The sequence below is a fragment of the Camellia sinensis genome, chromosome 11 (assembly GCF_055761805.1).
Source record: "Camellia sinensis isolate YWXY chromosome 11, ASM5576180v1, whole genome shotgun sequence".
NCBI lineage: Eukaryota > Viridiplantae > Streptophyta > Magnoliopsida > Ericales > Theaceae > Camellia > Camellia sinensis.
Window position 1 is genome coordinate 23,991,673 of NC_138971.1, and position 72,089 is coordinate 24,063,761.

At 37.6% G+C, this 72,089-nt stretch overlaps 2 protein-coding genes across 3 annotated transcripts; both read right to left on the minus strand.

Annotated features, from left to right (window-relative positions):
- Positions 1–24,819: 24,819 nt before the first annotated feature.
- Positions 24,820–36,466, minus strand: LOC114257885 (protein NRT1/ PTR FAMILY 8.3). 2 transcript variants are annotated; one of them, XM_028197707.2, is made up of 5 exons: positions 36,219–36,466; positions 34,281–34,386; positions 33,979–34,196; positions 30,707–31,263; positions 24,820–25,781 (listed from the first exon to the last, which is right to left on the minus strand). In XM_028197707.2, exons 1-5 carry the CDS (start codon positions 36,279–36,281, stop codon positions 24,959–24,961), a joined length of 1,767 nt encoding a protein of 588 aa, XP_028053508.2. In that variant the 5' UTR covers positions 36,282–36,466; the 3' UTR covers positions 24,820–24,958. The 2 variants fall into 2 exon arrangements, with proteins under 2 accessions (XP_028053508.2, XP_028053509.2); XM_028197708.2 differs by having other exon boundaries at positions 33,979–34,115; positions 36,219–36,415.
- Positions 27,615–28,407, minus strand: LOC145801881 (uncharacterized). Its single transcript, XM_082893669.1, has one exon. The coding sequence runs from the start codon at positions 28,390–28,392 to the stop codon at positions 27,745–27,747; it is 648 nt and encodes a 215-aa protein (XP_082749795.1). The 5' UTR covers positions 28,393–28,407; the 3' UTR covers positions 27,615–27,744.
- Positions 36,467–72,089: the final 35,623 nt, after the last annotated feature.

A 72,089-nucleotide genomic window follows, 5' to 3' on the forward strand; every position in this document is an offset into this window, starting at 1 on the left:
TATGGCGAGGAGGAAAAGATAAGTCTTGGGAATATAAAGCATAACATGATTAGCCAACCAAACAATGACACATAGTAATGCAATGTATATTAATAATTCAGTCGGGTCGGATTACATTGGTTATATTATAGCAGATTTGACCACTAACTGAAATCAAAAGAAATTTCATATATTTGAACTATTTTCAACAATTGCACTTTTCGAAACGGTCCATAATGGATCGGATTGGTCAAGCCGCATAGGGTTTGGTGGGTGGTTCATTCTTATACACAGGCTTCAATGATTGGAAAATGTTGGTGATAATTACAAATAAAACACCAGAAAATACAAATAATAAAAATTACAATAACTATTGTAAGGGTTGAGGCGTGGGAAATTCACTCTCTTTAAGGAGATTCAAGCCCTCTGCGGTTAGGCAAAGCCTCACACCAGTGCAGCAGAAAAAACCTTGACTTGTCCCCCTCAGGATACAACAGCCCAACTGAGTCGTATGGTTAACCAATACTGCACAATTGGTTGAACCCAAAGCTTTACACATACACCATTTTTTATTTGCCTGATAATCTCACACAAAACATAATAAAGCAACAAACACTTATTCTATGTTCTAAGATAAGAAGTTAGATCAATTTATAGAAGATGAAACTTGGTAGGCAAGTGTCTTGGAGGAGAAGAAACTTAGCGGATAAGTTTCTTGGATGAGGAGAAAACTTGACTTGGTGGGCAAGACTTGGAAAACTTGAAGAAGAAGACTTGACTTGGAGGATTCTGGAGGAAAAGTATAGAAAGTTGCTTGGAGGATACTTGGTTACCAATAAAAAATGATTAACTTGGAGGAAAAGAAAATAAAACTTGGAAGGAAAGAAAAGAAATCAAACCTATAACACATTATAATATTAAAATATCTGCTAACATTTCCCCACCTATTTTAATATTATAAGTAACAAAAACTGAGATTATTAGGCAAATAAAGATATTATGCATCATAGTAGGTGTGCTCTGCATTGAACCTCTATTAGTGAAACAGTAATATCTACTCCAGAGCCAATAATATGCTTAGCATTGAACTGTGACTACTTAAGGGAAATAAATAATAATTGCACACACATAATATACCAGGTGTTCACATAAGCTTTAAAAGCCAACACATTACGGGCTTGTGCAATCCCAAGATTCATGAGTGTGTTTAAGAATTAGCCCAAATCTTATAGGTAGCGGCCCCACTACCACACTCACATAGGTGAATTCTGTCAAGGGTGCTCTTGTAACTATGACACCACACTCAATAAGAGTTACATAAATTCATTAAGAGTTTTTTAATTACTCAACCTCTACAACGTTATAGGATAAATGTACTTACATCATAGGAATGGGTAAAAAGTAATTTAGTGCATTCCTCACGGCCATCATATGATCGTTTTTCTCATTGAACCCAGTTGCAGGATCTCTGGTCCCTGGGTTGAATGTCCTCATACATGGCTCCTGTTATATTCAACGGCTTTAACCTCATCCCCCTCGATGTATTCCAGACTTTATCTCTTGCTAAGGCCTTAGTTAATGGATCTGCAAGATTATCAGCAGATTTAATATAATCCACATTTATGATGCCATTATTCATATAAGATCTCACAGTACTGTGTTTTCTTCTGATAGGTCTGGATTTGGATTTATCGTTATAATAACGGTTATTTACTCAACCAATTGCTGCGGTGCTACCACAATGAATCAATATAGGTGGAATCGATTTTTCCCAACAAGAGATTTCATTTAACAAATCTCTCAACCAATTTGCTTCTTCACTAGCTGTAGCTAAATCAATAAGCTCAACCTTCATTGTTGAATTAACAATAATGGTTTGTTTTTTCGATTTCCAACTTATAACACCACCTTCCAATGTAAATAAATAACCAGTGGTTGATAATGAATCATCTGACAAGGTATTCCAATTGGCATCACTGTAACCTTCAAGTACTGCATGATACTTATTATAAAACAAGCCATATTTTATGGTACTAGATAAATATTTCATAATTCGCTCAATGGCTAGTGAGTGATCACTACCAGGCTTGCTAATAAACCTGCAAAGTACTCCAACTGCATAGGCAATGTCAGGTCTAGTACAGTTAGTCGTATAACGCAAGCTACCAATCATACTAGTATATTCCTTTTGATTAATTACATCCTCATTGTAGACTGCCCGAATCGTTGTTCTTAGCTACTACAGTTTGGACTCTTGTCATGGTTCTGAATCTAATCTCACAAAGTGCAATGTAAGACTGATAAATCACCAAAGAATCCAAATCTGGCAAATCGTTTTGAAAAATCAATTTTAATCAAAAAGCGCCAAACATGGACTGCTTTGTCAGATTTCAGAGTCGTCACCTAAATATTTTGTTTTGGGAAATTTAGGAAACCCTGACTCGTGCCTAAGGCCACGTGTCTGTCATCACCAAAGTTGCCTCGGCTCGGAAACTTGGGTACGAAAGAGGAAGGTCATGCAATGAGTACCCCCGCTCGCCCGATCAAAGGATCGGCCTTTACTAACATGATATGTTGTTTTTGAAAACACATGTATTCTGATTCCGGTTTATTAGCTAACCTTACTATGTGATGCGCACTGCATACAAGTATAGACTAGATCGCTCAAGTTGGAACAAAACATCTCATGTTTGTTTGTTTTGAAAATTGTTTGAAAATGCTACTCGTAAGTAGGCTAAGTCGCGGATTTTGCCACCCTTAAGTGGGCTTTGAAAACATGGTGATTTGCCACTTCAAGTGGGCTTAAAACTTGCATTTTGATGAATTGTTCCAATTCAAGCAATGAAGCCTTCATCCACAAGCATTCATGCAGTTAATCGGCATTCATGCAGTTAATCAATTAAGCAGTTAGCCTCATGGCAAGCATGCTAACATGGCAACATACACATCTCATACAGTATGCTAAAGCGTAAACACTCACAGTGTACTCCGAGCCAAAAAAGAAGCTAGTTAGTAATCAATGCATGACCCTAGCTATGTCAAGAATGCCTAATGCAACGCATGCAAAAATGCAACTAAGATAGGCTCGGCTATTCTAAGATGTCATGTGAATGCAACTTGATAACATGTATTCAAATTGGTATTGAAATACAATGCAGTTTGTATGATGCGCCGAGCCCGGTGCATGCAAGACAGATGAATGAATGCACGCATGCAAGCATAAGGATGCTAATTGAAAATGACCCTAAACTAACCATCGAAAGCGGTTAAGTAAAAGGGAGAAAGAATTGGGGGTTAGAAGACAAGCATCACACACACGCACCCTTATTACAACATTTGCCCTCTCGACGGAGGGTCCGAATAATAAGCTAACTAGCTAATCTAAGCTAATTAAAGTAATTATTACAAAACGAAACTAATTAACTAACAAGTTAACTAATTATTACAGAACAAGCTAATTAGCTAACTACACTAGCTAATTAAACATTATAGCATAAATCAATTAGCTAAACACGTTAACTAATTAAGTACAAAACCAAAGTATAAGCTAGCTAAGCAAAGCAGTAAGAAGAAGTCCTCAGGGCAAGAAGTGCATGCATGCTCGGTTGCCTCGTTTGGAAATCCATCGCTATGCCCCAACTTGTCTCTGTTTGCATTTGTTCTCAGGACACTGCACAAAGCTCCAAATAGCTTCTACTCCATCATGGGGACCTCCAGGAAGGTTGCCGACCACTTATTGGTGGTGTAGACCACCTGTAGACCACTTACATTTGCTGCAGACTAGAAAAAGTGGTCGGCCAGCCACTTTTATTGGTCTGCCAACCAGAAAATGCTGCTCAACTCCAGTTTGCTGCAACAGAGAACAAAAAGGGACACGGCAGTGTATTTGCAAGGTATGTGTGCATAACCACCCTCCCTATCATTTCTTAAGTTCAAGGGGGTGTAGTTCTCGACTCTCGGGCCACCAATTGAGCATCGCAATGCGCGATGGCCGAGAAGCCAAGATTGCACGAATAAATATCAATGAATGCACAAGTAACACATAAGGGCTTTAAACTCTATCATGTATGATCAAGAGGGTCGGTGATCGAGAATGAGGCACGTTTCATCACTTCAAGTATGAAACGCCCCTCGTTTCTCGTGTTTGGATTAACACCCAATCCAAACACATGCAATACAACATGATCAATTTAACAATACTAATGGCATGCAAACAAGATGCAATGCATGCACATGCAAACAACATGCAATGTAACAACATGCAAACAATCTTCAAACAACATGCTCAATGGACTTAAACCGAATATGGACAGACCTCAATCATACCCAAAACAGTGGCCAAAATACTCCGAAATGATGGCATGTAATGCAAGATAATGCATGCACATGCATTGTCCCATCAACTAAGCACAAGAGCACAACTCTCAAACATGATTAAGAAGTGACAAACATGGAAGTGTGACAACACTATATGCTCTTAAATCATGTATGAAATGATGCCAAATCATCTAAACAACACAAGCATAGCATGCAAAAGGGCCTAAGGCACAAGGCTACCAAATGAGACTACACAAGAGGCATGCAATACATGGCATAAATGAATGAACCATCCATAGACAGAGCTCAAATAAGTCAAAACAAAGACCAAAACATGCTGAGATGGGAGCTCAAAGGTCTAGGCATGCATGCATACAAGTTAGGCCGTAAACAAGACAACAATGCATAACCCTTAAAAGCACTCAAAGGGTGAAAGAAGTGAGACCATGACAATGCTATATGCTCTAAAATAACATGGTAGATGATGCCAAATCATGCACATGTCACAAATGAAGCATGCTAGAAGGCTCAAAGCTTGAAACTAGCATAGGCATTTGCACTATAGCTATGCAATACAAGAATCATATGACCAAGGCAACCTAAAACAGTCCTAGAGCATGCCAAAATGATGCTAAAACATGCATGGAGCAAAGCCAAAACAAGCTAGCATGAAGGGCCAAAACATCAAGTAGGCTAGGCCAATGAGCATGATTACACTACACCTACCAAAACCAAGCATGAGAGGGCTTCACCAACAAAAATCAAAGTTGTATTATGGCAAAATAACACCCAAAACACATTGATAGGCAGCCCAAAAGCCTAAGCAATATGGCATACATAAAGGCTCATACTTAAGGCATAAAACACCAACCCTCTAAAGCATTGAAAGAGTGAAAGATGTGAGTGTATGGTCACACTACATGTACTGAAATCACATATCAAATGATGTAAAATCATGCAAATAGCCCAAGCAATGCATGCTAGTGACTTGGAAACTCAAAGCTAGTGAGCTAGAATGCACCATGGCTATACAAAGCAAGGCATGCATGACTAAAACAACATAAAAAAGAGCTTAAGCATGGTAAAACATGAGTAAAAACTTCCTGGAGTTGAGCCAAAAACATGCTAGAATGATGGTCAAAAGCATGATGCATGTTAGGCTAGTGAATAGAAATGCACTACAAGTGCAAGGAGCATGCAAGAGGCTATCAAACCAACCCTAGACAGAGCTATAACATGCTGAAACAACACCAAAAATATGCTGAGATAGAGCCAAAACATGCTAGAAATGTGAGCTATCAACATGAGCATGTAAGGCTAGTTTGCAAGGATTACACTACAAGTGTATAGAGCATGCAAGAGTGGCCTAAACTAAGACAAAACAGAGGTATGCCATGCTGAAATAAGGCCAAAAATAGGCTGAGATAGAGCCAACATATGCTAGATAAACATGCTCAAACATAAGTCCAACAAAGCAGGCAACCAAGATACAAGGAGAGGGGATGACCCTCTCCTATTTGGGACCTCAAGACATAATTCCTACCACTGAAAATCCACTGGATTTCAATGGTTAAAAGGCCAAGAGAAAGTGATCTCAAGGGCCTAAAGTGATGGTACAAAACAAAGTTAAATAAGGCACAAAAGGGAGTGGATCACCCCCAACACCAAAGAAGCCTCAAACAAACATGTTAAGCACTTAAAATCAAAACTTTTTGTAGCTTAAAGCTAGGCCTAAATCAACATGAAAATAGGGCCAAAAACTTAATCAAAAATAAAGCTTTAAGGGGTTAGAAACTCACTCTTGTAGAACAACTTCAAGGAAGCAACTCCAGCAACCTTTTTGGATCAAAAGCAGTCCAAAAACTCCAAAACCAGCTTCAAGGTGCCTCAGCTCCAACAGTATGGTGTTTCACTATGTGTTTGTGTGTAAAAGTGTGAAGAAACTACACTTTAAGGCACCAAAACAAAAGAAAGGAGCAATATAGACATAGATGATATATGTATAGCTCTAAGGCAAAATTCTAAACCTTAAGCAAGAGGGAGGAAGTTCCCTCTTATAGAAAAACAAAGTTCAAGCTTGTTGAACAAGCTAAGAGCTCCAAGCAATCCCTCCATACACGTGGAGGATGCTTTCTGTGCCCAACAGCTGGCACAGCTGGCAAGAAAATATCTACAAGAAACTGCAGGAAAGCTACCGACCAGTTGAAGTGGTCGGCCAGCTACTTGCACTGCTCAAACGACCAGCACAAGTGGTCTACAAGGAGACCAAGTGGTTGGCAAGGGGGGCAAGGTGGTCTGCACCAAGAAAGCAAGGTGGTGGCATGGCTGCCGACCACTTTTGGTGGTCCAAAGACCACCAAGACCAGTTGGCTAACCAGAAAACTGGCTAGCAGGCAGGAAAGTGGTCTTCAGGGAGAGAAACTGGTCTACAACCCCTATTCCATCCTCCAAGCAAGGAAAACAAGGTTTGTGCCAAAAACAAACCAAAAAGGATGCAAAACAAGAGTCCGCGGGTCAAGGCACGCAGCCGGAAGCCTCGAAAACTAGTCTACGGACACCAAAAGTGGTCTACGGGAGGAAAAAATGGTCTACAAGACCTCTGTGTCCCTCTAGACCAAGGCAACAAGGCATGGTCTGAAAACCAGGCCAAAAGGAGAACGTTAAGCGATCCCGAAACAAGGCACGCGGTCGAAGGCTCCGAAAACCGGAAACTAGTCTACAAGAGGGAAAAGTGGTCTACAGACCTCTCTCTCCCTCCAGGGAAGGTCAACAAGGTTTGGTCCACAAACTGAGCCAAAACACAAAGAGTTCAGAGGTCCGGAGGCAAGGCACTTAGCCGAAAACTCTGGAACCTCGAAACGAGCACAAACATGCACAATCATCGAGCGCTCAAACAATGACGTCTGAGTCTTAAGGTCAGTCAAAAATAGGGTGTCTACACTCATCATTTTCAATAAGAAATAAATGCACATGAGGATCAAAAGGAGTAAGAACATGCTTGCACTTATAAAAATTATATTTTCTCAAAATTTTCTCAACATAATGCGACTGATCAAGAAATATACCATCACAGGTTTTGGTAATTTTCATTCCCAAAATATAATTAGCCTCACCAAGATCTTTCATATCAAAATAGCTACTAAGCATATTTTTAGTTTCCACGATGATATGCAAATTAGAGCCAAATATAAGTAAATCATCCACATAGAGGCTAATAACGACATGTGAATTTTCTTCAGATTTATAGTAGATGCATTTATCACATTCATTCGTTTTGTAGCCATTTTCAATCATGCAGGAATCAAATTTCTCATGCCACTATTTAGGGGCCTGTTTGAATCCATATAGGGATATAACTAGCTTGCACACTTTGCTTTCTTTTTGGGTTCCACAAAACCCTCAGATTGATCCATATAGATTTCTTCACCCAGATCTCCATTTAAAAAGGCTATTTTGACATCCATTTGATGAATTTTTAGATCATGAATTGTAGCCACTACAATTAATAATTTAATGGATGTAACTCTAGTAACCGGAGAAAATGTATCAAAAAAGTCAAGATCTGCTTGTTGTTTAAAACCTTTAGTAACAAGCCTAGCTTTATATTTATCAATAGTTCCACCCAGTTTAAGTTTTTTTCTCAAAACCCATTTACAGCCAATAGTTTTACAACCTGGTGATAAATCTATTAATACTCAAGTTTTATTGGATAATAATGATTCCATCTCATCATTTACAGCCTCGTTCCAAAAAATAGAGTCAGCAGATGTCAAAACTTCTTGTAAAGTTAATGGAGTTTCCTTCACATTAAAAACATGATAATCAGGGCCAAAATCTTTTTCTAATTTGGCTCTTTTACTTCTTCTAGGTTCAAAAACTACAGTATCTTGGTTTTGTAAAAGAGAAGTAAAGAGACCAATTTTAGATAAAATATTTTCTTGATAATTTTAACCCCCACCATTTTTAGATTTAAAAGGAAATTTTTCTTCATGAAAAATTGCATCACCTGATTCAAAAATTATTTTATTTTCAATATCACAAAATCTATAGGTTATACTATTTGTTGCATATCTAAGAAAAAACACAAGTGACAGCTTTCACACCTAATTTAAGTCTTTTAGGATTCACAAGTCTAACAAAAGTTAGGCAACCCCAAACCCTCAAATATCTCAAATTTGGCTTATGTCCTTTCCACAACTCAAAAGGTGTAACTTTTTTTTTTTTTATGTGGCACTCTATTCATAACATAACATGCAGTTAAAATTGTTTCTCCTCACAAATTTGAGGGAGCACCTGCTTCAATTAGCATAGCATTTGTTAAATCCGTTAAAGTTCTATTTTTTCTTTCTGCTATACCATTAGATGCAGGTGAATATGGTGGAATAGTTTCATAGATTATTCCCAAAGACTGAGCAAACGAGTTGAATCCAAAAGATTCATACTCCCGGCCTCTATCACTTCTATATCTTTTAATCTTTTTACTGAATTGATTTTCAACTTCAAGAAGGAATTCTTTAAGTTTTTCAAAAGTATCACTTTTATTTTTCAACAAGTATACATAAGTGTATTTTGAAAAATCATCAATAAAAGTGATAAAATATCTATTTTCACCACGTGTTAAAATTCCTTCAAATTCACATAAATCAGAATGAATTAATTCTAACAATTCAGAATTTCTTACCACACTTTTATGAGGCCTTTTAGTTATTTTTGCTTGACTGCAAACTTCACATTTCTCAAACTTATTTGTCAGTCTGAGAATTAATCCTAAACTACTCATGACTCCCATATATCGGCTATTAATATGACACAGACGAGCATGCCAAAAATTCATAGAAGACAGCATGTAAACAGAAACATGTGCTGTCTTATTCTCAACATTTAATTTAAACATTCCATCACAGGCATACCCTTTCCCCACAAATATGCGTTTTTTAGTGATTACATATTGGTCAGATTCAATAGTCTGCTTGAAACCAGCTTTGTTAAGCAAATAACTTGACATCAAATTTTTTCTCATGGACGGTGTGTACAACATATCTTTTAAAACAAGCATACGTCCAGAGGTGAATTTTAGCTCAACATCCCCACCCCCGAGCACCTTGGTTAAACTGGAGTCACCAAGCATAACAATCCTCTCTTCATTAAAAGGAGTGAAATCTTTGAACCAATCTTTATCATAACAGACATGCCTATTCGCACCAGAGTCTGCCCACCACCCTTCTATAGATTGAACCATAAAAAATATCTGTAATCATAGCCACAAATGATTCGTCGGTAACATTAGCTTGTGGTCGAGACTGTTGTTTCCGAAATTTGCAAGTTCGAGCAATATGCCCACTTTTGCGACACACAAAACATGTCACATTTGTCAGATCTTGTAAATGGGGTTCTTGGTTCTATTTCTTTTACCTCGGGTAATTTTTATTTTGTGGCCTTCCAGTATTTTTCCTGATTTTCTTAACTGGCTTCAAGTGACTATTTTTATGAAATCAACCTTTAGGTAAAGTATTTCTGTAGACGTCCCCGAACGCCCCGGGAGGAAATCCCCCCTCCCCCCCGTTTTGTTCATTGGGCTCACTACAGTTCATGACTCAATGTCACGGTCTTGTATCTAATCTCGCAGAATGCAATGCAAGACCGATGAAATCATCAAAGAGTCCAAATTCGGCAAATCGTTTTTGAAAACAGATTTTTTTGAAAGAAGTGCCAAACATGGACTGCTTTGCCAGATACAGAGTTGCCACCTAAATATTTTATTTTGGAAAATTTAGGAAACCCTGACTCGTTGCCTAAGGCCACGTGTCTGTCATCACCAAAGTTGCCTCGGCTCGGGAACTTGGGTACGATTGGGGAAGGTCACTTCGTGAGCACCCCCGCTCGCCCGATCAAAGATCGGCCTTTGCTAACCATGATATCTAGTTTTGAAAACATTACGCGTTCTTATTCTGGTTATTAGCCTAGATTTACTATGTGATGCGCACATCATACAAGTATAAAATGGGTCGCCTGAATTGGAACAAAACATTTCATGTTTGTTTATTTTGAAAATGGTTTGATGGTGCTACCTGCAAGTAGGCTAAGACGTGGATTTGCCACCCTCGGGTGGGCTTAGAAAACATGATTTTGCCACTATCTAGTGGGCTTAAAACTCACAATTAATGAATTGTTCCAATTCAAATAACCCAACCTTCACCCACAGGCATTCAGGCAGTTATATCATATAAGCACTTAGCCTCATGGTGAGCATGCTATCATGGCAGTTACTCACACGCATGCAAGGATGCTAAAGCATAAATACTTACCGAATACTCCAAGCCAAAACAAAAGCTATGTTAGAAATCCATGCATGATCCTAACTATACAGAAATGCCTAATGCAACACATGCAAAATGCAACTAAGATAGGCACGGCTATTCTAAAGATGGCATATGAAATGCTACAACTAACAAGTATTCAACTCGGAATTGAAATACAAATGCAGTTAGTATGATGCGCCGAGCCCGGTGCATACAAGACAGATGAATGAATGCAAACATGATATCATACTGTATGCTAATTGAAACATGCCCTAATCTAACCATCATAAGTTGGTAAATAAAAGGGAGAAAGATGTGAGGTTGGAAAACATACATCACACGCACGCACACTTATTACAATTGTGCCCTCGCTCGGAGGGTCCGAATAAATAATACAGTCCGAATAAATAGTACAGTTCGAATAAATAGAAAATCCTAATTAATTAACAAATTAATCTAGGAAAGCAGGTAAATTAGCACGCAAATCTATGGACCGCCTCAGCTCTGTTCCAAATGATGAATGATGCATGCTCGAGTTGCCTTTGTCGGGAAATTCCTTGCGATGCCCCGGTTTGCCTCTGTTTGCAATTAATCCCAGGATGTTGTGCGAAGCTCTAGAAGGCTGCTAATTTCTGGTTTGCTGCAACAGAGAGCAAGAAGGGGGCATGGCAAAGTATTTTCACATATGTATGCATGCCTCGATCCTCGTGCCACCAATCACGCATATCGATGCATGATGGCCGAGGAGTCGAATTGCACGACTCAATGTGAAATGAATGCACATGAAAACACAACAAGACCTAAACTCCATCATGGGTAATCCGGAGTGTCGGCGACAGGGAATTGAGACACGTTCCGTTACTCGGAGTACGAAACGCCCCTCGTTTCCCGTGCTTGGACTAAACCCTATTCCAAGCACCATGCAAATGGAATGGCATGCACAATGCGACTAACATACAACCTAGCATACGCAATGCTATGAAATGGCCTACACAAATGCTCGATGTAACATGGCATACACAATGCTCTAACATACAACCTAGCATGTGCAATGCTATGGATTGAAATGGCATACACAATGCACAATGGACTTACACCAATATGAGTGGACCTCAGCCGCACTCACATCAGTGGCCATTAGATGGAAAAGAGACAACCAAAATGCATGCACACATGCACGCAAATCGAGGACCGAACCTAAGGCATTAAATGCCACTCTACCAAAACATGGCAAGGATGAAACATGGCATTCAAACATGTAATTTTCAGCACTGAAACATGATGCTAAATGGTCCCAAAACATGGAAATATGGCACCCTATGCATGGAATAAGCCCCGAAACTCAAAACTAGGCACATGTATTGAACCACAAGTATACAAAGCAAGCATTATTTGATCATGAAGTCAAAAGACAGAGCCAAGGCAGTCCCAAAACATGCACATTTCTAGTTTAGAGCATGGCCAAAAGATGCTAACATGATGGACTAAAATAGCATGCAATATTGGCTAGCAAGCATGGTTTACATGGCATGTATATGAAGAAAATGAGAACTCATCAAACCAGCCAAAAACAGTGAATGAAACATGCCAAAATATGCCCAAATAATCACTGAAATGTAGCCAATGCGTGGAAAAATGAGGGGCTTCTTTGGAAGGTCATTCAAGGGGTTGTTAAGCACATACAAGATAGACACTTAGCATGGCAAAACCAACTCTGGAAATCAAATATGATAGCCCTAAAACTCACAAAATTGGCCCTGAAATCAGTCAAGGAAACATACGATGAAAGGCCCCCTCAAAAGGGGTTGAATGGAATTATTCTACACATGCACTATAGACATAAAATATGATCAAAAGAGCCCTAGACAGACCTAAGGCAGACCTTAAAACCCACAAAATTGGGCCCAAAAAGTGACTTCAATGCATGCAAAATAGAGCCCCTTTGGAAAGCCAATGATGCTAGTAAAGAAAATGAGGGGTGAGAGGGTCACCCCTCTATGATTTCAAAGCTCAAAACCTCATCAAAGCCACTAAAAATCCCCTGGATTTCAGTGGCTAAGATTCTAAAACAAGTCCAATGCAAATGCTCTAATGCATAGCCCTAAATATGAAGGAATGAAGCATGCAAAGAAGGAGATGACTCCAAACAGAAAAGTGACCTCAAGAAAACTTGAAGAGAGGCTCAAAATAATAACTTTTTCAGTTTATGACAATTCTCGAAAATGTTCACAAGTAAGGATAAAGTATGATGCAAAAATAGCCCTAAAAGAGAGATAGAGGGTAAGGGGAAGTTGACCTCAAACAGCAAAGTTCCCTTAAACAAAGTTGAAGAGGAGCTCAAAATATGACACTTTCTAGTTTATGACAAAACCTAGAAATACTTGCAAGTAGGGCTGATCAATGAAGCAAAAAAATGCAAGTTTAAGGGAAATAGACCCTTGAAGAGCAGCAAAGCTGGAGCTTTTGGACCAAGTTGGTGAGCTTTCAACCTCTGCAAATGACTTCCAAGGTGCTGGAATGGATGATGGAGGTGTGGTGCTAAGGGTTGTAATGCAAATGGACCAAGAAAATTAGAGTTTTGGAGCTTGGAATAGTGACAATGGAGGAGGGAAGTTATAAGCCTTAAGCAAAAATGTCTAACCCTCTCATATGAAGAGGAGGGCCTCTCTTATAGAGAAGAAAGGCCAAAGCTTCTCTTGGAAGCTTCAAAGATCCTCCATACACGTGTATGGAGGATGCACCAAATGCCCCCCAACTGACACAGCTATAAAGCATTTAGAGAGGGCAAAAAGCAAGAAGTAGGCCGGCCAGTTTAAGTGGCCGGCCGGCCACTCCCCCTGGTCGGCCGACCCGGGGTCAAAAGGTTCAAGCAAAATTACTGGTCGGCCTACCCAGAAAGGTGGCCTCCCAGATGAGTAGAACAGAGCTATGTGGTGAAAAATCAGAAAATGTGACCCAAGAGAGAGAAAAGCCAGCTTTTAAGCAAGGTTCAAAAGGGTCAAGAAGAGAAAACTGGTCGGCCTACCATATTGGTGGCCTCCCAGATGAGTAGATCACAATGGTGGTATGAAAAGCCAGAAAATGTGGCTCAAAAGTGAGAAAAACCAGCTTTCTGTCAAAAAAGTCGGCTTTTGGAGAGAGAAAATGAGAAAACTGGATTTTCAGGGGAAGAGGTGGCCGACCACCATCCTACTACCTCCTTAACAATGAAAATAGGGTCTCTACCAAAAAAGAACCAAAACGGATGCAAAACGAAGGTTCAGGGGCCAAAACTCGCGGTTCGGGCCCCGAAAACAGGCTGTTAGGCACCGGAAGTGGCGTATGACCACGAAGGTGGTCTCCCGGGCCACAGTGTCCCTCTAAAGGGAGGAAACAAGGTGTGTGCCAAAAACCGGAGCAAACGGAGGTAGTTAAGCGGTCCCGAACCGACGCACACGGCCGACGGCTCCGAAAATCGGAAACTGGGCTCCAAACGGGAAAAATGGCCTACGACCACGAAACGTAGCCTACGACCACGAAACGTAGCCTACGGCCACTGAGAGATGGTCTATGAGACCTCTCCCTCCCTTCGGGAAGAGAAAACAGAGAAAACAGGACCCGGTTCACAAATTGAGGCAAGGCACAAAAAGAGCCTCGAAGTCCGGAGGCAAGGCTCGCAGTCGAGACTCTGAAACCTCAGAATGAGCACAACATGCAACATCACCGATCGCTCAACTGGTGACGTCTGAGTCTTAAGGTCGATCAAAAATGGGGTGTCTACAATTTCCAGAAGTTAAATTTACCTTTGCAGTGGAATGCTCTTGTGTCATAAGCACATTTTGTCATCGTGCTTCCTCCTCCACTCGAATCCGTGTGATTAGAGTCTCCAAGGACGTCTCTTTTTGCTTGTGACGCATTGACTTCTGGAACTCCCTCCAAGATGATGGTAGTTTGTCAACAATACCTGCTACAACAAGATTGTCTCCAATTTTGATGCCTTCGGATCTAACTTCAGCCACTAGCATCTGAAAATCTTGAATTTGCTACACCACTGATTTTCCATCTATCATTTGATAGCGGAAAAAACGGCTTGTAGCATATTTTTTAGCGCCTGTCTCTTCAATGTCATATTTATTCTGCAAGGCTTTTCAAATTTTCTTGGCAGTGGTGTAAGTAGTATCATAATAATCATAAAATTGATCTGAAAGACAATTCAAAAGATAATATCAACATTTCTGTGTTGTATTTCTCGATTTTTTCAAGATGAGCGGCATACTCCTCGTCGGTCATCTCTTTAGTGGGGACTTTGTTCGGATTTTTCTCGGTCAGGATATAGGCCACCTTGAGGAGACTGAGGTAGAAAAGCACCTTGCCTTTCCAACTCTTGAAATGGGCTGCCTTAAACCGAAAGGGCTTGTTGAGATCGTCGGTATTCTCGTTGGGCTTCTCCAATACTAGCTCCATGAATTTTACTGTTTGAATCTCCTTAAAATTGTTGGTAATAATTACAAATAAAATATCAGAAAATACAAATAATAAAAATTACAATAACTATTGTAAGGGCTAAGGCGCGGGAAATTCGCTCTTTTTAAGGAGATTCAAGCTCTCTGTGGTTAGGCAAAGCCTCACACCGGTGCAGCAGAAAAAACCTTGACTTGTCCCCCCCAAGATACAACAGCCCGACTAAGTCATATGGTTAACCAATACTACACAATTGGTTGAACCCAAAGACTCTTTTTTATTTGTCTGATAATCTCACACAAAACATAATAAAGCAACAAACACTTCTTCTATGTTCCAAGATATGAAGTTAGATCAATTTATAGAAGATGAAACTTGGTAGGCAAGTGTCTTGGAGGAGAAGAAACTTAGTGGATAAGTTTCTTGGAGAAGGAGAAGACTTGACTTGGTGGGCAAGACTTAGATGACTTGGAGAAAAAGACTTGACTTGGAGGATTCTAGAAGAAAAATATAGGAAGTTGCTTGGAGGATACTTGGTCACCAAGAAAAAATGATTAACTTGAAGGGAAAGAAAAGAAAACTTGAAGGGAAAGAAAAAAAATCAAACCTATAACACATTATAATATTAAAATATCTGCTAACATTTTTGAAAGTCAGTTGGTCTTGACACTCAGTGTGCTAAAATGACAAGTCACCAATAGAGATGCTTTAATAGTGTTTTTGACATTTTTAAAATTTTATGAGAAGGTTGATTAGGTTATCAATAAAATTAAAAAGCTACTTGGGCACATGTAAATATTTTTAAAATTAGTAAACACATATCTTATTATTATTTCATAATGAAAATAAAAAAATATATATGTACATATTTATGTTTATTTATAAAAAAATTTAAAATTAGGTAAAATTCTATTTATTTATATTCAAAATTATTACATTAAAATTAAGATATATTTATATATATAAAAAAGGATATTTATTCATAACTCTCGCTTCACCACTTATGTTCTACTTAGTCCTAATTAATTTTTTATGTTCCAATAAGTTTTATGGATGACATAGTTACCAAAATGCCTCAAATAATAATAAGATGAAACGTGTAAATGTTCACATTGACAGTTATTTAATGTGAATGTTTATATTATTAAATTGTTAAGGGTTCAAAAAAAATTTGTAAAGGTAAAATTGTCTGTAAAATACCTCAAGACTGTGTTTGGTTGTGGGATTTAGGGAGGAATTTAGAAATGAAAATGAAAAAAGTGTGTAAAACTAAATAAATCATAGGTATATTTTACTTACATTTTTTTTTTCCTTTGCAAATCATTTCTCAAATCTTCTAATCACATAGCCTAAATATAAGAATTAAAATTTGGTAGATCAAATGTTCGATATAATAAGATTTATTAAAATACATAAATATTTTATAGATTAATTGAAATATAAATAGTTAAAAAGGATTTTCTAATAAATTTTCTAAATAAAAAACTAACACTCAAGTCGGATTAGACCAGGACTCATGTTATAGCCTTAGGGTTAGGAGTGGACCTAACAAGGAAATTTAATCTATCAGTTAGTGGAAACATTTGGTGAGTTTAAATTATATTGTAGTATCTTGACCAGTAATAAACATGGGCTATTTTGGGAGTGTAAAAACTAGTTAGACACTAAACGCAATCTAGAAGCGGAGATCAGGTTTACTTTTATGCTTGTATTTTTTGGAACAAATCTAATTATTGAAAAATTAGCTTGCTTGATAGTCAATCCATAATTTACTTGTCCACTTATTTGTTTATTTTAAATTGTTATATTTATTTGAATTTTTTTTAAAATCAAGATAAGAAAGTATATATAATTTTTATGTATTTATTAACATTGTTAAACTTTAATTAATATATATTCTTAAAACATGACTAATATCTATTATATCAATAAACATAATCTAATATCAAACCATAAGCTAGACCATATTGGTGGTGGTAACAATGGCAGTGGATGACAAGGATCACAGTGACAGTGGTAGTATGAGGCTCTTAGAGAAATGTTGCAGATAGAGAAGAAAAGAGATCGAATGCATATGACAAGGATCACAGTGACAGTGGTGGTATGAGGCTCTTAGAGAAATGTTGCAGATAGAAAAGAAAAGAGATCGAATGCATATGGATAAAATAAGTATTTTAAAATATATTGATGCTAAAAAAATATACATAAATTATAGATATTTAAATGGAGCATTTGCTAATATATCCTATATGAGCAACTTGTGTACCATTTTAATTCTCTAAATATTTTAATCTCATCAATTCCCTTTGAGATGAAATGACACATTTGTCATAAATTTACTAGTTTGGATATATTTGAAGATTCTAACGTAAGAATCCTTTAATATAAACATTACTACATACAGATGGAAGAGAAGAATTGCACACTAAAATTTACAATCCACGAGATTGTCGTGTATCCTTGGTGAATGCGAATCAAATTTCAAATTAGAAATCTGTTCGTTGTCATATTATTTTACTTTACCACATTTGTTTTCATCCATTGCTATATTGACTGTGACGTTATGAGATTGACTCGGAACTGATAGCCATTGGTGGGTTTGAGTAGTCACGTCAATTTACAGCTAATCATTATGGGTTGTAAGCGTAAGTATTGTCATTTGTTGTTAAAATATTGTGGTAGGTGATATGTCGTGGTAGGTGATTTGTCCCATATCGGTGTCAGATACACCAACAATCCATTTAATAAATTGATTAATTTCTCTTAATTAACATGAAATCTTTTCTAAAGAAGATTAAAATCGTAAGGCTCCAACTAAAGCCGATAATATTGTGCTAGTGGGATGGGATTAGGTTGGCAGCTTCAGGTTCATATCAACTGTGTTGATGGTTGATGCAATCGTGTGCATGTGAATGCGCAAGTGAAACCATGGTGTTCAAATTGTTTATGATGCAAAGTTTTAAATATCGATTAGTTCGTATCGGAAAATTGGAGTGCCGATTCGGATATGGGCCGGTATACCAATGAGAATGAAATTCGCAGTCGTAGCGGCCGATTCCCAATACGTATCGACCTGAATCGTGGTGTTCAAATTGTTTATGATGCAAAGTTTTAAATATCGGTCGGTACATATCGTACCGGCTGGTTCGTACAGGAAAATTGGAGTGCTGATCCTGATATGGGCCAGTATACCAATGAGAATGAAATTCGCAGCCATAGTGGTTGATTCCCAATACGTATCGACCTGAATCCGATACGTGAGCGATACAGTTCCGATACACGTTTACCATTGCCGTCACGGTTGAAATTGGAGCAGAGAACCTCTTGCAAAAGCCAAACCCAAATCCATCTCCCAGTGGCATCGATCTTGTAAAGTATTGCAGGGAGAAGCATCGAATTGAACCCAAACCCATCTCCTAATGGCACCGCTTTCAAGCTTTTTTTTTAAGGTTTGTCGTCATGCTCTATTTTCTTCTTGTTGTTGTTATGTTTATATATAAAATATTAATATATATTTATTTTTTTCTCAACAATGTACCCGTAGAGTATGTTTCATACTTATTTCACTTCTTCATTCTTTTAAGTTGATTTATTAGACTCACTGTTCATGAACCTATTTGTTGGAGAAAATACCAGAAACTAAACAATATTATTGATAAATGATGCAAAGAAAATGAGATACAAATAGATCAGGCTGAGGCACGGATATCTCGTTTTCTTTAAGGAGATCAAGCCCACTGCGGTAGGAAGAATCCAAATACCGATGCAGCAGTCACAATACTATGACTTGTCCCCTCCAGGATACAACAGCCCGACCACTTGTCGTATGGTTCAGGCCAACTCTGCACAAGATGGTGAACCCAAAGCTCCACTAATAAAACACCCTTCTTTGCTAGTAATCTCTCTTGTATAGAAAATAGCTTATCTCTATAGATAGAAAAGAGTAGACTATATATATAAGCTATAAGGACCTTACAGTTACACCAAAAATAATGACCATTAAACAAGAAAATGGTTACATCAAAATAATGACCATTAACCAAGTTCATAAATTCTATTTAACCTCCATTTATGACCAAGAGGTTACCAAAGAAATAAAACCCCATTATGAAAAAGATAAACCAATAAATAAATATAAGATATTAAAATGGTCCAACAATCCCCCACTCATTTTAATATCAACAAGGATAAAAGAGATTACCAAACAAAAATAGACTAGTATGCATCATGAAGGTGTGCTCTGCATTGAACCTTCATTAGTGAAACAGCAACCTCTACTCCAGAGTCAGTAGTGGTCTCAGACTTGAACTATGACTGCTTAAGGGAAATAAAGTATTACTGCTCACACATAATAGTCCAGGTGTTGACATGAGCTTTAATAGCCAGCACATTACGGCCTTGTGCTAATCCCAGTTTCATGAGCATATTTGAGAATAAGCCTTGTTCTCATAGAAAGTGGCCCCACTTTCATGCTCACATAGGTGAAATCTGTCAAGGATGTTCCTGTAATTTACACACCCCACTCAACAAGAGCTACAGAATTTCATTAAGAGTATAAAAACTCAACCCTCCAACATTACAGGACAAATGCACTTACATCATAGGGATGGATAACAAAATATTAAAGAGTGCATTTTTACAACCACCATATGATTCGTTCTTCCCATTGAACCTAGTTACAGGATCTCTGGTCCCTAGGTTGGGTATCCTCATACATGGTTTTTGATTTTATAGGCTTCAAACCCATCCCCCTCGATGTATTCCAGACCCTATCTCTCGCCAAGGCCTTGGTTAATGGATCCGCAAGATTATCACAAGATCTTACATAATTCATAGTTATGATGCCATTACTCAAAAAGGATCTCACATTACTGTGTTTCCTTCTAATAGGTCTGGATTTACCATTATAAAAATGATTGTTCACTCTACCAATAGCAGCAGTGCTATCACAACGAATTAACACAAGAGGAATTGGTTTTTCCCAAAAAGGAATTTCATGTAACAAATCTCTCAACCAATTCGCTTCCTCACATGCTGAAGCTAACGCTATAAGCTCAGCTTCCATTGTAGAATTAGCAATTATCGTCTGTTTTTTAGACTTCCAACATATAGCACCACCACCCAAGGTAAAAATAAAACCCGAGGTAGAGAGAGAATCACCTGACAAAGTGTTCCAATCGGCATCACTATATCCCTCAAGTACCGCAGGATACTTGTTATAAAACAAACCATAATTTTTTGTTCCAAATAAATATCTCATAATTCTTCCCATGGCTAGCCAATGATCTCGACTTGGTTTGCTAGTAAACCTGCTAAGTACTCCAACAGCATATGCAATGTCAGGTCTAGTACAGTCAGTAGCATATCTCAAACTACCAATCATACTAGCATATTCCTTTTGATTAATCACTTCTTTTTCATTTGTTACAACAGATAAGTGTATGCTTGCATCAAAAGGAGTAGCAACATATTTACAGTCTAGAAAATTATATTTCTTTAACATTTTCTCAACATAATGCGACTGATCAAGAAAAATGCCATCCTCAGTCTTGGTAACTTTAATTCCCAAAATAAAATTAGCTTCACCAAGATCTTTCATATCAAAGTGGCTATTAAGCATATTTTTAGTCTCATTTATAATATGCAAATTAGAGCCAAAGATAAGTAGATCATCCACATATAGACTAATAATCACATGTGCATTCTCACAAGTTTTATAATATATGCACTTATCACATTCATTAGTCTTATAGCCATTCTCAAGCATGCAGGAATCAAATTTCTCATGCTACTGTTTAGGAGCTTGTTTTAAACCATAAAGGGATTTAGTTAGCTTACACACTTTGCTTTCTTGGCCAGGCTCCACAAAGCCTTCAGGTTGGTCCATGTAAATCTCCTCATCTAGATCTCCATTTAAAAATGCTGTTTTTACATCCATTTGATGAATTTTTAAATCATGAATTGCAGCCACTGCAATTAACAGTCTAATGGATGTTACTCTAGTAACCGGAGAAAAAGTATCAAAGAAATCAAGATCAACTTATTGCTTAAAACCTTTAGCGACAAGCCTCGCTTTATATTTATCTATAGTTCCATCCGGTTTAAGTTTTTTTACGAAGGACCCATTTACATCCAATAGTTTTACAACCTGGAGGTAAATCCACTAACTTCCATGTTTTATTTGAAAGTAGTGAGTCTATCTCATCATTTACAGCGTCTCTCCAGAAAATAGCATCAGGTGATAATAAAGCTTCTTGTACCGTATGAGGAATTTCTTCCACATTGTAAAGATAATAGTCAGGGCCAAAATCTTTTTCAACTCTAGCTCGTTTACTTCTTCTTGGTTGAATTTGAAAATTTTCTTTTTCTTGAAAAACTTGAGAAGGAGTAGAAGAGCTAGGCATAGATAAAATATTTTCAGATATTATTTGACCCCCACTATTTCTAGATTTGAAAGGAAATTTATTTTCATGAAAAATAGCATCACCTGATTTAAAAATAATATTATTTTCCATATCAAAAAATCTATAAGCTGTACTATGCAACGCATACCCAAGAAAAGCACAAGTGGTAGCTCGTTCACCCAATTTAGGTCGTTTAGGATCTGCAAGCCTCACAAAAGCTAAACAACCCCAAACCCTCAAATAACCTAAATTTGGTTTATGCCCTCGCCACAACTCATAAGGGACAATTTTAGTCTTTTTGTGTGGCACTCTATTTATCACATGGCAAGCTGTCAAAATAGCCTCACCCCAAAAAATTTGAGGGAGTACCTGAATCAATAAGCATAGCATTCGTCAAGTCAATTAACGTTCTATTTTTTCTTTCAGCTACGCCATTTGATGAAGGTGAATATGGTGGAGTAGTCTCATGAATAATTCCCAATGACTGAACAAAAGAGTTGAATCCTAGAGATTCATACTCCCGGCCTCTATCACTTCTAATTCTTTTAATCTTTTTATCGAATTGATTTTCCACTTCAAGAAGGAATTCTTTAAATTTCTCAAAAGCATCACTTTTATTTTTTAATAAATATACGTTTGTATATTTTGAAAAATCATCAATAAAAGTGATAAAATATCGGTTACCACCCCGAGTTAAAATTCCTTCAAACTCACACAAATCAGTATGAAATAATTCTAGCAATTCGGTATTTTTTTCAACACTTTTATGAGGCCTCTTGGTAATTTTTGCTTTACTGCAAACTTCACATTTCTCAAAATTTTTTGTCACTTTAGGAATTAATTCTAAACTACTCATGATTCCCACATATTTACTATTTATATGACACAAGCCAGCATACCAAAAATTAATAGAAGACAAAGTGTAAGTGGTGTCATTAATCAGCAAGTAAATTTAAGAGATAAAGGCGACGTTTATACTTATCTGTATTATAGGAAGCCACTTTTGCTTCATGTGCCTCATAGTCTTCATCATTCATCTCTTCGGTTGGGATTTTGTTCGGATTCTTTTCTGTAAGAACATATGCAACTTTCAAAAGGCTAAGGTAAAAAAGAACTTTTCTTTTCCACCTCTTAAAATGAACTCCTTTGAACTTGAAAGGTTTGTTGAGATCTCCAATTCCATCATTGGTTTTTTCTGGTACTTGTTCCATGTTTGATCTCCTTAAAATTGTTGGAGAAAATACCAGAAACTAAACAATATTATTGATAAATGATGCAAAGAAAATGAGATACAAATAGATCAGGCTGAGGCACGGATATCTCGTTTTCTTTAAGGAGATCAAGCCCACTGCGGTAGGAAGAATCCAAATACCGATGCAGCAGTCACAATACTATGACTTGTCCCCTCCAGGATACAACAGCCCGACCACTTGTCGTATGGTTCAGGCCAACTCTGCACAAGATGGTGAACCCAAAGCTCCACTAATAAAACACCCTTCTTTGCTAGTAATCTCTCTTGTATAGAAAATAGCTTATCTCTATAGATAGAAAAGAGTAGACTATATATATAGGCTATAAGGACCTTACAGTTACACCAAAAATAATGACCATTAAACAAGAAAATGGTTACATCAAAATAATGACCATTAACCAAGTTCATAAATTCTATTTAACCTCCATTTATGACCAAGAGGTTACCAAAGAAATAAAACCCCATTATGAAAAAGATAAACCAATAAATAAATATAAGATATTAAAATGGTCCAACACTATTAAAACCAATAAATTAAGTGATAGCAGTGTATAATTAGGCTCATATATCGAACCTGCTTGACTGACTTCCGCTACAGTTTTGATTAAAATGTGATAAATTAAGGCTAAAAGAGTCAAAACAATGCATAAAATTGAGTTTTAGAGGAATTGCTAATGATTTTTGAAATCTCACGGCCGTGATGCCCGATTCCCGATACGTATTGGTCGATATTACCGATACCGATACTCTGCGATCAATACCAATACGCTACCCGATACCGCGATTTAGAACTATGTTATGATGTGAACTAGCAAGTGGAGAATTTAGGCATGAATACATTTGGATAGTTGTTGGTTAAGGGGGCATTTTGGGTTGTGAAATGGCACGTCGGCAAACAAATGACCTTGATTGTGCTTCTGCGTTTGGTGATTGTCATATTCACATTTTTTATTTATAAAGCACTTCAATCTTAAGTCGACCCTCACATTTGTATTCCATAAATTAGAAAAATGTTGAATCCCACGAATTATAAACAAATTTAACAGAAAATCTCAAGATTAAGTTGGTTCTTTGACCTTTTCAAATAAAAATACAATCTAACAAAACACTGTGATCCAATCTCTTCCGTTGGCTAATAAAAAAGAAATAAATAATATATCAGTATGAAAGATTACAAAAAATAAAATAAAAGGATCTCAAATAACTTATCAAGTCAATGAATCTAACATGTCTATAAGAAGATTCATAAGAATTTTTGGTACAAGTATTTTTGAAAGGGGATTTCTTAGTAAATTTTCTTATTTAGGGGCAAATCTATCAAATAGGATTGGCCATAATTTCGCATAAAGTTTCAACTTTGGGTTTTTATAGAACGGGAGGCTTGGGCCTTTGAAATGATGCAGCTTTGAGGTCTAAAAAGTATAAACTTCGGGCTCCACGACAGACCAAGTTATGAAACTTGTTGGGTCCCGAGAAATTTTCAATTTTTTATTTTTTATTTTAAAAAAATCTTTGAAAGGATTATCTACAATAATTTTTAAATATAATATATCGAATGTGATATAAAAAAATTACTGTTGTAACATTTTTGGATTTTTTATAAGCGGATGTAGCCTTTACAAGTAGAATTCTGGACTCTTTGGGGATTGATTTGTTATAAAAATCTTGCTAACAAGTGTTTTTAAGAAATCTAAAAAAAAGATAAAATATGAAAAGAACACGATATATTTTTCACTGACTTCAATATTTTTATTTACTTTTAAGATACTTTTTACTCTAATTTCTATATTAAACAATGCTCCAAAGAGATTTGTTAGCATTTGTTGTTTTTTTTAATGGCTTGGGTTTATTTGAAGTTCAAATCTGAACGCGATCGTCATATTTGAGATGTCCTGTTTTAATGATTAAAATCATTCATTTTGTAAGTCTCCTAGTGTATATCATTTATATAAAAAAAAATTTACGTTGATCCGATAATCGTAATCGTAAGCTTTTCATTTTATTTAGTTTGTTTCCGAAAAAATAAACAAATGAATTTTTTGAAAATAGGCAATTTTTTTTTTTTTCATGAATGATTTGCATGTGAAATCTAACAACATTCAAACAATTTTGTCCATTACTTGAGAAATTTGACAGCACGTAAATGTAAATTCATTGTAGTCCCAGACAAATGAATTTTTTACAACAGTTATGTTGCAAATACCTTCTTGGAACTTGGATGGAATCATACACTGATCATATTTCCAACACTTGTAATGGGAAAAAATTTAAAAAGCCTTTTTTGGTATATACATTTTGGTGCAGAAGACATAAACCACCAAGTTAAAGAAGCTGAGTCCAGCAAAAAGCCAGAAGAAATAATCGAGATGGCCCTCATTCAAGTTATCTGGTATCCATCCAACCTTCCCGCCTGCAGTTGTTATAGATGTCACTACACTAAGAATAAAAGAGACCAAGTAATTTCCCAAGCAAGTCGTCAAAAGGGAAAATGCTGTACACAAGCTACGCATGCCATCTGGTGACTCGTCATAAAAGAACTCAAGCTGTCCGATGAATGTAAATACTTCTGCAGCCCCAAACAAGAAGTACTGAGGTATTTGCCATGAGATACTAAGTGGTATGGGAACATCTTCATCAACCAAACCAAGGTCTTTCGCAAGTGCCAACCTCTTCATCTCCACCAAAGCAGCAGCAACCATGCTTAGTACTGAAATAAAGAGGCCAATTCCCATCCGCTGTAACATTGAAAAGCCTTTCTCCCTGCCAGTAAATTTCCTCACAATTGGGACAAGGACCCTATCATAGACAGGGATCCAGAACATAACGCTGATGACATCAATTGTGGAAAGAGAGGCTGCAGGAATGGAGAAGGAACCAATGGTCCTGTCCATCGTCATCCCTTGCTCAACAAACATTGTACACATTTGTGCATAAACAGCACAAATGACAATTCCAGTAGCCCAAATTGGAAACATGCGGATCAATATTTTCAGTTCCTCCACCTGTGTTATGGTGCAAAGCCTCCATGGGTCGGCGAAATCGCCATTTTTGTTCTCAGCATCTGAGATTACTGCAGCTTTGTCAAGGCACCTACAGAAGGGATAATAAGAACTTAAGCGAAGATTTGACAGAATTTGCTTTCAATAATCCAGGAAACAAATGGGTGAGAATTAATTAAGTGTACAAACTATCATAAAGCAAAATATTGTAGTCTGAGAGAAAAGATGGCAGTGCAGGACATTATTACAAGAATTCAGATAGTTTACAACTCATATATAACCACTTAAGAAGTAACTTTTTGCCAAGAAAAAACCTATCAGGCAAAACATGGCGGGATAAAAAAAATGCAGTGGCAAGCTTTATATGCAACAAAACTTTAATTAAAGCATAATCATTAGGATGAGAGAAATACTAAAATAAAGAATTTAAAATTTGTTAAAATATAAAGAAATAAACTATTTTCCAGAGATGAAATAGATCAGAGAACTTCCTATTACTTTTGTGCTGGCAAATCAGACCACATTTTATCACACTGCTGCATCTTTCCAGTAATTTTCAATTGCCTTCTAATCCTTCCTCTTAGTCCATATTTGATAAAGATATAAAGTCAAGCTCCATGAACAACTAGTGAGAAGATATAGTGAAAGGAATTCGTAAAACCAACCATAAATGGACCACACCACTAGAAATCCCACAATTTTCTCTAGTATGACAGACACAAAATTACTTTTTCTTCCACTTTAAGATTGCATTTCAGGTCCAGACATCTCAAATGAAATCATATATATTTTTTTAATCCAAGCTCAAAAATGAAATTACATGTTCACGAAACAATGATGTTTTCACAATTCTTTAAATAACCACAATGAAAAGGAAATGAAAAATAAATAATCAACATATTTAAAAAAAAAAGACTTGAACTAAATACAATAGAACTCATATAATTACCTTCCCAGCATAAAGTTACAGAACCCTGACAAAATAAATGAGGACACCTAATGGAAATTAAGCTTCCTATTGTGTTTTCATACACCTATTGAGATAAACACATTAAATTCTTTAAAGCAAGGGTATTTCGACAAAGATGTCGTACACGTAGTGGGTACTGGCAATTGACATGGTACTTCTTCATACATACTAGGTACACGAAACACGTATTCAAAATTTTTGTTTCTTAATTTTTTTACCGCAAAGGTATCTAGTATATATCCAAGCTGTAACTCAACCATAATAGTATTTTCTTCTATACAAAAGTGAAGTTAGTTTCATTGGACATTTTTTAATCCTCAACATGATTTTAAAACTAAGCTTTGGTTTTTAAGTTATTTAATATAATGACATTTAATTTTGGTTTATACCTTACTTTTGGTTATAACTAATTTTTGCATTATTTCAAATTAAAAATAAACATTTGTCATGAACATACCAAGCCGTACATGTACCCTAATTTTTTTAGATTTTACTGTATCGACATACCTATACCATACTGGTACCCGTACTAGTACCTGTACACGTGCTTCATAGATTAAATTGTAAAGGTAATTCAACAAGATTGTTACTTTAGTATAAAGTCTCAAGACTCTCAACACTTCCACAAGAGAGCATCATATAATCTCATTACTACCAGTATATGTATAATTGTATTGGTGATGATCCCATTTACACAACCAACCATGTGTGTTTAACGCAAAATAAGTAAAAGGCCTAGCTAGTATGTGTTAAAACTTACCATCTTACCATCACCTACCACCAATTTACCATCACCTACCACCACCTACTCCTCACCTATTCCTCACCTACTACACTCACCCTCTCCTATATAATGAGCCACTCACCATTTGTAATAAATACAACACAACACATCAATCAATAATACAGTATTTTTAACATGGTATCAGAGCAGGTTTAGAACCTAATATTCTCGCTTCACCGGCGGGCGGCAATCTCACCTTAGCCGCCCGCCGGACCTCAATCTAGTCCACTACAATTTTCTACACATACCTTGAAATTTCTTCGAGCCCACCACCTTCAATAAAACCCAGGGTCCGACCATCTACAGTCCAAGTCCGCCACTGCAAAGGGCTTTGCCGGTGATGCTTGTGCTTGGAGACGCTAGGGGAAAGAATTGGACACTGGGTTGCCTTTTCTTGTCCTGCTTTACTGACTTCGCTGTTGAATACATGCGTTTCAGCTCTCTAATTTTATCTGCCCTCTCTTCTGCCCTGAGTTCTTCCTTAGAAGGTTCCTTTTCATATGAATCTGACCCTGCAACTATTGGTTCCAATCTAAATATCTTGTTGGAGGCAATAGGGACAATCTTCAGTGTCTGAGACTCCTTATCAAGAACCCCAAGAGCATAATTACAAAGCTGAGGAGCCGTGGCCTCACCCGAATAGTTCGTACCGACGAAATTGACTTGCGACCCATTAGGGCTGACGACGAGTTGCAACCTCTTGGTCCGATTCTCGTGCCTGAAAACCCTAACCTTGGGTTGCTCCTGTGTCGATGATTCTTCTTTGAGAGGATCGAATCCAGAAGGAAAGTAACCGACGAGAGGGGCGATCTTGTCGGGATGTTCACTGAAAGTTTCGATCTTCTTCACATGAATGTTCTCTTCTTCTTCTTCATCTTCTTCAATTGTTGTCTCTGGTTTAACTTCTTCCGAAGACTCTTCGGCTTTGTACAGCTTCGTCTTTGCCATGGTGTCTCCCTCTCTCTTGATCGGCCATTGCTTGTCGTGGTCCGACTGGCTCGTGTTGCAGGCTCCGGTTGTGAAGAAGTACCCAGCTCGGCTTTCGATCACGTCTTACCAGTGTTTCTTTGGGGTGATACAGTTTCTGGTTATAGCTGCGTTCATAGAGAGAGACCCACAAGCTTGGCTTGTTCACTCTGCTGGAGAGTTGTTCAGTGTCGCCTATGCGGGAATAGTGGCATCAGGGATAGCATTCGCTGTACAGATATGGTGTATTGACAGATCTTACCTTTCTTTTCTTTTACTCTCTCTCTCTGTCTTTGTTTATTATATTTTCACCCATACCTCTCTTTTTTTTTATTTTTCTTCTGCAGCCTTTCCCCTTTTCCACCCACGTTTCCCTTACTTTACAACCAAACTTCTTTCTTTTGTCAGACCCCCCACAATGTGCTGTTGCCCAAACCCATCATTCCTTCCACTAAAGTCTATAGAATATCTATTTATGTATATTTTTTTCTGATTCCTAAAAAAAAAAAAAAAAAAAAAAAAAAAACAAAACAAACCAAAACCAACAGCTTTGTTTTCTTTTCTGCAGCCGGCCACCAATCGACCTCACTTCTTCGCCTCTTCCGCCGGTCTTTTCTTCTTGCCTCCGTCCTAGGCGGCCCTTGCCGGTGTTGCCTCCATGTTTCCCACTCCACTGGGCCTGATCACTATTCCCTGCTCCTCCACTGCAGAATATGGCGGCCCTCCAAATCGAAACATCACGGTGGCCTTCCGCTTCAGCTCCTTGTTTTCCGCCTTCAGCACACTTATCTCTGCTCGCGCATCCTTATACATGCGCTGGAGCAGAGCCAGTTGGCCGTTTAAATGCTGCACCTCATTTGTCCTACTCTGCAGCTGGTGCGACAAGTTTGTGACTGCCGTCATCGTCTCCACACAGGACTTCAAAGTATACTGATTAGCTTCAATGTCAGTTTGCACTGCCATTTTTTGCTCCACAGACCGCATAGGAAAGTTCAACGGAGCAAACCCTGGGGCGCTTGGTTGAGGTTCACTGGCCCCCGCACCAGTTATCTCTCTTGTTGACTCGTTAAGGTCTGGAAAGAGAGTGAGCAAACCACGGGAAGATGAAGCCATTTTCTGGGCAACAAAGTGTTACAGAGTGTTACAAAGTATCTTTCTCAGCAAAACGAAGAATTTTTCAGAGGTTTCTCTCAGTTTTTCTGTCTCAGCTTCTGCCTCAGCCTCCGTCTTGGTTAAATAGCCGAGGCAGCCACGCGTATCGCGCGCCACTTGCCGACAGACGACACGATGGGCGCGTCTTTTGATAGCCCGTCTTTTGATGGCACGCCTTTTTATGGATTGGGCACGCCTTTTGATGGCACGCCTTTTTTAAAAATTGGGCGCACCTTTTAAGGGTGCAACTTTTTAGGGGTCCGACAAGACTCTGTAAACTGTCTCGACATAGATTCCGGTTAGTTTCTACAAGGGTCCGACAAGACTCTGTAAACTGTCCCGACATTGATTCCGGTTAGCTCCTTCATGGGTCCGACAAGACTTTGTAAACTGTCCCGACATTGATTCCGGTTAGTTTCTACAAGGGTCCGACAAGACTCTGTAAACTGTCCCGACATTGATTCCGGTTAGTTTCTACAAGGGTCCAGCAAGACTCCGTAAACTGTCACAACAACTGTCATAAACTGTCTTCTACAACGGTCCGACATGACCCCATAAACTGTCTTCTACATCGGTCTGACACCGCCATCTAGTGTCCTCTACACCGTTATGACATCCCCATACAGTGTCCTCTACAACGTTATGACACCACCATACAGTGTCCTCTACAATGTTATGACACCACCATCCAATGTCTTCCCCAATGGTCTGACACGACCATACAGTGTCTCCTATCCTCTTTTATTTTTATGTATTTTCTTGTTTTGTTTCTCTCTCCAAACTCAAGTTGGTTAGTTTCTATCCTCCTTGAGTTTGCGGGGGCTGTTAAAACTTACCATCTTACCATCACCTACCACCAATTTACCATCACCTACCACCACCTACTCCTCACCTACTCCTCACCTACTACACTCACCCTCTCCTATATAATGAGCCACTCACCATTTGTAATAAATACAACACAACACATCAATCAATAATACAGTATTTTTAACAGTATGTAATGCCCAAAATAACCTATAAAATAGGTGCAAGATGAAACTGAATAGATTAACATGTGAATAAGCTTTTAGACAGAGATTAAAATAAATTATTCATAATTGATATAAGTGTTTATGCCAGAAGAATATGGAAAAAAATTTACTTCAGATCATCAGTATGGTCCAGTTTCTTCCTTCCTTCAATTACTGCGATTTTGTCTCGTGTTTCATACAGGAGACTACTGTCTGTAGGGACCTTTAAATTCCACTTGAGGAATGATGCCACCAAAACTTGGCAAACTCTTGTAAGAGGACTTCCCCCTGGGTTCTGAAATCTATACAGAGGAGTGCCTGAAAAGAAATTTGCAATGGCAATGCCCATAAACAATGCAGAGATGCCAAAACCCAAGCCCCACCCAATATTTTCTTGAATCCACACAATTACACTGCCGGATACAAGAGCACCTATATCAATAGAAAAATAAAACCAATTAAAGAAAGATCCCTTCTTTTCCCTCTCTTTAGGATCAGTATTGTCAAATTGATCCGCCCCAAATGAAGAAACACATGGTTTGATCCCGCCAGTTCCTAGTGCAATCAGATACAACCCCGAATAGAATAACATATACTGCGCAGGAGTAGCTGAAGGGCATATGGAACCAACACATTCAGCTGGCTTAAGTGCAGGAACTGTGGCTGATAGAGTCATTATGCACATTCCCTATACAAAATAACAAGGGCTACTTACATAAAGCTCCCCTGAGGTTTTTGACAAATACACGAATGTCCCCTCTGATTTATGAAATTCTACTACCCTTTTCAGAGTTGTTAGAAATTGTAAATTTACAATTTTATCCTTCTACAAAATTCAATTTCAATTATTTCTTTACTTATTTTTCCTAACTTTAAACCCAAACAGTAGTTATTCATCCTTCACTATCCTATTACCCAAATAAAGAGAACCACATTCCACCCCCAACCCCCTTTCTCCATCCCAACCACCTCTTCCACTGCCATTCCTCTCCTCCACCACCACTAAATGCTGAAATTTTACTGACCTCCCTTGTCAGAGCTGTGGGGCAAGGCATACCAATCTTTATGGATATAGATTTAAAATCTATAAATAAGGAAGTCTTTCATACGAGCTAGCACTCTAATCTGAGAATTCCTCCCTCCTACACTCTCTAGCAAAGTTGTGAGATTTTGTGAGTATCTCCATATTCAAGTTTTTGCTTCTTGTGGATACTTTTGGAGATTGGACAATTGAATGGTTATGGTTGAAGTGAACTCAAAGGAAGAATGTAGAATTAGATTTTGAGATTAAGTTATTTATCTTGATTATCATTATGGATAGCTGAATTTGAGTTTTGTATACATCAAAAACATGATCGTTGGTTTATATATATATATATATATTTATTAATTCCGTCGTGCATACGATTCCTTTCATAGTGTGGCAACCACCATAGGTGGCTAGTTTGATAGACGGTAGATGCACGGATGAGTGGTGATCAGTAAGTTTGTGTCTGTGGTGGTAAGTGGTGGTCCTGGTGGTGAGATATTGTGGTGAACATGCCTTTGTGACGGTGAGTATTTGTCTAACAGTGAGGGCCATAGCTGAATTTGTCTTCATTTTGGGTTATTTATATTTGAATTGGTGATGTCCATATGTATATATGATGGCGGGTGTGTTATATGTGTGTATAATTGGTATTTTTCTCTCTTTCTCTCTATAGCAATATCAGATACCTAAAATTTGATCTCTTTTGTACTCTATAAATCAAGGCTAAAAGTTCTGTGTATATTGATCTTAAAGGCTGGCACTTGTGATTACTGCAATATAATGGTGGGTATGGTTGTTTGGTCCCAGACCCAGTTGATTAATGTTTTGTAGTTCAAACAAAAAAAGAAAAAAGAAAGAAGAGAGTAAGAGATCTAACTAAGAGAATCTAGACACGGATATTGGAGAAAGATAGAGAGGAAGAGAGGGGAAAGAGTTAGAGAGGGAAGGAAGAAGGTGAAACAGGAAACAAATAAAAAATGAAAAAGAAGGGAGGTGTTTAGCTGGGGGATGATAGAAGACTAAGATGGAGGTATTCGGCAATGAAAGCATACTTGGTAACAAAGTTTGCAAGGGTAATTTCGGCATTTAGATGCTAAAAAAATGATGAGATGAGACGGGAATCTTCTATTAATATTCTAACGATAACTTAACGAAGGGGACGTTTATGTTTATTGTTAGTTAAAGTAAAGGAGGTAAATGTAATTTCAAAAACTAGAAGGAAGGCCTGCATATTTGTCAGAAACCTCAAGGGAGGTTTGTGTAGTTAGCCCAAATAACAAAGTTCAAAAATGTAAAAGAGACGGAGATGAAAGCCATTCCTGAAAAATTTGAAAGGACCAAACACATAAAAGACTGATTTAATTATCTCCCAGTCATCATTGCCAACATACCTAGCCATGGTATGTTTGAACCGAAATTCAAAAAGACCCCATATCCCATAATAGTTAATATGAAAACCCCAACTGCGACATGATCCAAATCAAAACATTAGAGGCAACAAAAGTTTCATTTCAGAACATTAAATTTGTCGAGAAATTTTGTTCTGGCTTCTTTTCCAGTTTCATATTAAGTAACAAAAATACTTGGAAAAAAAATCAGAAAAGATAGAGGATAGGGTAAAACAAAAGCGCAAATTCTTAAAAGAGGCAGTCAACCCATCAAACAATCTTCATCAGATAAAATTTTTCTGATTCTTGATTTAAGTGACATAAGCAGGTCTATTGCACCATGTTGTTTGAAAAGTTGCTGACTGATAACTCATTATACTTGAAAGTTGAAACCACTACCCCCATGACCCATCATTCAAGTGATATCAGACCAAATGATGGGTACACCTAAGAAATACCTACGGTTATAAATATAGAAAATAATTACTTTCCTATTAAAATGAAAAAAAGATATAAAAAAATATTAAATTTCTTGAAAATCATAGAAAGTAGAAACTATTGTCTTTTGCGAAACAGTAACATTCAGTAACTTTATGAAATATTAAAAATATCCAAATCATGTTACTAATGAAGGAAAAATTCCATCAAATTTATCAAAACTCAAAGAATCTTCCACCATAGATGAAAAAATAAAAATTTCACCCCATAATAACCTCATTACCACAAACCAATAACTAAAAAAGTCATGCACATCTAGAATGTATCGTGTCCTGCAGTGAGGCACAGAAAGCTGTAGGTAACACATAATTGGAAACTACAAAATCATTCAAATAACAAACAAAGCTTCAATCAGAAAGCTTTAAGATGATTTACTGCATGTCCAACTCAAAGGACAAAAGCATGGATTAAAAAGCAGAGGTTGTTCATGTATCATCACCCATCTCTTTCTGAACTAAGTTTTTAGCATAGTGAAGTTAGTACATACCATAAAATAAATTATGGAGAAAGCAACAATTGTCCAATATCTTCCCCAATATGCATCTGCCAAATAAGCTCCGATAAGGGGTGTTAGGAAACAAGTGCCTGCCCAATTGGAAGCATTTCTTGCAGCAGAGACATTTCCTTCATGCATTGTTTCAGTGAGATAGTTGACAAGGTTAGTAGCAATCCCATAGTAAGCTAAACGTTCACAACATTCATTACCTGTTTTAGTTTTAAAGATATTAGAAGAAAAGATGGAACATAAAAAACATAAAGAAATATGGAGAATGATGGACTAAGAACTACCAAGAATGAAGAAGCATGCCCTCCAATTTCCAGTGTTGCTCTTCAACACAGGTTTTCCTTTAATGTCAACTGAACCATCTCCAGTGTATAGTCCACTCCTTTCATTCTAAAGAGACATATGTAATAAGGCAGAAAGCAGAAACGTTTTTAGTATACAAACCTTGCAGAATAAAATTCTTGTGCATGTTTATGCTTGTGTGGTTAGTGTGTGTGTGTGTGTGTGTGTGTGTGTGTGTGAGAGAGAGAGAGAGAGAGAGTTTTGTCTCTTAAGTGTTTATATTTTGACAACCTTATGTAATGTTCAGCGCATGTAGAAAACTAATGTAACTACTACTACCAAGCAGCTAAGGTTTTTTGTTTTTTGTTTTTTTTTTTTTTTGGCAGACAAGCAGCTAAGGTTTGGGAATAATGTTATTTGCCATTCCAATATATCGAAGCCAAAGGAACAGTGTGCAAACCACCCAGAATGAAAACATGCCACATGTTAAGTTGAGCAAATTCACCACCAGATGGGCTTTTTAAAAGCAATAAATACAGAAAACTTTCCCATATTGTCAACCTCAAAAAAATAAATTTCTTCTAACCAACATAGGTTTCCCATCTTCCTTCATATTCTGTTCTATGGCTACTACCCCTAAATCATTTCTTCATAGAACACAGTTCAAAATTTATGTTAGTGGGAGAAAAACAAATGAGAAATGCTAGAGACTCACAATTTAGACTCCTAAACTTACCCACCATGATGTGACAATGGAATTGGGCCCTATATGCTTGAGTTGAGTGTGACAAAATAAAATTTGACACCTATCATGGCCTCAAATTGTGGAAACTTTTTTAGGGGTCACAAACATTTTCCTAAATGAAACAATGCTCCACTCACATGGCCTGAGATTTCAGATGTCAATACAAAACAATCCAGCCCAAGAAAATTGAAAAAACTTAAGCACAATCAGTTTAAAAGGTTTCAAAATGATTAAAATGGAAACTTTGTCCTTCAAGTTATACATCTATAAAAACAGTATAAAAAAAAAAAAGTCAAAAACTTAGAAGCTCAAATAGATTAGAACCATTTCCACATAGACCAAAATTTGCTAACATCTTCCCAACTTCCATTTTATAAACCAATACCCAACAATATCATGACAAAGTATGACAAGTAGATAAACCTTTCAACATTTTACAAACCCAATGAGAGTATTAAATCTCAGTTTCTAATACTATAACTGGAATTGGGATCGACTGATTTGGTGATTGATAGTGTTCACATCCACTCTACAATTTCATTTCCAAATTCCATATATACATATAGGCAGAAGCTTCTCTCCACCTCCAGTCCAGGTTCCAAATTTCATATATACATATAGGCAGAAGCTGAGGACTGGAGAGAACCGTTTGGGCCCACAGGCCTATTTCGATAATCAAAACCATTCATTTTATCAGGCTCCGCATGTATATCATTCACAAAAAAATGAAGTAAATCCGATATTCGTAGCTCCTTAATTTTATCATATTTGTACCCAAAAAAATGAATCATTTGTTTTTAAAACACATTGACCGTTAATTTTTTCCGAGACAAATTCTATAAAATTAAGGAGATCATTAAAACAGTAGATTGGAGAGAAGCCAATCCCATATATATATATATATATATATTAGTGCATAACTGATACAATCAGTAGAAATTTGAATCATAACTTCTAAAGTCCAATCAGAAGCCAAAAGTCCTATGAGTAAGGCTGAATATCACTGTAGTACCTAACAAACCAATTAGAATACAATCAGAGCAAACATCAAATTAACCCATGAATCGTCCTCTATTATTTGCAAACTCGATCAAAAATTAGAGAATCAAAACTAGAATTTCATACAGAATCAATCAACTCAAAAATGACATATATATATATATATATATGTCAGTCTCAGTGAAGTGAAAGCTACCTGTGGAAATCCATCTTCCAAGAGCAATCTCTCCTCTAATCTCTCATCCTCCTGGGTACCCATGAGCTGGAATCAACAACAATCTCTCTCTACAACTTCCTCCTCTTTTTTTTTCTTTTTCTTTTTCTCTCTCTATAAATTAGAGATGGATAGATAGATAGATACATACAGGCTGCTGTCAGTTACACCGATCAGTCTTCACGCGCTATCTATAAACTATATTCTAAAATTTTATATGAAATAAAATAGAGTTCGTGGGAAACTGGGTGACGTATAAATGGTTCGAGTACATTGCAACAATGATTTATCTCACTAAAAACATCACCACTAATAACACTAATGCATTAAAAAAATTAAAAAAAAAAAAAAAAAGCACAACTCTAAGACCAAAACATCACATCATTAATGGCGGGACTCACTGCCACCTAATTAGTGGGAGCACTAATTAGTGCTCCCAAGCATTTTTCGACTACATTGGCCCGTATGTTAATTTTTTTTATTTTTTTTGGAGGGAAGGATGTTGAAATTTATTACTATAATACAAACTAGAACCAAGGCCAAGTTTGGGTAACAAAAAAAAGTGTACTTATTTCATCTTTTTATCTTTTTTGGGTCACATCAATCAACATCTTCTCTCTACTTTTTCTACACATAATACAAAAAAAAGTCAAAAAGTACACTTATTTAGTCTTCCCAAACTTGGCCCAAGTTTGAGTAAATTAGAAAAAATCAAAAACTTACTTAAAAAGTTAATGTTATTCGTCAAAAGTCGACAATTATGTCTGCACAACTTTTAATCTTAATTTTTTTTACAAATCAATTTTTACAATTTTTTAATACACATTTTTTCATAAAAAGTCAAAAAATTAACCCAAACATCCATATTTTTTTCCTCAATTTTTTAGTCTAAAAAGACAAAAAGTACACTTATTTAGGACACCCCCAACAACCCCTTAAGTGATGATTTGTTCAAAAAAGAAAAAGGGCAAATTACAAATGTACCCTTGATATTTGCTTAAATTATAATTTGTGTCATGTAGTTCTGAGAATTACATTTCGTTACTTGAAATTTCTAATTTTATAATAAATAATCTCTTTATTAATAAATTATTATATCAATTAATAATTTTTAATGGTATTGAAAATTTATTTCAATTAATAATTCATGTCATTTTATCATTGTATAAGAAAGAGAGAGTAGTTAGAAATTTTACTTTTTTAGTTAACCTTGTTAAATAAAAAATTCTAGGGTAAATTATAAATTACTCCCTGTAGTTTTAAAAATTACATTATGTCCCCTAAGGTTTCTAATTTCATAGCAAATATGTCATTTTATTAATAAATTATCAAGTTAATTAACAGTTTTTAATAATGTTAAAATTTTATTTCAATTAATAATTCAGATAATTTTATTATTGTATAGGTAAACAGTTAGAAATTTCACTTTTTCAATTAATTCAGTTAAATAAAAAATTATGATAAGAAGGTATTTGTAATTTTTCAAACCACATGAAACAATTCGTATTTTAAACAAACCTCATGGGTGTATTTGTAATTTATCCAAAATTCTACTAAGGAGGTATTTGTAATATTCCAAACTACATGAAACAATTCGTATTTTAAACAAATCTCAAAAGATATATTTATAATTTATCCTAAAAAATTATTTGTAAAATAATTTATAGTTTAATTTGTTACTGTAGCAAATTTATTTACTAAATTCTGATTAAACTGATCCTAATACGTCCGGCAATTAGTAATGGTTTGATCTCGAGTCTAAATTAATAAAATTTTATGGTACACATTTGTTTGGAGGTGGAATATATGTACTCTTAATTATAATATTTGTGGTATTTGATTATGATTTATTGAAGTGTTAGTTATGATTCATTTAAAATTAATTATGATATTATTTGAATTATAATTAAAAAAGATATTTGATTATACCTTATGTAGTATTTGATTATAGGGTCTGGCTTTGGTCCAGTCCGCCATCAGACTAGACCGTGCTGTTGGAACCGTGGGGGCTCACTACGGGTCCCGTTTTGAAAATCTGAACCGTCAATGTGTAGAACTCGTCGAGTATTATATGCTTGAAAAAAATCACGTTGATCGGATATCGATAGCTATGTCATCAAATCAGTTTTTTATAAAAAAAAATGGACGGTGAATAAATTAACGGTTGATAAAAAACTGTTTTGATCACATAGCTATCGATATCCGATCAACGTGATTTTTCACCAGCACATAGTACTCGACGAGTTCTACACATTTAACGATTCAGATTTTTAAAACGAGACCCGTGGTGAGCCCCCACAAGCCTAACAACGCGGTCTAGTCCGATGGTGGACTGGGCCAAAACCAGGCCCTTGATTATAATTCATATTTTTTTTAGTTATGATTCTCTTAGGATAGAGTTATTATGTTTGTGATAATCAATATCACAAATATTATAATTTATATATAATACACACCGTTATTCTTTTAGTAATTGGTTCACGCATTGGGATTAAAAGGATCGGAAAATAGAACTCAGCCATTCCATGCTAAAATTTCAATTATTCACGTTTCATTTGTTTAGGTGAAAGTGTACGGGCACGAAATATTCTTCCCGTATAATCTTGTTGATCAAGTCTGCGCTCCTCCGTACGTCGTCGCTTTACTCCTTGAAAACACAAACGAGAGCTAGCCGGCGGGTGTGTGCCGGATACCTCTCCGATGTCTAAGTCAGCAAAATAGACAAACAGACAAAAAGCTCTGCGAATTCGGGAGTCAAAGTTGTGTGTTACCTCTCCATAGGTGATGTTGTGAGCTTTTATAGGTTTCGCGTGGCACAATCCTAGTAGGACTCTTACTCCTCCGTGTAGAGTCCTCCTAGGAGTCACAGTCCTGAAAGATAATGCTTATCCTTCAACACCCCCCTCACTGCTTAAACCAAGTGAGATGGTTTTTCCATGGTCGGACTCCAATATGACCGAGGTAAGCATAGCTATGCTAAGCCGCAGATCAGACTGGGATAACTCTACCTCGGTTCCTCCTGTACAAACCACAGCACGATTGGACCGAGCTAACAATTAGTATGGTTTCGACTGATCTAATACCACTGCGCCATGACCGGTATAACTTTTAGTATGGTGACCGAGCTAACCGTAGCTCTTTGGGACCGGAATAACTTCAAGCCTCATTTGGACCGGAATAACTTCATGGCCATTTTACTCAGTCCTTCGTACTGTCGCCCATAACGGCCCATTGCCCAGTTCGGCCCAATTTTTCTTATAAATTACCCTCTCAATTGCCCCTTAATTCCATCTGCATAGCATGATTGGGATTATTTGCTTATCGACCGAGCTAAAAACTCCTTTAGCCTTTCTGACCGAGCTAAAAAACTGTTTTAGCTTTTCCAGCCGAGCTAAATTTACGCCGGCTTTACCTGTCCGGTCAAAACGTCTCTTCAATCACACCAACTGAATCGCTTCTCATTCCCACGACACGTGGCATACTCTGATTGGCCCAAGGCAGCTGTCACGCCGTCTTCGTATTTCGCAAAATTTGAACAGTCCCGCCCTTTTTGTCCTGCCTTCTACACAAAATAAGCTCTTTATTTCGAATCAACCACTTTACTATTCAAGTTCCTTCTCCCTCTCTTCGAGCCTCCATTGTTCTTCTATCCTTGCAACTGTGAAGCTCGTGTCTATGGCTGCTTTCTACTTCCCCTTTCCTTCCTTTTCACCTGGTAAGCTTCACTAATCTGTTCTATTTTTCTTGTTTTCGCACTTTGTTTAATCCATAGCATATTGTTGGTGTTTTTACAAAACACATTTTTGTTTTTCCTTGCATTTTCTGGGAAAAGCCTCATAAGAACCCCTTGTATTTCATGAAGTAGTCTGTAGAACACTGTATTTGATCCAAAATCATAATATAACCGAACTAAAAAGTTGTTTGTAGTGGCTATGAATCTTAGTTAGACTTATCCAACCAAACTAATACTTCATGCTATACTAGTAATTTCAACAAGTCAAACCATCTTTTGATTTAACTTAGCCTAGATAACAAACCGAACCAAGTCCGCAATTAGTGTGTTTTGAAAGCCTCACTTCCGACCAAGCTATGTCTTGGGGCTAAACCAGCGCTCTTAGTTTAGATCAAACTAAGAAAACTGCCCTCAGGAGCTCAACCGGTCTAACAAAACCTTCCTTCTTCCCGAGCTATCGACCCGCTTACCGAGACCGAGCTATCGGACCATTTGCTAAGACCGAGCTTGAACCCGTAGTATGCCACATAGCCGAGCTAAATGCTTCATTTATCTTGCCTTTGTTTTCTTTTTAGCACGGTCCCATGGTCTGTGCTTAACACTTTTGTTTTTCACTTTGTTGACTTAGGTTGTCCAGGCACTCCTTTGAGCGCTCAACCGAGCTACACAGCACAAATCTCCGATCGAGATAGCACTCGAGTTTAATTTACCCAACTTAGACCATAAATGGGAAAGTATAGGTTTTTAGTTAACTCTCCTGGTGCAATAGCTGAATTTCGCAAGGACTACCAAATCCCAGATGATGTCCATCTTTCTCTAGTCGAGCTAGACACCGTCTATTGGGGAAAACAGGGTTTTGTCCCCTTTAACGTTATTTCCATTGTGGAGTGCGGTTTACGCTTCCCTGTACAGCACTTACTTTGCGAATTCCTTAGACAAACCAACCTTTGTCCTACCCAACTTTCCACAAACTCATACCGTATAACAAATGGCATAGCCGAGCTAAACCGTCGGGCTGGCCTTAACCTCGGCTTAGCTGAGCTCTTCCACCAATATTCCATAGGGTCAAAAGAAGACGGTTGGGTTTATTATTTAAGAATACGACGCCGCCGAGAAAAAATAATCCAAGATACCCCAGATAAAGATTTAAACGACGATGATTTCTTCTGGGTTTCTGGGAACTTCGAAGACCGAGAAGCCCAGATTCCTAGTGACCGAATAAACTGGAATAAAGGGACCACCGGTATAATTACCTCGGCTCTATTGCATGCCTCTTTTTATTTCGGTTTCCTATTCCTGAACCGAACTGACAGTTGTCTTCTTTATGCAGACTCAGCCCACCTCAAGTCACTATACAGTTACCCTAACCTAAACACATTTCGCGCCGCACTACGGTATCCTGAAAGAAGTTGGGCCAAGTTGCTCAATTTTGAACCGACATACAGATACAGCAGTCGACGAAAAGCCAGAGTAACAGACTTTTTGTTGGAGGCATTGCCTGAACCGGATCCAACCTTGCCACAAATTAACTTGGTCCGTACTACTGCTGAACAAGAGATGACGAAGAGGAACAGAGTGAGGGCCCTCCTAACCGAAACACACCCTACCAAAGTACCACTAACCACCCAGACTCAAGAGACCGTGGTGGCTCTTCCATCTCAACAACCCTCCTCATCTCGCCCCAGCAAGCGTGCCCGGACTACCCAAACTGAGCAACGCCATGTTGATGAAGATGAAACCACTCTTCCACCGAGTCCTCCACCGAGCCCTCAGCCGGAGCGTTCTGACCGGGCTAGCTCCTCCAAGTGGGCTCTAAAAATGTCTTTCCAAAACCGTGTTATCCGTGATACTGACTTAGTGGTGGCTGATAAAGACCATATGCTAGCCTTCAATCTAGCTAAGAGTGTATGTCTGCCCTCTGATATGAAGCATCACAACTATTTGACCGAGCTCAAGGCCATCCGGTCTACAACGAAATCAATGATCCTGGTAAGTAGCCCCTCTGATCTCTCTAATTTTCCAACTTTTTGCTCGGTTTTGTTATTAGTTTCTTTCCATTCTTCTTCAGGCCATACAAAAGAGTCAAATTGCCCACAAGTGTGTGTTAGAGCTCCGAAAAACAGCAAGGCAAGCCATGGCCGAAGTAACTGAAAAAACTGCCGAGCTAGAAGAGGCTAGGAAGCAGCTAGCCGAGCTAAAATCCGAGAACGGTCGTCTGGCCGGCCTTGTTAGCTCAGCAGAAGCAGAAAAACAAAAAGCTGCAGCCGTGATCAAGGACAAATATTTGCGCGAACTTGCTAAACTAGAAGGAAAGAAGAAAGCCGAAATTGAGGAGATGAAGAAGAAGCTGGAGGGTGCTGAGACCCGTGGTTTTAAGGAAGGTGAAGCCCTTTATATTAAGCAATGTGAAGTGGCGAAGGACCTTTTCTTCAAGTGCGGTTGGAGGGCGGCCGTGACTCAGCTCGGTCATCAACCAGAGACCGAGGTCTACAATGCTCCACCATATTTCATACCGGGCTCAATGGCGAAGTATGCTGCGACCGTTCAACAACAATTTCTTGAAGAATCAGATGAGGAAGAAGAAACCGTGCCCAATGATACCTCGGTTGTCAATGATCAGTCAGGTCAGTTGGAGCCAGTGGTGGAGAACTTGACTGATGAGTTGCCTACTGAAACTGTGCTCCCAACCGAGACTGTGCTGCCAGCTGAAACCGGTCTTAGAGTTGATCTTGATGCCGATCTTGATGATCTATTTAACTGACTTTGTTTTGTTTTTTTTTTTTTTTTTTTTTTTGGTTTTTTTTTTTTTTGGTTTTTTTTGCTATTGGAAACAAATTGTAACCGGGCTGAGGCCCCACCATTTGTACTTGTTTTGAATTTTCAATGAAGTTTGCTTTTTTGTTCAACTCTTATTTCGGTTGATCTTCATGCTTGTACTTTACTTTCTAACCGAAGTCTTGGATGAGGTACAGTATTCACTTGCCGAGATACTTATTTTGGTCTTGATCTTGCAATCTAATTATAGCTGCTAACCACTCTTCAGCTGAGATACCTACCTCGGCTGACGAGTATTAACAGTTGGCTCAGTCCAGCCAACCATTCTTTAGCCGAAATCCATACATCGGTTGAAGAGTACTAAGAGTTGGTTTAATCCAGCCAACCACTCTTTAGCCGAGATCATTACTTTGGCTGAAGAGTACAGGACTAAGAGTTGGTTTAATCCAGCCAACCTACTCCTTGGCCAATATCCTTACTTCGGCTGAAGAATAGAGTACTAAGAATTAGTTTAATCCAGCTAACCTCTAGATTGGTCAATTCTGCCAATTTAGAAAAATGTTTGTTTATTCCTGCCAAACGTCCTGCAGCCTGGATCCTTATCCTGGGCTTATGAAAGGTGTTGGTTTTTCCAGCCAACCTGTAGATTGGTTTTTCTAGCCAACCTAGGGTATAGTGTTTGGTTATTCCCAACCAAACGTCCTGCAGCCTGGATCCTTATTCTGGGCTTAGGAGGGGTGTTGGTTTAATCCAGCCAACCTCTAAGTTGGTTTTTTCCAGCCAATCCTAGAGTAAATTGTTTGGGTATTCCGACCAAACATCTTGCAGCCTGGATCGTTATCCTGGGCTTAGGAAAGGTGTTGGTTTTTCCAGCCAACCTGTAGATTAGTTTTTCCAGCCAACCTAGGGTATAGTGTTTGGTTATTCCGACCAAACGTCCTGCAGCCTGGATCTCTTGTCCTGGGCTTAGGAGGGGTGTTGGTTTAATCCAGCCAACCTCTAAGTTGGTTTTTTCCAGCCAATCTTAGAGTAAAATGTTTTGGGTATTCCGACCAAACGTCCTGCAGCCTGGATCCTTATCCTGGGTTTAGGAAGGGTGTTGGTTTTTCTAGCCAACCATGTTTTCAATGCCCCTAACTTACTAAAACAATTTTTACAGGATAAAACACTTATCCTGAAAAAACTACTTGTTTTATTGAGGAAAAGAAAAATTACAAGTATTTTGAAGAAAAGCTAAAAATAAAATAGTTTGAGATTGGCAGTGTTCCATGGTCTGGGAATTGCTTTGTCGTCCCCATCTTCTAAGTGGTATGCCCCCTTGCCTGCTAATCCAACGACTTTGTAAAGTCCTTCCCAATTGGGCCCTAACTTGCCATCTCCCGGAACCATGGTGTTTCCCATCACTTTGCGCAGTACCCAATCTCCGATCTTGAATTGCCTTGGATGCACTATTTTGTTGTATTTCCTGGATAACTCTTGTTGCTATGAGGCGATGTGAACCAGTGCTCTTTCTCTCCTTTCTTCCGCAAGGTCGAGCTCCAATGTTATGGCTTCGCCATTCAAGTCTGGATCAAAATTCTCGCTTCGAATTGTGGGGAGGCCAACTTCTAGTGGGATTACTGCCTCCATACCATAGGCTAAGGAAAATGGAGTTTCTCCTGTTGACCGCCGAGGTGTGGTGCGATAAGCCCATAAAACATGAGGGAGCTCTTCTGCTCACTTGCCTTTGGCTTTCTCTAGCCTTTTTTTTCAATCCATCCAAGATGACCTTGTTTGATGCTTCTGCTTGGCCATTTGCTTGGGGATATGCCGGTGTAGAATTGTAGAACTCTATCTTATATTCTTCACAAAAACCTCTAAAGATTCTGCCGTCGAACTGAGTGCCATTGTCTGATATTAGGGCTTTAGGTATGCCGAACCGAGTGATGATATTCTGCCAGACGAATTTCTTCACATTTTTTTTCTTGATTGATGCTAATGCTTCTGCTTCTACCCACTTTGTGAAGTAGTCTGTTGCTGCAAGAAAGAATTTCCTATTTTCGGGTGCTGTTGGAAGTGGTCCTACTATATCCAAGCCCCACATTGCGAAGGGCCACGGGCTGGTTAGTGGTAAGAGCTCTCTGGCTGGCTGATGTATTTGGTGTGCGAACTTTTGACATTTCTTGCACTTCTTCACATACTTCTCGGAGTCTGCTTGCATGTATGGCCACCAGTATCTTTGTGAAATGGCTCTGTAAGCTAACGATCTTCCTCCTTGGTGGCTTCCGCACACGCCTTTATGTATTTCGAACAAGAATGCCTCTACTTTGCTGGGGTGGACACACTTTAGATAAGGTCCTGAGAATGACTTTTTGTACAATGCCATAGATGGGGAGAGCCAAAATCGCTGCGACTTTGATGGCTTCTTTCTCTTCTTCCGGTAAGATGTCGTCTTTTAAGAACAGTATGATGGGATCCATCCATGAAGGGCCTAATTCGGCGCAACACACCTCTTCTACTTCGGGGTCCTCAATGCTTGGTCTCGGTAGGTAGTCAATTAGTAGTGGGTGAGGGATGGATGTATCTACCATTGACGCAAAGCCTGCTAGTTCGTCTGCTCTGCTGTTTTCCTCCCTGCCAATCTGTTCTATCCTTACTACTTCAAATTTCTTGATCTCTGTTCTGACCAATTCTTGGTACTTGGCCATTCTGTCATCCTTTGCTTCATAGTCGCCAGAAATTTGGTTTACCACCAGCTGTGAGTCGCTGTAGACCATTAGTTCGGTGGCCTTCATGTAGAATGCTGATTTGAGTCCTGCAAGAAGTGCTTCATACTCCGCTTCGTTGTTTGATGCTGGGAAGCCAAGGTTGATTGCTTGCTCCACGACCAGGCCGTCTGGTGAGATGAGGACTATGCCAAGTCCTGCACCATGCCGGTTGGATGCTTCGTCCACAAAGAGCTTCCACATCTCTCCAACGAACAATTTCCAGCAAGTGGAGGGATCAGATGATGCCGTGGGATTAGGGATGTTGCTGGTGTTTTCTTCAAGGTCCATACTGGCTGTCTGCCTCTCGCTATCTGATTGAACCAAGTCTTTATTTGTTGGTGAGTCTTGGCTTGGTGTAGTATGGTTCACTTCTGCCTTGCTCTCTTTTTCCTGGTCTGCCTTTGGATCCGACTAAATATTCTGCACCAGGGGTTGCGCTATTCCGGCGTCAACTCCCACTCCTAGTTCGGTTGTGTTATTAGTCAGGTCGACTGGGCAGATATAATGACTTCCCGGGGTAAATTCTGCGACAAAGTCCGCCAAAGCTTGGGCCTTTATCGCGGTTCTGGGTTGGAACTTGATGTCGAATTGTCCCAACTCTACTGCCCACTTCAAGATTCGCCCAGAAAAGTTTGCCCTCTCAAACAAAGCTTTTAATGGGAAAGCTGTGAGGACGACTATGGTGTGGGCGTGGAAGTAGTGCGACAACTTTCTTGAGGCCATCATCAAGGCCAAGGCCAGTTTTTCCAGTGGCAAGTACCTTGTTTCGGCACCCAGCAATGTCTTGCTGACATAATAGATGGGCAAATGTTGGATTTCTTTCGCACGGACCAACACTGCGCTAATTGCGTGCTGAGAGACTGCCAGGTACAAGAAGAGTTCTTCTCCAGGTATTGGGGTCACCAGTAGTGGTGGAGAAGACATGTATTCTTTCAAGCTTTCCAGAGTGCGGTCGCATTCTTCGTCCCACTCGAACTTGGCTTTCAATGCTTGAAAAAATGGTCGTAGTCTGTCTGACGACCGGCTAATGAATCGGTTGAGTGCAGCAGCCATGCCGGTGAGATGCTATACTTCTTTTACTGAGTTAGGCCTCTCTAAATCCTGAATAGCTTTGATCTAGGAGGGGTCTGCCTCTATATCCCGGTTGGTCACCAGGAAGTCCAGGAATTTGCCAGATCCTATACCGAATGCGCACTTAGATGCATTAAGGCGCTACTTGTGTTTCTTTAGAATCTAGAACATCTCACCTAGATCCCTTAGATGGTCATTCTTATCCTTGCTCTTGACCACCATGTCGTCGATGTAAGCTTCCATTGTTTTGCCTAACAATGGTTCAAACATCTTGGTGACCATCCGTTGGAATGTTGCCCCTGCATTCTTTAGGCCAAATGGCATGACCTTGTAGCAATACAGTCCTCTTGGAGTTGTAAAGGACGTGACATCCTGGTCTGGTTCGTACATGGCGATCTGATGGTAGCCTCTGTACGCATCCAGAAAGCTAAGTCGGTTGTGCCCCGCCGTTAGGTCTACCAATTGATCTATCCGTGGTAGGGGGAAGCTGTCCTTTGGGCATGCTTTGTTGACTGTCTTATAGTCGACGCAGACACGCCATTTGCCATTCTTCTTTAGCACCACGACTGTGTTGGAAATCCATCTGGGGTAGTGCACCTCTCTAATAGCTCCTGCCTCTAGCAGATTTCCCACATCTTCTGCCACTATCTCGACGTGGTGGAGTGCCGATCTGCGAGTGCTCTGAATGATTGGTCTGGCGGATGGGTGGACATTGAGTTGGTGATAGATGAAGTTTGGATCAATGCCTAGCATGTCGTAGGGTGTCCAGGCGAACACTTCGATGTTAGAGGTTAAGAATTCCAAGACTTCTAATCTCTCAGTGCTGGACAACGACGAACCGAGCAAAAAGAACTTATCCGGGTTCTTTTCATCTATTCTTACCTCTACCAAGTCTTCCACCGCTTTTTGATCAGCTGCTTTGCCGACATCTGCGAATAGTTCATTGTTCTCAGGTTCTTCCACCGAATGAACATATCCCTTGGCAGCGCGGCTACCATTAACCGTGACGAAGCACTGCTTGGACATAATTTGGTCTCCAAAGACCTCTTCAATTATCCCGGCTTCGTTGGGGAATCGCATTATTTGATGGTAGGATGAAGCTATCGCTCGTATGGCATGCAGCCATGTTCTTCCCAAGATTATGTTGTAAGTGGAAGGGACCTTCAATACCCAAAACTCCACTTGTTTTGTCACGCTTCCTGCCCTGATTGAAAGGATGATCTTGTCGGCTGGCCACTATGGCATTGAGTTGAATCCGATCAGGGAGGACACAGCTGGTGCCAAGTCTTTGTCCTCCAATTTCAATTGTTTGAAGGTGTCGTAGTACATTATCTCACACGAGCTACCTTGGTCTATCAAAATTCGCTTGACGTCGTAATCCTTGATTCGGAGGGTGACGACCAATGCATCGTTGTGAGGGCAATATATTCTTTCCAAGTCTCTGTCTGAAAAGGAGATGACATTCGTAAGGTCTGTTCTCCCCTTTTTGATGGTAGGTTGAGCGCTTAGTACTTCTCTTAAGTGCTTAGCCTTCTTGATCGATCCTCTGAGCTCGCATACACGCTCAAGTTCGAATACTCCATGTATCACATTGATCACACCTTGAGGTGGGGCGTCAATTGGCATTCCATTGGGGTTATTGTGGTCCTGGGGGGCTGGTTGCGTCCCTCCTTCAATGTATTTATCCAGGTGACCGGCTGCCACCAACTCCTCCAGATGCTGTCTCAATGGCATACAATTTTCAGTGCGGTGCCCCTTTTCTTTGTGGAATGTGCATTGCGATCTTTCGTCGTAGTCCTTCTGAGCCTCTCCTAGCTTGGCAGGCCATTTGACGAAAGGTTCATCGCGTATCTCGCTTAGAATCCGGTAGATTGGCTTTTTGAATACCGTGGTAATGGCAGTGCGGACTCTCAACCGTCTTTTATCCTGGTTTACTCCGTTGTCCCGCCTGCCTCGTCCGTTTTTGTTCGGACGTTCTACTGTGTTGACCTTTGTCGCGGTCTTTTTATCTGGTACTGCGGTCGTGCTAGACTTTGCCTTAGCACGAGCGCCATCTTTTTCTACCCGAATGTGTTGGTGCACTCTCTTAATTAAGGCCTCCATCGTGAGAGGCGGTGTCATAGTGATAGAGTCCCTTAGTCTGTTCCCAACTGGAAGGCCTCTTTTGTATTGTGCGATAGCGAGATTGGTAGGGCAGTCCCCAATCTGGTTAAAGGTCTCCCAGTAGCGGCTATTGTAGGATTTTAATGACTCTTTTTCGCCCATGTCGATGGAGAGCAGTTGATCAATTTCCACTGGGGTTTTGGTGTTTGTTCTGAACCTTGTTACAAACGCCTCCGCCAATTGTGCCCAAGAGGCTATGTTTCCTTCTGGAAGTTTTTTGAACCAAGTCAAGCCTAGTTCACCAAGGCTTGATGGGAAGAGGATGCACATAAAAGCCTCGTTTCGTCGATATACCGCCATAACCTGGCGGAAGTGGCTTAGGTGCATGTAAGGGTCTGTCTTCCCTTCGTACGTGGTAAATTTAGGCTGGATGAAGCCTGAGGGTAATGATGCGTTCTCAATCTCCGGAACGAATGGCGAGCTATGTAGTCTTGCCAATGCTTTATCTGTTGGTTCGTAGGTAAGGTGTGGTACTGACATTCCAACCTCGACGCTTCCATGCGTCCGAGAAGCCAACCGTCGAAGGGCTGAAACTCTGTGCGGGTCGCGTGCCCTAGCATCCTCCTTCTGTCGCGCCCTTTCTTCAAGCACAGTCCATAAGTCGGACGATCTAAGCAACTCCGTTTTCCTGGATGATGTATGGTGCGTGTGTGAGGGCCGATAGGTACTTCCCTCTATGTAAGACCTTAATGATCTCGTTCTCTCAGACCTGGAGTAACGAGTTCTGGAAGTCCTTGATTGAGTGTCGTTTGTCCTGAGGCTTCTACTTTCTGCTTGTGATGTCGTGGTATGCCTACTACGATCTTCTGAGTGGCGAGGAGGCGCATTGCCTTTGCGCCCCTCTCCTGTCGCCACCCCTTTTCCCTTGATCTGGCGCTTCATGGCCTCCATGTCCGCCGCCATCTTTCTTATTAATTCATCTTGTTCCTTCACGCGGTCTTCCAGAACTTGAGGATCAATCCTCCGCCTTTGTCTGTCAGGACTTCGTGAATGAGAGTGACGGGGGCTGTTAGTCCGCCTTCCCCTTGCATCCCTCCTGGGATTTTGTCGTTGTGGTTCTAAGTCCGCCATGGGAGGGATAAAAGGTAGGCCTTCGCGTCTTGCACCCTCCTCTGGTGTTTGTCCGTCGATGGCGGACTGCGGCAAATCTTCGTTGTGCGCCATTGCTTTTAAAGAGGAAAAGCTTGATCAAGAGGTTTTGTTCTAGTCTGATATTCCCACAGACGATGCCAATTGTACGGGCACGAAATATTCTTCCTGTATAATCCTATTGATCAAGTCTGCGCTCCTCTGTACATCATCGCTTTACTTCCTGAAAACACAAACGTGAGCTAGCTAGCAGGTGTGTGCCGGATTGTAACAACCCTCATACTGTTTACCGATTAATGACTGATTGATTACCGTTAAACTGAACTGATTATGACTGATAATTGGACTGGTTAAAGTACTGAACTGACTAACTGAAAACTGGAACTGAATTGACTGAGTGTGTATGTTAATTTGTATTCTATCTGTTTGATTGATTATTTGATCTGTTTGTGTTTTATGTTTAAACTGCTAATTGAAGGCCTTATCGGCGGTCGAACCGGGAATTGGTTAGTGTTCTATGATCCTTAGAATTAATGTGATTTTATGGTATAATTATCTGAAAACTGTTAGGTATGATTAAATTAGATTAAATATTGATCAATTGCGTAGTTTGATTTATTTACCATTTTGCCACATGAGTGGCCCACTCAATACAATATACTTGAGCCTCATTATACACCTAGATCAAACATTTGCTCAGCCATTTCCCTTGTTCTTGCCGACCAAGAGAGGAGATAGGAGAGACTTGAGTTCATTTTGTTGAATTGGCTTGAATTGCTTGGAATTGAAGTGTAAGTTGTCAAATTGGACTCCTAAACCTTGAATACAAGACTTAGGTAAGGGTTTCAACCTCTTAAGGGTGTCTTAAAGTTGATTCTTGCATGGTTCATGTCATATTGATGGAGTTTAGAGCCAAAACATGGTTTAGATGTTGAATTGTAGCTTGATTGTTGCATGCATGTTGTCATTCTTGAGTTTTGAGGTTGTAAGTCCATAATTCCTCATTTGCATGTCCATCTTTTGGTCATACTCCATGAGTTCATCTTGATTTTGAAGGTTTGAGCTCCTTTGAAACAACATTAAAGCTTTGAAAATGATTTAAGATCATGCATGTTTGCATGTTCTCCAATGTTCATGAAAATGGTTTGAAATTGGATTTGAATTAAACACCCTTGGGCTTTGATTTCTTAAAATTGAGCTTTGAACCATGTTATTCTATATGTTTACAAGTGTTTTCTGGAAATTTAGCCCAAGAGGATCGGTTTTGATGCTTTTGAACTTGGTTTTAGAACTTGGAGGTACAATCTGGATTTTCCAGATTTTGCACTTCCGCTCGAGCGGAGAAATTGGCGCTCGAGCGTGGAATCCGAGCATCCAGTATTTCTCTGCACTGTTTTACAGTCCGCTCGAGCGGATATTCCACCCATCCAGTACTTTTACAGTACGCCCGAGCGGGAAAGTTAACGCTCGAGCGGGTAAACCTGCGCTCGAGCGGGACTCTGTTTTCTGAATATTCTGAAACTGCTTTTTGAGTACATCTTTGCATCCTCATCCCATTCTAGGCATTCTTAGACCTAGTTTTAGACATCTTGTTGAGGATTTAGATGTAGAACACACCAAGGCAAATTAGGGATTAAGTTATGATATTTCCCAACTGTGTAGCTTAGTGTGTGTTTAACCTGTGAACTATGTAGGGTTGGCGACTGGGGAGGCACGCTCTAGCATACTGTAGCCCAAACTCTGTGAGTAACAATTGTGTAAAGATATGTTCAAATGATTATCTTCTGAATACTGAACTGAACTGTTTACGGAACTGATATTGTTTACTGAATGAATGTATGTCCTATATTCTAAACTGTACTGTGACATCCTTGGCATCTACTGTTACTGTTATTGTTACAGAGATCTCTGTCGGTTCCCTCGTGGAACCACTACTGTTTACTGATTGATGACCATCATTACTGTTCGGTCTTTAAGACCTACAGTTTACTGCTATGCTAATGGATGTACCACATATGACCGAATAACTGTTCTGACTGAAAGACTGAAGTATTGTTTAATGAGCTGATTTCATTACTGTAAGGACATTTCATTCTTAACCTCTTTACGCATTATGTTATTCACTGGGCTTTAGCTCACTATTTATATATATATATATATAGGTGCTCAGCCACCAGATCGGAGCTAGGAGCGTGGGTTAGACTCCAGTTTTGTCAAGCCAGCCTTTGTGCCTCGCTGCGAGGTTCCAAGTTGCCATGCTATGGCTTTGGGGTGTCTTGTTTTCCCCCGTCTGTCTCCATACTGTTTGGATTACTGTATAGACTGTCGGCTACTAACTGTACTGTTATCAAGGGATTAAGTCCCTGTACTGTGTGATTGTAAATTTTGTATAGACTGTACTGTTTGTATGTATGAATGCATGAAAAATCTTTTTGGCATACAGACTGTCACACCTCGATGGACACTATTTATTTACTGTATTGGCTTCCGCCGGGCCCTGAACTCTGTTTTACTGTACTACTGTTAAGCAGGCCTTCGGTAATCTCGGATTACTGGCCGGTTACGGTGCTAAACCCATAGGGCCGGGTTTGGGTCGTGACACGGATACCTCTCCGATGCCTAAGTCAGCAAAATAGACAAACAGGCAAAAAGTTCTGCGAATTCGGGAGTCAAAGTTGTGTGTTACCTCTCCATAGGTGATGTTGTGAGCTTTTATAGGTTCCGCATGGCACAATCCTAGTAGGACTCTTACTCCTCCGTGTAGAGTCCTCCTAGGAGTCACAGTCCTGAAAGATAATGCTTATCCTTCAACACCTCCCTCACTGCTTAAACCAAGTGAGATGGTTTTTCCGTGGTCGGACTCCAATATGACCGAGGTAAGCATAGCTATGCTAAGCCGCAGATCAGATCGAGATAACTCTACCTCGGTCCCTCATGTACAAACCACAGCACGATTGGACCGAGCTAACAATTAGTATGGTTCCGACCGATCTAATACTACTGCGCCATGACCGGTATAACTTTTAGTATGGTGACTGAGCTAACCGTAGCTCTTTGGGATCGGAATAACTTCAAGCCTCATTTGGACCGGAATAACTTCATGGGCATTTTACTCAATCCTTCGTACTGTGGCCCATAACGGCCTATTGTCCAGCTCGGCCCAATTTTTCTTATAAATTACCCTCTCAAAAAGTATTTTTATTTTTCGTATTTTTTGACATTTGGTATAATGAAAAATTAGTGTATAATCCATACCGTGCATGGAGTTAAATAATAATTCATAAATTTATTTTTTAATCAATTAAAAATAATTTTTAAAAAACAAAAAATAGATAAGATGAAGTGAGTTTTAATTATTTTTATGATAAATTATGATGTCTTAATAGTTGTATTTAATTTCCACTAGACCCTATTTGGGAACATATTTTTTTAATAACTTTTTAATTTTTTGGCTAAAATAAGATGTAAAAAAAACTAGTATGTTTAGAATAATTTTTTAATTTTTTACGAAAATGTGTGCAAAAAGTGGAGAGAAAAATGAATCTTTGACTTTTTAGTATAAGTTGTTGGTTTTTTAGTTTTTTTTTGTAACTTTTTGGCTTTTAGGCTAAAAAGTGATGTTGTCAATTTGTCACTGAAAACTGTCATTAAGAATTAACAATTAATAACTTTTTTTGTAATTTTTTTTAAACTCATTATTATTGACTTTTTTGTTTTCAAACTGTCGCTAAAAATTGAAAATTAGTAATATTTTTATAAATATTTGATGAAAACGTCTCTAATTATCACAAGTCCTATTAGACAATAAGTCTACCGATTGAGATTTGCACGTAAATCCTCTTTATTTTTAACTAAGTAGATATTTGAAATTAGTTTTTTAAATGACCTTTTGACTTTTTATGAAATAATAAAAATTAATATGTTTGGAAATGAATTTTTTAACTGTACGAGAAACCGTAAATGACTATGTTGTACTTTTATTTGTTATTTAAATTTCTCATTTTATTCTTCCGAAGGTATAAAATCATACGCATTTCCTTATGAGAATTATTGGTCTTTCAAGATAATGCAAAGATTTTTTTTTTTTTTTTTTTTGGACATGGCAAACACATTTTTACTTTTTGACTCCAGCATTTTGGAGTCGAAAGGCTAACATCTCAAACATGACATGCGTTACGCTAATTTTTTTTTTGTTTTTTGTTTGATCCTATTAATGTTTTGTATATTATATAACAAATACATATATTATAATTTAATTGATAAAATTAAAAAATAAATAAATTTGCTAAAATTACAAAAATTGTATTTCCGATCAAGTATAATTAAAATCCATCTTGCCAGAGTTTGTTCGGTGACATAATAATCTTATCTTATTTTAAACTTTTTTTTTTTTGTTTCCTCTCCCTCTCTTCTTTTATTTCTTTTTAAATTGATAGTACTTTTCTTTTCCATAACAAAATGTACATATTTATGTATCTATATTAAAAATTTTAAACTTGGGTAAAATTTTATATATTTATACTCAAAACTGTTACATTAATATTAAGATATATTTATATATGAAAAAAATATTTAAGATCAGATTGGATTAGAGTATAAGTCACGTTAGCCCTAGGCTCGGACCTAACCAAGAAAATTGATCCGAAATTAACAATTAATTAGTAGAAATATTTAGTAAATAATTAATTTGAATTTTATATAGTTTGTCATGATGCAATAGGCATGGGTTAGCTTGGAGTTGCTATAACTGGGTTAGACACTAAACACATCCTCGAAGTAGGGGTGCAATTTCAGTGGGTTCGGACGGATTGGGAGGCTGTCCAAACCCAGCCCAAGTTATACTGAGACCTATTCAGGCCCGTCCAGGCCCGAATTATAACCTGAAATTGCCTATCCAAGCCCGACCCGAGTTAAACCCGAATTTCTCGAATTGTAAATGAATATTAGTTTGTGTGTTTGTTTGTTTTTTTTTTTTGCAGCTGCATTATTAAATTATTAAAATTTGATTCTATTTACATTTTTTTTATATAGAAAATCATTAATACCATCAGAACAAATAATATATATAATGTAAGAGAGATGCTACTATAGTAGTTCTTACAATTTATGAGTGAAAAAAAAAAGAGAGTATGATTTTATGTTATTTGTATATATAATATATATTCAATATGATTTAATAATTTAAATTACTTTAATATCATGTAATGACTAATAATTTATATGCATATTTAATATTTTTATATATCTATATATGTATAATTCGGGTTTCGGATTGCTCGGGTTGTTCGACATCTTTGCCCAAGCCTGCCAAAATTTAATTCGAGCTTTTGAATTTTTGCTCGAGCCCAAACTGAATTTGAAAATATCTTTTCCAAGTCCTAAAAAAATTCGGACTGGGCTTGGGTTATTTTGGTTGAGCCGGCCCAAATTATACCCCCACTTAGAAGCCAAGTTCAGGTTGATTTATATGCCAATTTACAATTTTCAAGTTTTTATTTCATATTTTTCTCAATAAGATTAATATATGAGTACTTGAATTTTATAACTGTTTTATAAAATATGATATATACCTAATTTCATTTATATTTTCATATAAAAATTTTCAAATTATATATGCTTATAATTTCAATTAGACTTGGTTTTGAAATTCAATCTATAGCCTTTTCTTTTCTTTTAATATTATTGTTATTATTACTATTTATTATGGCTAGATGTATTTTATGTCACATGTATATTTTAATTTTCACAAAAAAAAAAAGAAAAAAGAGAGGGGGGGACTTATGTGTAGTCCTAATAGAAAAAAATTTCCATTCAAAAAAATATTTTCTTTTAAAAAATATTTTTCATTCAAATAAACAAAGGATCAACATTAATAAGATTTCTATTCACTCTATTTACAAAGTATTTTATATCTCAACAAAATATACGTATACAATTTCTTTTTCACTTCTTATATTATTATTGAAAGTTGCATAATATTAAAATAAATAAATTACATATACACCCCTTGAGATTTGCTTAAAATACAAATTATCCCTTATAGTTTAAAAAATTACAAATACCCCCTTATTAGAATTTTTATTTAACAGAATTATCTAGAAAAATGAAATTCATAATTGTCATTTTATACAATAATAAAATTACCTAAATTATTAATTGCAACATATTTTTAACATCATTAAAAACTATTAATTGATTTGATGATTTATTAATAAAATAGACAATATGAAATTAGAAACCTCAGGGAGTGGAATATAATTTTCAAAATCACAGGAAGTGATTCGTATTTTAATCAAATTTTAGATGATGTATTTATAATTTACCCTGTTAAAATTTGCTTGAAGAATATTCTAATTTTTTTAAGAAAGAAAAATGCTTAAGACCTTAAAATTGTCATGGGGTTGTTGCTCTGCCTTTTGGGTGTAGCAATCTGTCGTGAGACTCAATGTAGGCTTTGTTTTGGGTTTTCATACGCAAATTATTTATGAAAAAAATTAAATTGATCAGACATTTATAATAAGTCCTAATTATTATTAATTTTAAATAGATATATTATTATTAAAATTATATTTATTGTTTTTTTTTTAAAAAAAGTGATATTGTTATATGGCTACAAATGTTTGATTGGCTTCATTTTTTAAAAAATAATTTGCTCGACAAATTTTACAAAATGAGGAATATTTAGAATGATCTAAATAAATATACTTTTAACTTTTTACAAAAAAATATGAAATATGAATTGAATTTGAAATGATGTGATAAAAAATTAAAATGACCTAAATAAAATAATTATAATCTAAATAAAATCTCTAAAATAAAATACTAAAATAATATATATTATTTTAGTACACCTAAATATCACAACCCAAATTCAGGACACAACCGGCCGTGAAGTAGGGCTTTGGCCCATAGAACACGTAAGCCTTACGGCTCCTTTACACTGTCAAGTTGGCCCGAATATAAAAATCAACCTCAAATTGATATATCTCTTTAATCAAGGGCCATTAAAAAGAATGAACTCAAAATTTGAATGATGGAGTCATTCTATTAAATAATAAATAATGTTACAATTTGAATGAATGTATGAATATCCTAAGGAGGTGGAGATACGGTTAGTCCTCAAGTTGCCAATGCAGTGTTGACGATTAAATTAGCACATTAGATATAAAGATAAGATGGTAGAAGCAGACAAGTACTTCTAAAAAACGATGGTGGTGTTTGGCAACCCGGTTTTGGTGCATATTTTAGTCCCAACGGAAAAAATTTCAAAAATCCGGCACTGTAGCTGAGTTAAGGGAGTGTCCAGCTGTATCGCATTATATACGGTAAAAAGACAGTTTTGCCCTCCGAACCTGCGTCATCTGGGAAGAGACACACGCACATCTCTTCTCTCTCATATCTCACATGCTCTCTACCCTCTACCTGGACGATTTCACAGCAGAGGCGATTAGCTACCTCCGGCGCACGCATTCTGGCGGAACCGACGGTGAACACCAACAAGCCGATCGTCGAGGATTCTTAAAGGTACGGATGCGAAACACCATTTGTTAGCTTTTTCTTCACCGATCTGTGAAAATGATGAACTCCCCTGCAATTTCTTTTCTTCCTTCAGCTTCGGTCGTGAACTCCCCTGATCTTCCTGGTGCGCTTCACCAGGAAGCCATTTTTTCATATTGATGTGTTTCGAACTAAACCAAACAAACCATTTTCCCTCTTTCAAATTTTCCTTCATTTTGGGTTTTATAAAATGATTTTCTAGATCAACCTTTTTTTCGTTTGTCATGTAAATAACAACTAAAAAATCTGAAATGAAAATTATGAAAAAATAACAAAAATGAAAATTATTTTTTTCGTTTGGACAAAATAACAAAAATGAAATTCTAGATCAACCTTTTTTTCGTTTGGACAAAATAACAAAAATGAAAATTATTTTTTGTACTGTAATTTTTCATAAAAATCTTAAATTCAAAATTATGAAAAAATATATAAAATTTGACTTTCATCAACAATTAATCAAATTAACAATTTACATTTGTTTCACTTATTTATTTGGGGAAAAAGTTAGGAAATCTTGTAATATGTTAACCTGTTTTAAAGTGACTGAGAAATTATCCGAAAGTAAAGGACAAAAAAAATATTTTTCGATTCTTTTAGTTGGGTTAATGAACTTGTTTACAGCAGTTGTTTAACGAGGCACCATAATTTTTTTTTTCATATAATTTCATTTTCAGTTCAAATAGGTTTGGCTTTACACATTAACTGATTTGCATCTCTCTGTTTAGAGCATCTCTCTGTTTACATATGCACGCTGTACGTTATTTCCATGCCACAACGCATCTCCATTTTTTTTGATGTATTGGACTACTTCTGCTGTGCTACTCAGCATTAATGGAAAATGAGTGAAGTTATGCAAGTGAAAATGAAGTATTTGTTCATATTTGTTCAATCTGTTATGCTGTTCATATTTGTTCCCAAAGGTATCTATCCTATCTTACCATTACAAGAGTCATCCTTGCTTTTAGCCATCACCAAGACAACGCTTTCACAGGAAACAAATGTTTTTAATTTATGTACACAAACAAAATGTTAAGAAATGGACAAATGTGATCTGTATTTTTAGTAATTGGATTTCCCAACGCTTTTTCAGTCACCTTAATTACCTATTCACTCAATCTGTTATTGTTTGAAAACAATCAAATGCTGTTATAAATGTAGATTGTAATTCCTGAAATATGTTATGCTGTTATAAATTCACTGTTACATTTCATGGAATAAATTTGCATTGCAATTATAACCCCAATCTATGGTACTGTTTTAGTTATGTGCTTGGTCTGTGTGTAGTAATATGGCTTCCTCTTTTTCCACTGCCACGTCAACATGGCCACAACGCATGTGTGCTTGTGGCTATGGCCACTGTTTTGTGAAAGTATCCAGATCTCACAAAAATCCTGGCCGTGCATATTACGTTTGCCCCCGCCCCGTGGTGAGTTGTAACAAATGATTATTTGTCACTCCAGTTATATGCACACTCTAAATCCCATATCTAATAAATGTTTAACGTGTCTTATTCATCAGCAATGTGTTAATTGGATTGGTTGGTGTGACGAATCAGGGACACGAATCCCCGACCATGACTCTAGGTCAACCGATGTAATGCAGTTACGGGCTGATGTCGTGAACATTTTCAATACTTTGCGTGTAATGAAAACGGTGATTTGTGTGTTGTGCATCATGGTCATCATCTTATTATTGCGAATGTAGCAACCCTGTAAACCATTTCGTAACTGTACAAAGTAGTTAGTGTTTTGGAAAAGTAACTTTCTGAACAAGTAAATGCTTTCTCATCGTTTGTATGTAGCAACTATGCAGTTAGTAATTATCGTACTACTTTTTGATAAAGCATGTGGAAGTTGTCTGTTACATATTGTTCATTGTTTATTGTCTGAAATGTATTGATCAACTGCATTCTAATGTATACAATACGTCCAGTCACATTACTGTAATGGCTGCAACACGGTCGTCCCCTCGCACCCCGTCTAAGAATAAAGGGGTTGGCCCATCAGATACCGAGGGCATTGTTGATGGCTTAGATCATGCACATAAGGCGAATTGGGATAGTGCAGCTATAGAAATATTCCTACAGTGCGTTCGGGACGCAATATTAGCGGGCCGTCGGGTGGGTACAACGATAACCAAAACAGGGTACAATGAAATTGCACTGAAATTCACTAAGCGCACGGGTAAACGTCATGACATTACACAGCTTAAGAACAAGTACGGCAGTTTGAAAAAGGAATGGCAGGCGTGGAACAAGTTGATGGATAGCAGTAAGGGTGTGACTGGCATTGGGTTTGACAGGGACACCGGGTTGTTCACGGCATCGGAAGAGTGGTGGGACAATCTTAAATCGGTATGCACTAGCATATATCTTATTTTACATAATTTGTATTTGTCGTAAACTTTTGTCATAAACTTAAATTGTCCTTCGTTTTTTCATTTGCAGACAAACAAGATTGCATACAAATTCAAGACGAAGCCACTAGAGCATGAAGATTTGATGCGCGCAGTATTCACGGGTGCAACTGCAACTGGCAAACACCATTGGACGCCGGGGGAGAAGCCTGTGGATGTTGGCGAAGGTGAATCCGACTCAGTGGAGTCTCCTGGGTTGGCACCATTTACGGAACCATACAGACCGGTCGTTAACTCACCTCCAAATTCCCCTACCATCGACCTTGAAGAAGTAGAACCCGGGACAAAAAGGAAAAAAGGAGGTAGCAGTAGTGGAAAGTCGAAGAAGGTCTCCAGTGGAGCATCGGTGCTTGCGGAAAGTTTTAACCATCTGTCTAAGGCGGTTGAAGCACAGAAGCACCTGACGGTCAGGCACGGAACTGGTGCATCGCAAAAGTATAGTATTGAGCCATGTATGCAGCGACTTATGGCTATCCCGGACTTCATCGGTACCCCCCTATTCCATTCGCATGCACGGCGTTAGAGAACGCGGATTACCGTGAAATATTGATGTGCATGCCAGATGATGAGAATGTAGTCGGTTGGCTTGCACAATTGCAGGTTTCGAAAGGCCTGTGAGTACTTGTGTTTGGTCGTTTACGAAAAAAAAAGACCTTTTTGGTTTTGATGTAGTGTGGTTTTTGTGGACTACTTCTATGGGTCACTTGTCGTAGTTGTTTTGTAGTGTTTTGTGTGGTACTACATCGTTGTAGTTATTATTACTTTACTTTTGTGCACGCTACATACTTTTGTCTACTACAGTATGGGATCATGGTGTAACCTCCACTTTTTGGGTTAAGTCAAACAGTAGTTGATGTGTTCCACTTTAATGGTTGAAATTTAATGGTCCAACTGTGCTTACCTTATAACTGGAGAATTGATTGGTGCGTTGTGTGCTTTGTAGGACTCATCGACAAATAATGTTGAAAGGTCAAAGTAGCAACTATAGAAATTACGATGATGTAATCATCGAACTCGCCGAGGAAGAAGAAGACATACAAAAAAGCATAATCAGTGACGCTGCGCAGCATGCAATGGAATATTACATGAAGTACATGGAGAAGATCCCATGCCGAACTTCTATTCTGACCGGTCGTGCCTGGATTCAAGAATTGTTTGATGGGCACGTAGGCAGACGCGAACAAAATTTGCATATGCCACTGTGTGTGTTTCAAGCGTTGTGTGACACATTGCGAAGCGACTTCGGTTTACGGGTACCTACAAGACCCCATGGATTACATATTGAAGAAAGTGTCGCGATGTTCATCCATACGTTGGACGGTTGTAGTAACCGAAAACTTCAGGAACGATTTCAACACTCAGGAGAAACTGTGTCACGACATTTCCATGCAGTGTTAGAAGCGATGAAGTTGTTCACAGAAGTGCATTGTAAGCCCACCCGAGATCAAAATAGTAGGCATCCATATTTGCGATCCAGAGGAAAATACGTGCCTTTTAAGGTTAGAATATTAGTTGTCGTTAGCGGTTAATTTTAATTTGATGTGATGTATTTGAACCTCATGTGATGTACGTTATTGGTGCAGCATTGTATTGGAGCGTTGGACGGTACTCATGTAGAAGCCGTGTTGCCTGCCCGTGATGCCGGCACATACTACGGTCGTAAAGGATATCCAACACAAAACATACTAGCAGTATGCGACTTTGACATGTGCTTCATTTTCATATCTTGTGGTTGGGAAGGAAGCATGCATGACAGTCGCATCTTCAATGAAATAACTGAGAACGCACATGCACCGTTCCCGCACCCCCAAGAAGGTAACACATTTGAAATTAAGTGACCGAGAAATTATTCATGTTGTTCAAAATATTAAAGTGATTGACCAAATGTAGGTAAATATTACCTTGTGGATGCGGGATATGCAAACAAGAAAGGGTATTTGGCACCATACAAAAAATCCCGGTATCACCAGGCACAGTTCCGGGATCATGGACGGCCCGATAACCCAAGAGAATTGTTCAACGAGGCGCATGCATCATTGAGGAGCGTGGTGGAAAGAACATTTGGAGCGTGGAAATCGCGCTGGAAGTTCCTGCATAACATGCCCGACTATGATTTTGCGACGGTGCAGGTGCCATTGGTTGGTGCGTCAATGGCCTTACACAATTTCATCCGTAGGCACGAGATAGCTGCTAATGCACACAATGAACATATAAGATGTTGCTCTGTTCCGGATGACATGCCCACTGCAGAAGGAGGAGAAAATATGGATGATGGCCTCATGGTGGGGGATACGGATGTAGATATGGCCAGAGTTCGCGTGCGGATCCGTGACCATTTGTTTCATATACGGAATCAAGGACTATTGTGAAATGCTTGTTATCTAATGTATGTGTTTGTGTAATTTGTATTTCGGCATTGCAATGTGACTGTAACAAATTACTTATATTTGTAATTTGTGTACGAACGATGTAAATATGTTGCAAATTTAGTTGAAGTACTATTAATTTGAAATTCACCATTTCCCTTTAGTAAATTGGCATTTTCACATACAATTTTATTTTGTGGGCAGTGTATATTTCGTACTACTAATTTTTGTAAAAGATAAATCTTATTAGAAAGTTCGTAGTATGTTTCTCATAAATGTTAAAAACCAAACAAATTTTTTGTTTAGCAAAAAATTAATTGGAATAAAAACTTAGGACTTGATTGGTTTTGTTTTGAGAGATAAATTATGCAAATTAATTATGGGGAAAGAGTTACAAAATTTAGTTGGTTTGTTTAATTGTATATTTTCAAAGTAATTTTTGCGTACAGGAGCTCAATAAATAAATTTCATTTCATTTGACTAGGTGGTGTTTGGGAACCCGGGTTGCCTCAGATTTTATTCACAACGGAAAAAAATTTAAAAACAAGCACTGTAGCTGAGTCAATCAGGTAGGTCCAACAAACTCTCACAGAACCCCTCTCTACCTGGACGCTTTGACCGATAAATAAATTTAATAAATTGAATTTATCAAAAAAATAAAAAAATTGAATTTATCAAAAAACATTGAAGCACAACACACTAAATAAAAAAATTGAATTTAATGAATTGAAGCACAACACAATAAAAAAAAAAAAAATTTATAAAAAAATAAAAAAATAAATTAAAAAAAAAAAGTTGACAAATTTAATTTTAAGTCGAATACATAAAAATACATAAAAATACAAAAAAATACATATTTAAAAAAATCAATATACTGAATTCTTTTCAAAGTTAAAAATTTGTGAAAAATTATTTTTAAAAATTAAGAAATACATAAAAATACAAAAAAATATACTGAATTCTTGTATGTTTTTATATTTTTGATATTTAGCGAATTTTTAAAAGATTTTTTTACAAATTTTTTACTTTTTAGGTGTATTTATGTTAGGTGTGTCTAAAAGAAAAAAAAAATTGCTTAAAATATTTAAAAAAATCAATAAAAAAAAACACGAAAAATAAGAAAGTAAAATTTTTTTAAAAGTGTTTTTTCAAAATTAGAAATAAGCAAGCTGATTAATTTTAATATGGCAATTTTCAATGAAAAATACAATTTTTATTTTTAATATGAAAAATACAATTTTCAATTGTTTGCACCATGTGATAATTGCTTCGGAAATGTGGCCTCAGATTTCCGTTTGTAATGGGAGGAATGGTGGCCACGTGGCCATTACCAATTAAGTGCAGTTAAATATTGCATAGGGGCAATTTGGTAACTTTACATTCCACTATCATTTCAAACACATTTTCCAATACAATAAACCTAAAAAAATCCATCTCATCTTCCCAAACACACAAATAAACTACCCTACTAAAATACTCAAACCACATAAAAACCTCATAAAAACTCACTTCCCAAACACCATCGATATATCATAAGAACATAAATTTGCACGTGTGTTTGTGTTTTGTGTGGTGGTTGTTGTTTTAGGACAGTGTTTGCTATTGATCTTCCATTTCCTCACTTAAAGAAAATTTATTGAGTGTAACAATAATATCATTCTAATTATAAAAAGTTGATGATATCATCCAAAAATATATTGAGTGCAATGACGATATCATTTGTCTTGCGTGATATTACTGGTCAATAAAAAGTTAATAATACCCTCCTATGTGGTGTTATTGGTAAATAAAAAGTGGCAAATAGATTAAGTGGACAATCAGAGTTTCCCACAATAATTATCACAAATTAAAATTGCTCATTAAATGATGATACCACCATATAATATCGCCGTTATATTCAATATTTGCTTACTCACTTGATAGCAATTGACACTAATGCTGTGTTTGGTTCAAGAATTTGGAGAAGAATTTAGAAAAAAAGTCATTTTTTCTTTCCAAATTCTTTCCCAAATCTTTGAATCAAATATAGCCTAAAGCTTTCTTGGCAAGTCCATCATAATGAAAAAATAAATAAAAGAGTATTGTTAGGGATCATGAAAAAAATATCATGAAATGTATCATGAAGATTTTTCATCTTTTGATTTGTGTGTGGTGCTTTATTGTATGTGTAATCCAAAGGTGAAGAATCTTTCATGATCATCTTCATGATATTTTTTTCATGTTCCCTAGCATTACTCTAAATAAAAATCATGCTAGGTGCTATGGTATACATATAAATAATACCAAACACTAGAGTTGAGTAAACAATCACGGAAACACAACAGTCTAGAAGAGAAAGAAAACCAAATGCTCGAACAAGCGTTGTAAGAGATTTTAAGTGATTCAAGGGCTATGTCAACAAAATCATTACGATTTCATTAAGATTAGAATAAAAGGAGTTATAACAAGTCTCTCGTATTCAAATTCACAAATTGTCTCTAATATTCTCTTACTAATGTATCTCTCAATATGATCACAAAACTCTATCTAATAGAGATACTATGAAGTACATATATATGATATAATGCTGAAAGACCAAATCCTAAAACAAGAAGGGCAAACTTCACTTTATCCCCAATAGTTTGGGCCATGCGTAGATTACCTCCCTTAACATTCGAATATCACCCATAACCCCCTTGTGATTGGTGCACTAAAATGCACCGTTTACTTTTCCATCCAAGTTAACGAGCTGTGTAGTTCAAACGCCCATACAGAGAGTAAGTTACATTTTAAGACCAAAATACCCCTAGAACATCTTTAAATTTGCAAAGGCACGTCATGGGTCTTCCTCATTCTCTCTCTAAAATTACAACCCAAAACAAAAACCTAAATTAATTTAAACAATATAATTTCTATAAAAAATTAATGTATATATATGTATATATATAATTTGTAGCTATATATATGTATATATTCAAAGTACCCACAGAAGCAACAAAAATCAACAACGATTTCACATCCTCACCTATAGAGAAAATCAATTGTAACATGGATCAATCTCTAGATCACAGAAACCAAACTCGAGTTGAATTGAACATTTCAACTGGAATCAACCCAAAACCATCATGGTCAATAAAGAACTCCAAATGTTGAGGATGAATTTCAATAGATGGAACTTGTTTGGTACCAGAACATAAATCTTCCACGATCAAATTCAAGTAATCCTCTTTAATGGGTTGTTACTCTACCTTCAAAACCAGACCTTCATCTTTATCACATTCCAAGTTAGATACAAAAACAGAGCAATCTATGTATGCATCATTGTTACTTGTGAATGACTTGCCCTCAGATATAAACCAGGAGCTTCAATCGAGTTTGGATCTCAAATAACTTTAACATAACAATTTTTTTTTTAACATAATCCCAAATTTTTTAACATAACAAAAATTTCTCTTCTTCTTTTTTTTTCTGTCTGTGTACATACATATATGTGTGTGTGTGTGTGCGCGCATGTGTATAAACCAGGAGTTTCAATCGAGTTTGGATCTCAAATAGCTTCAATAGAGCCTTGCAACCGATGCAACTAAGTTGCTTCTTAGCAAATTTCATTATGCCACTGTTTGAAGGAGTTGAGATGGAGATAGATCTTGTGTGACTTCCTTGAAGAAGTTCCTTACTGGCATTCTTCAAAATGGGCTAAAAAATTCTTAAAAGTCATTGCAGGTGCACATTATTTATGAGACCGAGTTGAATACGGTAAAAGATAAAATGCAGAGTAAAAGATAAAGTGTACATTATCTTTTGGATCTGAACCCAGAAATGGAGAGAGAGAGAGAGAAGAAGAAGATGAAGATAGAGAGAGAAAGAACTGGGTTTCCCTTTAAATAATATATATATATATGAGGGTATAATTGTCAATTTACAATTTCTGTTAACAAAATTTAGTGTGTGTTTTAGTCCATCAACCACATGGGGGTTATGTGGTGATATCCAAATGTCAGGGAAGTAAACCGCACCCGGCCCAAACCATAGGGGGGTAAAGTGAAGTTTGCCCCAAGAAGAAAATAGTGCAGATAGATCAAATCTAGACAAAACACTAACTTTCGCTCTCAAATGCCACTATCTTTGCCCAAGCGGAATGATCCAACAGTCTTCCTTGAGTTTTGGTCGAGTAGCCGAGAAGCTCCGCTTGAGCTGTTAGAAAAATAGTATCAAACTATTTGAAAAATATAATTTAAAAATATGTAAATGGTTTTTAGGCAAAACCAAAATTGAAATAAATTGACAAAATAGCACAACAAAACTTACAATACATAAAAAAGCCTGATCAAGTCGAATGTGTGACACTCTTTCCTTAAGATAGATTCGTCTTCCTACCGGTGCTTAGGATTCAATGGACGTCTATCTCCCAGGATACAACGATCAATGTCTTGCACTTGCAGTGCTACTATTGCGAGCCTAGCGAACTTCGCTGTGCATGTACTCTCTTTATAAGAAAATTAGACTTGAAAAATATGAAGAATAAATGCAAAGTGAAGAAAAAAAATTGCAATTCTCTATAAAAATTGAAGTGAGGGAGATGGAATTTATAGACTTCTATGTGACTCTTCGGAAAGGTTGTGACCCTTCAAAAGAACACACATTTCCAACTCAAGAGACACCACAATTGGAGTAAATTTTAATTCAAATTTTCCAACAATCCCCTACATGAATGAAATTTACAGAAAGGACATGCAACAACATGCAGACAAAGAGAAAGTACATTAAGGAAATACCCTGTATCGGGATAGGTAGTTTTTAGCTTTGAACCTTCCCTAGTAAAAGCTTATCGGACTTACTAGCTAATCAGTAGATGTGATGCCTTGAACTGTTCAGCCGTTTGTGTAAGCCAAGACAATAGAATTCACACTGAATATCTCTAAACACAACTTAGCCTCCGTTTGGGAAGTGGGTTGGCTTTTTGACTTTTTTTGCTATTTTAGCCTGGGGCTAAAAAGCCTAGTTTGGAAAAGGCTTTTTGGCTTTTTGGCTTTTTGGTGAGGTGTCATCTTGTTAAATGACCAAATTGCCCTTTTTCATTTTTTTTTATTTTTTAATTTGGGTTTGGATTTGGCATATTTTCGATTTTTTTTTTTACAATTTTGGCTTTTTGCTGGAAAAAAAAAAATTTTTGGTTTTTTTTTTTTTGGTATTTTTTTTTTCAATTTTGGCTTTTTGTTTAAATTTTTTTTTTTTGATTTGGCATATTTTGGTTATTTTTTTATTTTAATTTTTTTATGTTATCTTTCGATTTCGCGTATTTTGCTAATTTTTTTTTTGGGGGGGGGGTTTGGATTTGGCTTTTTTTGTTTTTTTTTTGTTTGTATATTGGGTGTCGATCTGCCGACTTTTGCTTAATTTGTTTATTTTTTATTTTTTTTTATTTTGGGTTTGAATTTGCCATATTTTGGTTCTTCTTTTTTATTTTAATTTTTTTATGTTGAGGTTTCGATTTTGCCTTTGTTTTTTTTTTTTTTTTTTTGGGGTTTCGCTTTGGCATTTTTTGCTTTATGTTTTTTTGTTGACAATTTTTGTATGTTGGGTTTCGATCTCCCGAATTTTGCAAATCCAATTTTTTTTTATTTTTTATTTGTTTTTTTTTTTAAGTTTGGCGGATTTTGCGTTAATTTTTTTTTTGTTTGAATTTTTTTTATTTTGCGCTTGGATTTTTCGTATTTTGCTTAATTTTTTTTCCTGTTACTTTTTTTAATTTTGGGTTTGGATTTGGGGTATTGTGCTTAAATTTTTCGATTTTTATTTGGGAATTTACGTTTTTGTCTTTTAAAATTTTTTTTTTGTACTATAACTATGTTTTTTTTTAACTATGTTTTTTTTTAACTATGTTTTTTTTTTGTCTTGGATTTTTATTTTTAACTATGTCTTGTTTTTTTTAATTGGTATACAATAACTTTTTTTTAATATATTTATGTGTTTCATTTATTTGTAATTTACGTCGCACATGACAATTTGTGTATTAGTTTTCTTTTTCATTTGTTTTTATTTGTTTCACCTTTTTTTGTTTTTCCAAAAGCAAAATTCGTATGGATTGTTGTTTTTTAAAGTTAGGCACGTCAGCAACTGGAAGGGGTTACATTCCCGTGGAAACTCATACATATTGTACATGATAATATATTTGAATACAATCTGTTCCACGTATGTCATTATGTGACAACCATGCGAAAATTATTTCGACTACTATATATTTCCTAACATTCCGTTATTACGCATGTAACATAATTTGTCGCGTATGTGAAGGCGGACCAATGCCATATGGGGGTCCTCATCTCCAACCATTAAACCATCCTCGTCATGTTCAACTTCTGGTATGGCATTTACTATTGTCATAGCCTCTTCCTCGTCACAGATTGGCTGAACAGTTGTTGGGTTACCTGTGTTTCGCCGTATATAATTATGTAATGCCATTGACGCACTATCACGACCCAAACCCGGCCCTATGGGTTTAGCACCGTAACCGGCCAGTAATCCAAGATTACCAAAGGCCTGCTTAACAGAAGCACAGTAAAACAGAGTACAGGGCCTGGCGGAAGCCAAAACAGTAAAGAAAGAATGTCCAATGAGCTGTGACAGTCTGTATGCAAAAAGACTTTTCATACGTATATACACGAACCGTACAGAACAGTATGCACAATATATACAATCATTCAGAATAGGGACTTAATCCCTATATAACAGTACAGTAAACATTCAGTCTATACAACCCACTCGGTTATTACAAAACAACAAGACAGTACAGAAGGGGGGAGTCCTAAAACACCCCTAAGCCTTAACATGGTAGGCTTGGAACCTCGCAGTGAGGTACGGTAGTTGGCTTGACAAAACTGGAGTAACCCTGACGCTCCTAGCCGCGGTCTGGTGCCTGTACACCTACATATATATATGAGCAGTGAGCTAAAGCCCAGTGAATAACATAATGCGTAAAGAGGTTAAGAATGAATGTCCTTACAGTAATGAAAACAGTTCATTAAATCAGTATTTCAGTCGTTTAGTCAGTACAGTCATATGTGGTACATCCATTAGCATAACAGTACAGTAAACAGTAGGTCTTAAAAGACCGAGCAGTAAATGATGGCCATCAGTCAGTAACAGTAGTGGTTCCAACAAGGGAACCGACAGAGATCTCTGTAACAGTAACAGTAACAGTAAACAGTAAACAGTAGGTGCTAAGGATGCCACAATACAGTTCAGAATATAGGACATATATTCATTCAATTAACAGTATTCAATTCAGAAACAGTACAGTTCAGTTGTTCAGAAAATAATCATTTTTGAACATATCTTTACATAATCGTTACTCACAGAGTTTGGGCTACAGTATGCTAGAGCGTGTCTCCCCAGTCGCCAACCCTACACAGTTAACAGATTGAACACACTAAGCTACACAGTTGGGAAAGATAATAACTTAATCCCTAATTTGCCTCGTTGTGTTCTACATCTATATCCTCAATAAGATGTCTTAAACTAGGCCTAAGAACGCCTAGGATGAGATGAGGATGCAAAGATGTGATCAGAAAACAGTTTCAGGAGTTTTCAAAAAAATAGAGTCCCGCTCGAGCTCAGGTTTCCCCGCTCGAGCGGTCATGCAACAAAGGTACACGCTCGAGCGTGAAATATCCCGCTCTAGCAGACTGTAAAAGTACTGGATGGGTGAAATCTCCGCTCGACGGACGCTCGACGCCCACTCGAGCTTGAGACACATGACTCCGCTCGAGCGCCCAATCCTCCGCTCGAGCGGACTGTAAAACAATGCCGAGATACTGGATGCTCAGATTCCACGCTCGAGCGTCACTAGCCCCCGCTCGAGCGGAAGTGCAGAATCTGGAAAACCCAGATTGCACCTCCAAGCTCAAACCAAGTTTTAACAGCTCAAAACTCGACCTATTGGGCTGAATTTCCAGAAAACATTTGTAAACGCATAGAATAATATGGTTCAAAGCTCAACTTTGAGAAATCAAAGCCCAAGGGTGTTTAATTCAAATCCAATTTCAAACCAATTTCATGAACATGAAGAACATACAACTATGCATGAATTCAAATCAATTCAAAGCTTCAATTTGATGCTCTAAGGAGCCAATTGTTTCCAAAAACATGATGAAATCATGGACTTAAACATAATTGTGGACATGCATGTGACAATTTGCCATGAACTCAACTCAAAATCTAACAATCCAAACATGCATGCATGAATTATGCTCTATATCAACATGTATGAACTAAAACATGACTTAGCTCTACAATTTAACATGGACCATGCAAGAATTAGCTCAAACACAAGAATGAGAAGATGAAATCCTTACCTAAGTCTTTGAATTAGAAGACTAGGAGCTCAAATATGTAATCTATACTTCAATTACTAAGCAATTCTTCAAGTTCCCAAGCAAATTAAGAAGAACTCAAGCTTTCTCTCCCTCTCAAGTCGGCAAGAGCAAGGAAATGGCTGAACAAAATGTTGCCTACGTGTCTAATGAGGCTCAAATATATTGTATTGAGTGGGCCACTAAGGGTTAGTTTAGTAAATAGGGCCAACTTAAGCAATTGATCAATATTTAATCTAATTTAATCATACTAAATCAATTTTCAGATAAATGTATCCTAAAATCACATTAATTACAATGATCAAGACACACTAATCAATTCACAGTTCGGCCGCCGATAAGGCCTTCAATTAGCAGTTTAAACATAAAACATGAACAGATCAAATAAACAATCAAACAGATAGACTACAAATTAACATACATACTCGGTCAATTCAGTTCCAGTTTTCAGTCAGTCAGTCAGTTCAATTATCAGTCATAATCAGTTCAGTTCAACGGTAATCAGTGTTTATCGGTAAGCAGTGGGGAGGGTTATTACAGTCTCCCCTCCTTATAAAGAGTTTAGTCCTCTAAACTCGAGTTACCTTCGTTTTGGAAGAAAACAGGATTCAGTGGAAATAGTTCAGGATATCTTTTAGCCATGTCCTCTTCCCTTTCCCAAGTGGCATACACGCCACCGTGGTTCTGCCAGTCAACTTTTACCAGCGGGATTTTTTTGTTTCTCAGTTTCTTGATCCGTCTGTTTACAATCTGTATAGGCCGTTCCTCATAAGTGTAGTCATCACTCAACACTACACGAGTAGGCTCTATCACATGAAAAGGATCCCGGAGGTAGGTTCTCAACATGGAAATGTGGAAGACGTTATGCATATGCTCCATTTCAGGAGGAAGCGCAACTTGGTACGCCACCGGATTGATTTTCTCAATGATCTCATATGGCCCGACGTATCTCGGTGCTAACTTGCCTTTGACTCCAAAACGAGTCTGGCCTTTCATCGGTGTCACTTTCACAAATACGTGATCACCCACTTCATACTCTCTGTCTCGTCTTCTGACATTAGCATAACTCTTCTGTCTGCTCTGTGCCGTTTTCAATCTCTGTTGTATCAGTTTCACTTTCTCAGTTGTTTCATATACAATCTCGGGCCCAAGTAAAGGCCTATCTCCAACTTCTGCCCAGCATATCAGAGATTTACATTTTCTGCCATACAATGCCTCGAAAGGCGCCATACCAATACTCAAATAGTAGCTGTTGTTGTAGGCGAATTCAGCTAATGGCAAATGGCTTTCCTAGTTTCCCTGAAAATCAAGGACACACATTCTCAGTAAATCCTCTAGAGTCTGGATGGTCCTTTCTGACTGGCCATCTGTCTGAGGATGATAAGCACTACTCAGTCTCAGTTCGGTACCCAATGCAGTCTGTAGGCTTTGCCAGAATCTCGATGTAAACTTCGAATTCCTGTCAGAAACAATGGACACAGGTACTCCATGCAGTCTCACAGTTTCATCAATATAGAGTATAGCCAATTTGTCCGCATTATAAATTGTCTTAACAGGTAAGAAGTGAGCAGATTTAGTCAGTCTAT

Coding starts and splice junctions, on each gene's coding strand:
- LOC145801881 (XM_082893669.1), bottom strand. CDS start 28,392: ATGGCAAAGACGAAGCTGTACAAAGCCGAAGAGTCTTCGGAAGAAGTT.
- LOC114257885 (XM_028197707.2), bottom strand. CDS start 36,281: ATGGGTACCCAGGAGGATGAGAGATTAGAGGAGAGATTGCTCTTGGAA. Junction 34,197..34,280: donor GGCATGCTTCTTCATTCTTG/GTAGTTCTTAGT, acceptor AAACTAAAACAG/GTAATGAATGTTGTGAACGT. Junction 25,782..30,706: donor GACCATACTGATGATCTGAA/GTAAATTTTTTT, acceptor TCCCTTCTGTAG/GTGCCTTGACAAAGCTGCAG.